The 60,948-nt window shown below is 39.5% G+C and overlaps 1 protein-coding gene across 1 annotated transcript; it reads left to right on the top strand.

The window, feature by feature from the left end:
- The first annotated feature begins 2,180 nt into the window (after positions 1–2,180).
- On the top strand, positions 2,181–60,197 carry SLC22A25 (solute carrier family 22 member 25). The gene is given in 9 exon segments (XM_002821625.4): positions 2,181–2,582; positions 3,255–3,358; positions 14,069–14,223; positions 14,322–14,490; positions 37,626–37,749; positions 40,715–40,830; positions 56,285–56,499; positions 57,904–58,012; positions 59,948–60,197. Coding segments are annotated over 9 exon segments (1,644 nt in total).
- Positions 60,198–60,948: the final 751 nt, after the last annotated feature.

The following is a 60,948-nucleotide window of genomic DNA, read 5'->3' on the forward strand; positions in this document are numbered from 1 at the left end:
GTAGAAAGCTGAAACTGGATCCCTTCCTTACACCTTACACAAAAACTAATTCAAGATGGATTAAAGACTTAAATCTTAGACCTAAAACCATAAAAACCCTAGAAGAAAACTTAGGCAATACCATTCAGGACATAGGCATGGGCAAGGACTTCATGTCTAAAACAACAAAAGCCAAAATTGACAAATGGGGTCTAATTAAACTAGAGAGCTTCTGCACAGCAAAAGAAACTACCATCAGAGTGAACAGGCAACCTACAGAATGGGAGAAAACTTTTGCAATCTACTCATCTGACAAAGGGCTAATATCCAGAATCTACAAAGAACTCAAACAAATTCACAAGAAAAAAACAACCCCATCAAAAAGTGGGCGAAGGATATGAACAGACACTTCTCAAAAGAAGACATTTATGCAGCCAACAGACACATGAAAAAATGCTCATCCTCACTGGCCATCAGAGAAATGCAAATCAAAAGTACAATGAGATACTATCTCACACCAGTTAGAATGGCGATCATTAAAAAGTCAGGAAACAACAGGTGCTGGAAAAGATGTGGAGAAATAGGAACACTTTTACAGTGTTGGTGGGACTGTAAACTAGTTCAACCATTGTGGAACACAGTGTGGCGATTCCTCAAGGATCTAGAACTAGAAATACCATTTGACCCAGCCATCCCATTACTGAGTATATACCCAAAGGATTATAAATCATGCTGCTATAAAGACACATGCACACGTATGTTTATTGCGGCACTATTCACAATAGCAAAGACTTGGATCCAACCCAAATGTCCAACAATGATAGACTGGATTAAGAAAATGTGGCACATATACACCATGGAATACTATGCAGCCATAAAAAATGATGAGTTCATGTCCTTTGTAGAGACATGGATGAAGCTGGAAACCATCCTTCTCAACCAACTATCTCAAGGACAACAATCCAAACACCGCATGTTCTCACTCATAGGTGGGAATTGAACAATGAGAACACTTGGACACAGGAAGGGGAACATCACACACTGGAGCCTGTCTTGGGGTTGGGGGAGGGGGGAGGGAAAGCATTAGGAGATATACCTAATGTAAATGACATGTTAATGGGTGCAGCTCACCAACATGGCACATGTATACATATGTAACAAACCTGCACGTTGTGCACATGTACCCTAGAACTTAAAGTATAATAAAATAAATAAATAAAAATTTTTTCTAAAGGGTGAACTGTATGGTAAATGAATTATACCTCAATGAGGTATACATTTTAAAAGAACTTTTAGTCCTAATCAAGGTGCAATTTTCTCCTTATTTTGTCTACAATTCTTCCATAGCACATTGTGTGTCTCACATAATATTTACAATATCAGATTACAATTTTTTATGTACTCTATCTTACTCACTGAACTATAAGATTTTTGAACCTTGTTCAAGACACTGACACAGAAAATGTCCTCACAAATAATATCTGAAAGAATCAATAAGCCAGTAAAAGTAATCCACCATATGAGCTTAGCACTGGCTTACTCCTGTGGTTCTTATCACTACCCACTCTCCCCACATTTGAAGTAATTTACTTCCAGTGTGAGTTTGTGGTATGATTTGGCATGAAGCAGTACATCAGTCAGCAAAATGGAAGGATTGCACCATATTACTCATTTTAATTCAACTCAGATTGTGTTTATTAACTCTTAATCAAAAATTGGTACTTAACAAGAAAGACATTTGCTTTCTGTTCTTTTCACAGAGAAAAGAAAAAGCACTTTGCCTTTGAGTCCCACAGATTACACTTTCTGGAAAGACTGCATACCAAGTAGCAGGTTTATTTTAGTTTGTTTACAAAAAAAATGTGCAGACCAAAGTTCAATGCTGCTATTGGGGAGCTACTAAAGACATCTATAAGTAGATGTCTAATGTTTAAACACATTTCATTGAAAATGGTTGGAAGTATCCGAGCCAATTATTTCTTATATGACCCTAAAGAAAACAGATACCTACCTGACCCCAAAACTACTTGAGGAAATTGCTTCCATGACCTTGCTGCAAAGGGGAGAGAGGGCCCATTAAGAAGAGAGTGGGGTCAGGATCAACACACACACTTAGTGTGATTTAAGGAAAGGAAATATTTTCTCTTTGAACTTATCTGGATACATTTTGTCTCCTCTTGGGGATCACTTGTCCAGCCTCAATGGCCTTTCAGGACCTCCTAGATCAAGTTGGAGGCCTGGGGAGATTCCAGATCCTTCAGATGGTTTTCCTTATAATGTTCAACATCATAGTATACCATCAAACTTGGCTGGAGAACTTTGCTGCATTCATACCTGATCATCGGTGCTGGGTTCATATACTGGACAATGACACTATCCCTGACAGTGACCCTGGGACCCTCAGCCAGGATGCCCTCCTGAGAATCTCCATCCCATTCGACTCAAATCTGAGGCCAGAGAAGTGTCATCGCTTTGTCCATCCCCAATGGGAGCTCCTTCATCTGAATGGGACCTTTCCTAACACAAGTGATCCAGATACAGAGCCCTGTGTGGATGGCTGGGTACATGACCAAAGCTCCTTCCCTTCCACCATTGTGACTAAGGTAAGAGCCCTCATTTTCCTGTCTTGTGTACATGACCTGGGTGTTTAGAATAACACAAGAAATGATGGTGCTTCCAGCCTTTAGTCACATGTAGGTGCTTATTCTTCATTCTTTCAGCAAACATTAATTGCTTCTCTATTGAATGCCAGATACCTGCACATTTAATGAGTCTAATGAATTCAAAAGTAGATGTGACCCTGCTGTCATAGTGATTTTATTCTTGGTAAAACCAAAACTTAAGCAAGCATTTATGAATAATGTGTTAAAAAATGTTCTGCTAAGTCTGTGGTTGAAAATTATAAACCTCTGGGAAATTACTGAAAACCTCCATGTCCAGACTCTATCTTACAACAGTCATATGAGAAAGTCTAGGGGTGAAATTTAGGCATCCAAAAATATTTAAAGGTTCTCAAATGATTTCACTGTGTGGCCAAGGTTGAGAACCATTTAGTATGGAATAAAACTGGGCACTAATAATACCTAAAAGTTTAGGAATAGCTTCCAAGAGAAAGTTGTGTTTAAGTTGAGACCTGAACAGTGAATATCAGGTAAAGCAGAAAAGGGAAGCTAGGGAGGAAGATAGAATGAAACTTGCAGGCTATTTTAAGACATTTTGATAAGGTTACACTGAGGGGCTATAAGCATTGATATGAGGGTTTCCTTTTCTTCCAGTGGGATCTGGTATGTGAATCTCAACCACTGAATTCAGTAGCTAAATTTCTATTCATGGCTGGAATGATGGTGGGAGGCAACCTATATGGCCATTTGTCAGAAAAGTGAGTGTCTATGGAGCATAGCTCTCTTCAAGGGTATTTTCATCAATTCATGAAACATTTTTCATCTAGAAATATTTTTGGAAATTACACTATCCTCTTGCTCCCTTGGTCCCCAGGGATCTGTAGACACAAAAGGAAAATTATAGTGAGTGTGGTGAGTGCTATTTTTTAAAATGTGTGTGCCGTGCACAAGACACAGAAAATTCATCTCCATCTGACCTGGGGGTGTTTCAAAATAGGGTTTGGATAAATCCCAGGGGAGGCAGAGCAAGATGACAGAACAGAAGCTTCCACTGATTGTCCTCCCCACAGGAATACCAAATTTGAAAACTATCTACACAAAAATGCACCTTCATAAGAACCAAAAATCAAGTGAATGATCACAGTACCTGATTTTAACTTCATTGAAGGGGGTAGGAAAGACAGTCTTGAATTGCTGACAACACTACATCTCCATCCCCCAGCACTGGCCATGTGGCACAATCTGTGCACTTGGGGGAGGAAGAGCACAGCAATTATGGGACTTTGCATTGGGACTCAGTGCTGCCAACACAGGGCAGAACTCAGCCAGCACTCATGAAGGAAGCATTTAGACCAGCCATAGCCACAGAGGTGAATCACCCATCCCAGTGTCCAGAATATGAGTTTTGGTAAGCCTTGCCATCACAGGCTAAAGTGCTCTGGTCCTAAACAAACTTGAAAGACTGTCTAGGCCACAAGGACTGCAACTTCTAGGCAAGTTCTAGTGCTGGGCTGGGCTAAGAGCCAGTGGACATGGGGAGCACAGGATCTAATGAGAAAACAGCTTGGGTGGCTAATGGAGTGCTTACATCACTCTCTCCCCAACCACAGACAATGCACCTTGCACCTCCAAAAGAGACTTCTTCATTCCATTTGAGGAGAGGATAGGGAAAAGTAAAGATGACTTTTTTTCACAACTTGGATACCAGCTCAGCCACAGTAGGAGATGGCACTGGGCAGAGTCATGATCCCTTCTTTCCAGGACCTAACTCCTGGATGACATTTCTAGACACACCCTGAGCCAGAAGGGAATCTACTGCCTTAAAGAGAAGGGCCCAGTTCTGGCAAGAAATAGCACCTGCTAACTAAATATACCTTGGCTCCTGAATAATCAGCAGTGGTAACCAGGTAATACATGTCATTGACCTTGGGTGAGACTCTGAGATATGCTGACTTCAGATGTGGCCCAGCATATTCACATCTGTGGTGGCTGCAAGGAGAGACTCCTTCTGCTTGAGAAAAGGAGAGGGAAGAATAAAGGGGACTTTGTCTTGCACCTTAGGTACCAGCTTAGCCGCAGTGGGGAAGACCACCAAGTAGGCCTTTGGGGTTCCCAATTCTAGGTCTTAGCTCTTGGGCAGCATTTCTAGACCTACTCTGGGCCAGATGGGAGCCCACTGCCCTAAAGGGTGAGTCCCAGGCCTGGCAGCATTCACCACAAGCTGACCAAAGAGCCCTTGGGCCATAAGTTAATATTCACCCTGGAAGTACTCCACATGGGCCTGTGGTGGTATTGGACACACAGAGAGATTCCGCTTCTGGTGGAAAGGGGAGAGAAGAGTGGAAAGGATTTTGTCTTGTGGTTTTGGTGGCAGCTTAGCTGCAGTAGAATAGAATGATGGGTAGATTTATAAGGTTTCCAACTCCAAGCCCTGGCTCCTGTATAGCATCTCTGGATTTGCCTGGGGCCCAGGGGAACTTGCCACCCTGAAAGGAAGGACACAAGGTTGGCTGGTTTCACCACCTTGTGATTGTAGAACACAAGGACCTTTAGCAAATATAGGTGGTAACAAGGAAATGCTTACCTTGGGCCTTGGCCAAGACCCAGTGCTATGCTGTCTTCAGGTCTGACCAAGGACAGTCCTAGTGGTAGTGGCCTCAGGGAGTTAGTGTCATCCCATTGCTAGCTACAAGCAGCTCAGAACAGAGAGAAAGACTCCATTTGTTTGGGAGAAAATAAAGAAGAAAAAAAGAGTCTCTGCCTGCTGGTCCAAATAATTTTTCCAGATCTTATCCAAGACCACCAAGGCAGTCTGCAAGAACTACAGCATTACTATGTTTGGAGGCCCCCTAACATAGATGTGGTTGCAGTGATCAAAAACTTAGATCACAACACTCAAGCCCCTTTGAATACCTGAAAAGCCTACCCAAGAAGGACGAGTATGAGCAAAGCCCAGACTGTGAAAACCACAATAAATATCTAACGTTTCAATGCCCAGGCACCAAAAAGCATCCACAAACATCAAGACTATCTAGGAAATCATGACTTCACTAAACAAACTAAATAAGGTACCAGGGACCAATATTAGAGAGATAGATATGTGACCTTTCAGATAGAAAATTCAAAATAATGATATTGAGGAAAAATGAAGAAACTCAAGATAACACAGAGAAGGAATTCAGAATCCTATTAGATTAATTTACCAAACACATTGAAATAATTAAAAAGAATCAAGAAGCAGAAATTCTGGAGCTGAAGAAATACAATTGACATATGGAAGAACGCATCAGAATCTCTTAACAGCAGAATTGATCAAGCAGAAGAAAGAATTAGTGAGCCTGAAAACAGACTATTTAAAAACATACAGTCAGAGGAGACAAAAGTAAAAAGAATTAAAAAGAATGAAGCACCCCCACAACATCTAGAAAATAATCTCTAAAGGATAAATCTAAGAGTTATTGGCCTTCAAGAAGAGGGAGAGAGAGAGAGACAAGGGTAGACAGTTTATTCAAAAAGCTATTAAAAGAGAACTTCACAAATACAGAGAAAGATATCAATATTCAAGTACAAGAAAATCATAGGATATCAAGCAGATTTAACCCAAAGAAGACTACCTCAAGGTATTAATAATCCAACTCCCTAGGTCAAGGATAAATAAAGAATCCTAAACACGCAAGAGAAAAGAAACAAATAACATCCAATGGAGACCCAGTATGTCTGGCAGCAGACTTCTCCATGCAAACCTTACAGGCCAGGACAGAGTGTCATGACATACTTAAAGTGCTGAAGAAGAAAAAAAACTTTTACCCTATAATAGTATATTTGGCAAAAATATCCTTCAAATATGAATGAGAAATAAAGACTTTCCCAGACAAACAAAGGCTGAGAGGTTTCATCAACACCAGACCTGTCCTACAAGAAATGCTAAAGGAAATTATTCAATCTGAAAGTAAGGAACAGTACTGAGTCATAAGAAATTATCTGAATGTATAAAACTCCCTGCTAGTAGTAAGTACACAGAAAATCACAGGATATTATGACACGGTAATTGTGGCATATAAACTAACTAAAACAACTTTTTTATTTTATTTTATATTTATTTATTTATTTATTTATTTTGAGATGGAGTCTCACTCTGTCACCCAGGCTGGAGTGCAGTGGCACAATCTCGGCTCACTGCAAGCTCCGCCTCCCAGGTTCATGCCATTCTCCTGCCTCAGCCTCCCAAGTAGCTGGGACTACAGGCGCCCGCCACCACGCCTGGCTAATTTTTTGAATTTTTAGTAGACACAGGGTTTCACCATGTTAGCCAGGATGGTCTCTATCTCCTGACCTCAAGATCCACCCGCCTCTGCCTCCCAAAGTGCTATGATTACAGGCGTGAGCCACTGCGCCCAGCCTAAAACAACTTTTCAAGACATAGATAGTACAATAAAATATAAACAGAAACAAAGGTTAAAAAGATCAAGGTAAAGTATGCAGTTGTATTAGTTTTCTTTTTGCCTGTTTGTTTTTCATGTTTATGCAATCTCTATTAACTGACTATCAGTTTAAAATAATGAGTTATAAGATATTAATTGCAGGCCTCATGGTAACCTCAAATCTAAAAACATACAATGGATACACAAAAAATAAAAAGCCAGAAACCAAAACATATCACCAGAGAAAATCACCTTCACTAAAAGGAAGACAGAAGGAAAAAAAGAAGAAAGAGAAGACCACAAAACAACCAGAAAATAAATAACACAATGGCAGGATTAAGTCCTTACTTATCAATAATATTATTGAATGTAAATGGACTAATCTCTGCAATCAAAAGACATAGAGAGGCTGAATAGTAAAAACAAAAACAATGATCTGTTGCCTACAAGAAATGCATCTTATCTATATACACATAGACTGAAAATAAAGGGATGGAAAAAGATATTCCATGCCAAAGAAAACCAAAAAAGAGCAAGATTAGCTATGCTTATATCAGACAAAATAGATTATAAGACAAAAAAATGTAAAAAGAGATGACAAAGGGGTCAATTCAGCAAGAGGATATAAAAATTATAAATATATACACACAACATTGGTGCACTCAGATAAAGAAAATATTACATATCAAAGAGAGAGATAGGCCCCAATATAATAATAGCTGGAGATTTCAACACCCCACTTTCAATATTGAACAGATCTTCCAGACAGAAAATCAACAAACATTGGACTTAACCTGAAATAATTTCAGGTATCTTCTCTGACCACACTGGAATAACAGAAATCAACAAGACAGATTCTGGAAACTATACAAATACATAAAAATTAAAGAGTATGCTCCTGAATGACTAGTAGGTATGAATAGATTAAGAAGGAAATTGAGAAATATATTGAAACAAATGATAATGAAAACACAATATACCAAAATCAATGGAATACAGCAAAAGCGGTACCAAGGGGGAAGTTTAGAGCTATAAGTGCCTACATCAAAAAGGAAAAAATAAATTTCAAACAAACATAATGATGCATCTTAAAGAACTAGAAAAGCAAGAGCATATTAAATCAAAGATTAACAGAAGAAAAGAAATAAAGATCAGAGCAATAATAAAGGAATTTAAAATGAAGAAAAGAATACAAAACATCAAAAAAACAAAACTTCGTTTTCTGGAAAGTTAAACAAAATTGGCAAACCTTTAGCTAGACTAAGAAAAAAGAGAGAAACCCTATATAAATAAAATCAGAGATGGAAAAAAGAGACATTACAGCTGATACCACAGAAATTCAAAGGGTCATTAGAGGCTACTATTAGCAATTATGTGCCAATAAATTGGAAAATATAGAAGAAATGGGTAAATTCCTAGATACATACAACCTACCAAGACTGAACCCTAAAGAAATCCAAAACCAGAACAGACCAATAACAAGTAATGAGATTGAAGCTGTAATAAAAAGTCTCCAGGTAAGGAAAAGCCTGGGACCTGATGACTTCACTGCTGAATTCTACCAAACATTTAGAGAAGTCATAGGAATCCCAATCAAACTATTCCAAAAAATAGAAACAGAGGAAATATATTAAACTCATAATACAAGGTTAGTATTACACAGATACCAAAACCAGACAAAGACACTTCAAAAAAAGAAAACTACAGGCCAATATCCCTGAAGAACATTGATGAAAAAATTCTCCACAAAGTACTAGCAAATTGAATTCAGCAACACATTAAAAAGCTTTTTCATCATGACCAAGTGGGATTTTGAACCAGGGATGCAAAGATGGTTCAAAATACAAAAATCAATTGATGTGATACATTATATCAATAGAATGAAGGGCAGAAACCAGATGATCATCTCAATACTGAATAAACATTTGATAAAATTAAACATTGCTTCATGATTAAAAAAAAAAAACCTCTCAAAAAAACTGGGTATAGAAGGAACATACTTCAACATAATAAAAGCCATATATGACAGATTCATAGCTAGTATCAAACGAAATGGGGAAAAATTGAAAGCCTTTTCTCTAAGATCTGAAACACAACAAGGATGCCCACATTCACCATTGCCATTTAACATAGTACAGGAAGTCCTAACTAGAGCAATTAGACAAGAGAAAAATATAAATAGCACCCAACTGGAAAGGAAGAAGTCAAATTATCCTTGTTTGCAGACTATATGATCTTCTATTTGGAAAAACATAAAGACTCCACTAAAAAACTATTCAAATTGATACCCAAATTCTGTAAAGTTGCAGGATAAAAAATCAACATACAAAAATCAGTAGCATTTCTATATGCCAACAGTGAACAACCTGGAAAAGAAATCAAGAAAGTAACCCCATTTACAATAGTGACAAATAAAATTAAATACCTAGAAATTAACCTAAGAAGTGAAAGATCCCTACAATGAAAACTCTAAAATGTTGGCAAAATAAATTGAACAGGACACCAAAAATGGAAAGATATTCACGTCCGTGGATTGGAATAATCAATATTGTTAAAATGTCCATACTACCCAATGCAATCACAGATTCAATGCAATCTCTATCAAAATACCAATTACATTATTCTCAGATATAGAAAACACAATTCTAAACTATATATGAAACCACAAAAGACCCAGAATAGCCAAAGCTATCTATCATGAGCAAAAAGAACAAAACTGGAAGAATCACATTACCTGACTTCCAATTATACTACAGAGCTATAGTAACCAAAACAAGATGTACTGGCATAAAAACACACACATAGACCAATGGAACAGAATGGAGAATGCAGAAAAAAATCCATACATCTACAGTGAACTCATCATCAACAAAGGTGCCAAAAACATACACTGGGGAAAAGGACAGTCTCTTTAATAAACAGTGCTGGGAAACTGGATATCCACATGCAAAAGAATAAAATTAGACCCCTATCTTTTTCCATATATAAAAATTAAATCAAAATGAATTAAAAATTTAAATCTAAGACCTCAAACTATGAAACTAATGCAAGAAAACATTGGGTAAACTCTCCAGGACATTGGACTGGGCAAAGATTTCTTCAGTAATATGCCACAAGCACAGGCAAATGAAGCAAAAATGGAGAAATTGGATCACATCAAGTTAAAAAAACTTCTGTACAACAGAGGAAACAATCAACAAAGGGAAGAGACAACCCACGGAATGGGAGGAATTTTGCAAATTACCCATCTGATAAGGGATTAATAACCAGAATATATAAGGAGTGTGCACAACTCTGTAGGAAAAAAAAAATCTAACAATTTAATTTTTAAATGGGTGAAATATCTGAAGAGACATTTCTCAAAAGAAGACACACAAAAAACAAACAGGCATATGAAAATGTGCTCAACCTCACTGGTCATCAGAAAAAATGCAAATCAAAACTACGGTGAGATACCATCTCACCCCAGTTAAAATCGCTTGTATCCAAAAGGCAGGCAATAATAAATGCTGATGAGGATGTGGAGAAAAGGGAACCCTCATGCACTGTTGGTAGGAATATAACTTAGTACAACTCCCATGGAAAACAATTTGGAGGTTCCTCAAAAGGTCAAACGTAGAGCTACCATATGATTCAGCAATCCCACTGCTAGGTATATACCCAAAAAGGAAATCAGTATATCAAAAGGAAAGGATATCTGCTCTCCATGTTTATTGCAGCACTATTCACAATAACCAAGATTTGGAAGCAACCTAAGTGTCCATCAACAGACGAATGGGTAAAGAAAATATGGTACATATACAAAGTAGAGTATTATTCAGCCATAAAAAAGAATGAGATCTTGTCATTTGCAACAACATGAATGAACTGTAGATCATTATGTTAAGTGAAATAAGCTAGGCAAAGAAAGACAAACTTCACATGTTCTCACTTATCTGTAGATCTAAAAACTAAAACAATTAAACTCATGGACATAGAGAGTAGAATGATAATCACCAGAGACTGGGAAGGGTGGTAGTGGCTGTGCCAGGGGGAAAGTGGGCATGGTTAATGGGTACACAAAAAAATGGAAAGAATGAATAAGATCTAGTATTTGATCGCACAACACAGTGACTGCAGTCAGTAATAATTTAATTGTACACTTTAAAATAACTAAAAGAGTATAACTGGATTGTTTGTAACACAAAGGATAAATGCTTGAGGTGATGGATGCCCCATTTACCCTGATGTGATTATAACACATTGTATGCCTGTTTCAAAATCTCTCATATACTCCATAAGTATACACACCTACTATGTACCCACAAAAACTAAAAATTTAAAATTTTTCCAAAGACAGAGTTTGGAGAGAAAGTGCCACAACATTTGGTTTAGAAAGATGAAACAGAGTTATCTATGGGAACAGAGAGGAACATGTTTCACGACATGAAATTCAGCCTTAGCAAGGGGTACCACGTGCAGTCCCTACTGGATACTGTGTGCTAATGGCTTGTGCCTGGAGCATGATCATTAGATTATAGTTCCAAGTGTGATGGGGCAGACATTTTTCTAAAATCTGCAGGGTACATTTCACGGTGTCATTGATGGTATCTTGAGAAATCATGCCTGGAACCTTGATTTTTTTGTCTTTGCAAAAACAGCTTTTTAGAGGTATTACAACCTCCACCTTACAACAAAAGGTAAGTAATCTAAGGACAATATTGTCACAGTTTGTGACATGAGAAGTTTGGGGTACCCTCTAACTTACTGTATGTCTTCTGAAATGGCAGGAAACCATTATCATCACCCAACCACGTCTCCACTGATTGTGATGAGGGACTTGAGGTGCCCATTGCCGTCCACCAGCATCATGTCTTCTGGTATCTCTCCTGAAACCTTGAATGTATGACAGTAAAAGTAACACTTAAAAGTGTTGAGAGTCAGAGGGTTGATTTCCAATAGTCCAGTAACCCAGCCCTCTGGGACAGTGCCATGAGAAAATGCAGATAAACCAATTTTAATGGATCATAGGGTGGTGCAAGATAAGGTAGTGGTACCAGGCAGAAGATGACAGTGGAGAACCAGCTGAAGTTGACAGGGCAAGGTAATCTAAGGATTTGGAGCTTTATAACAAACCTGGGGGGAGTATTAAATGATTATATGCAGAGACAGCCATGATCAAATTGATACTTTGGATATAACACACTCAACTGTTCATGATATCCCCAAACTAGAAATATTCTAGAATTTCATTAATAATAGAATGAATAAATAAGATGCAGGATATTCACATAGTGGATTTTTATACAGAAAAAGGAATGAAGAACTTACTCTGTACAATAACATGGATGAATACCAAAATCATTTTGTTTGCCACAAAAACAACAAAAAATGATTGCATACTATACCACTTCACTTATGTAAAAGTCAAAGAAAAGCAACTATGGTGTTGGGAGTCAGAAAGGTGATTCTCTTTAGGATTTCATTGGGATTGCATTAAATCTATATAGCAGTTTGGTAAAATTGCCATTTTAAAATATTGAATTTTATAGGCTATGAATGTAATATCACTCTCCATTAATTTAGATTTTCTTAAATTCCCTTTGAAATATTTTATAGTATATAGAAAAAAGTCATGCATTTTTCCATTAAATTTATTCTAATTAACTTAGTTTTTGAGGCCATAAAGTTGTTCATCATAATTTTAATTTCTAATTATTCATAGCTACTATATATGAAGGTAATTGTCTTTTTCTATATTAAGCTTACATCCTTCCAACTTGATAATTAGTTCTAGTAGCATTTTGTGGATTCCCTAAAATTTTCCACTACAAAATCATGCCATCTGCAAGAACATGTGAGTGCATGTGTGTTTTTGGTAGAACAATTATTTTTCTATCTTTTGCTTTTTATTATCTTTCTGGCACTAGCTAGGACCTTCAATACAATAACAAATGACAATTGGCAAGAGCTGAAATTCTGCCTCACCACATGCCACATTGTCGAAGTTGTCTACAGAGAGGTCCTCTTTCCCAGGAAATAATAAAACACAGAATTTCCTTTTTATTTTTTTAACCCTCCCCTGAAAATCTTAACCCACTTTGATGTATAGTTTCATGGATGTTCCTTTCACATCAGTTTGCCTAAAGCCTGCACAGTCCTAGAATTTCATGTATAGAATTAGATCTCTTGCCTCCCAGCCACTATACACACTCTCTACTATGCTAAAGTACATAGGAGAGAACTTGTGTTAATGGTGCACTGTATGTTAATACAGGAGATATTTCTCTTTTTTTAATTTCAACTTTTATTTTAGATTCAAGAGGTGTACGTGCACGTTTGTTACATGAATATATTGCATGATGCTGAGGCTAGGAGTATGAATGAACCCATCACCCAGGTAGTGAGCATAGTACCCAATTGGTAGTTTCTCAAACCCTTTTCCCCTCCTTCCCTGCCAACTCTTGTAGTCCCAGCATCTATTGTTCCCTTCTTTATGTCCCTGTGTACTTAACATTTAGCTCCCACTTATAAATTGAGGACATTGTAATGTTTGGTTTTCTGTTCCTACATTAATTCACTGAGGAAAATGGCCTCCATCTGCATCCATGTTGCTGCAGAAGACATGATTTCATTCTTTTTTATGGCTACATAGTATTCCAGTCTACCATTAGTGGGCATTGAGGTTATTCCATGCCTTTGCTACTGTGAATAGTGCTTCAATGAACATGTGAGTGCATGCATCTTTTTGGTAGAACAATTTATCTTCACAAGGGACATTTCTGGTGTGTTAACATTTCAACATCCCAGCCTGTCTTACATGTTTTGAATTTGTATCAATGATCTACTGGCAACAGATTGGAGAAGAAACTTTTATACACTATCTATTTACAAACAGAGAACATTCCTTCTGAGACCTGCCATTGATTAACTGTTGATTCTTTAACGTTTTAAGTGTAAAGTTTCACTTGTTAAATATCCTTTAAGTTTCAAAGTGTGCTTTCCCTTTGCTAACATTTCCCAAAGGTTGTTATTGTTCCCATTATCTAATGTGCCCCTGTTTCTCAGGTTTGGGAGAAAGTTCGTGCTCAGATGGTCTTACCTCCAGCTCGCCATTGTAGGCACCTGTGCAGCCTTTGCTCCCACCATCCTCGTATACTGCTCCCTGCACTTCTTGGCTGGGGCTGCTACATTTAGCATCATTGTAAATACTGTTTTGTTAAGTAAGTCAATATTTTCGATCCACATTTTCCAAGCCTTGGCTTTGACATTGAAGCTCCACCTGTGTTTGAAGCTAAATGTTGTTTGTGTTTTCTTTCAGTTGTAGAGTGGATAACTCACCGATTCTGTGCCATGGCATTGACATTGACACTTTGTGCTGCTAGTATTGGACATATAACCCTTGGAGGCCTGGCTTTTGTCATTCGAGACCAGTGCATCCTCCAGCTGGTGATGTCTGCACCATGCTTTGTCTTCTTTCTGTTCTCAAGGTATTGAGCTTGCATTCTTCTTTTGCCATATGACATCATTGAATGCAGATGTACATGGAATTAGGACATGAATTCCATTTGATCTTCTGTCTAGCCCTGAGTACATTCTCCTAATCTGTGCTAAATGTGCAATTCAAGAAGCAAAACACAAAGGGTTTCCTGATGAAATTAAGGACAGTTAATTAAATTTGAATATAAGATAATCAACAAATATTTCTGTAAAATATCCAAATATTGCAAGAGATGCAATGAAACTCAAAATTATTCACTGTTTATATGAAATTTTATTTCATCCAAATATTCAGTATTTTATTTAACTGAATAAAACCTAGGAGGTTCCATTTAATTCAAATTTCAGATAAAGAACAAATAATTTTTAGTGTAATGATATCCAAAATATCTCATGGGACATGCTTATACTAAAAAAAAATTGCTGCTCATTAGAAATTTAAATTTATCCATGCCACTTTTTTTATAAGAAAATCTTTTTTAACTTTTATTTTAAGTTCAGGGGTACATGTGCAGGCTTGTTACATAGGTAAACTTGCATCATGAGGATTTGTTGTACAGATTATTTTATCACCTAGGTATTAAGCCTAATACCCATTTGTAATTTTTCCTCATCCTCTCCCTCCTCCCACCTTTCACCCTTCTACAGGCCCCAGCGTGTCTTGTTCCCCTCTATATGTCCATGTGTTCTCATTATTTAGCTCCCACTTATAAATGGGAACATGTGGTATTTGGTTTTCTGTTCCAGTATTTAGTTTGCTGAGTATAATGGCCTCCAGCTCCATCCATGTCCCTGCAAAGGACACAATCTTGTTCTTTTTCATGGCTGCATAGTATTCCACGGTGTATATATGTACCAATTTTCTTGGTCCATTCTATCACTGATGGGCATTTAGGTTGATTCCATGTATTTGCTATTGTGAATAGTGCTGCCATGAACATACGTGTGCATATGTCTTTATAATAGAAGAGTTTCTAGTCCTTTGGGTATATACCCAGTCATGGGACTACTGGGTTGAGAGGTATTTCTTTCTTTAGGTCTTTGAGGAATCACCATACTGTATTCCACAATGGTTGAATGAATTTACACTCCCACCAACAGTGTAAAAGCATTCCTTTTTCTCCACAACCTAGTCAGCATCTGTTACTTTTTGACTTTTTATTAATAGCCATTCTGATTAGGGTGAGATGGTATCTCATGGTGGTTTGATTTGCATTTCTCTAATGACCAGTGATATTGAGCATGTTTTCATAATAGTTGGTCATATGTGTGTCTTCTTTTCAAAAGTGTCTCTTGCAAATGTTCATTGCAGCTCTATTGACAATAACAAAAACATGGAATCAACCTGAATGCCCATCAATGACAGATTAATGAAAATGTGATACTTACACACCATGGATTATTATGCAGCCATAAAAAAGAATGAGAGTATGTGTTTTGCAGGAACATGGATGGAGCTGGAGGGTATCATCCTTAGCAAACTAACACAAGAACACAAAACCAAATATGACATGTTCTCTCTTATAAATGGGAGCTAAATGATTAGAACTTATGAACACAAAGAAGAACACAATGAACACTGGGGTTCACTTGAGAGGGGAGGTTGGAAAGAGGGAGAGAAGCAGAAAAGATGACTATGGGTACTGGGATTCATACCTGGGTGATGAAAAAATATGTACAACAAACTTCATAATACATGTTTACCTATGTAACAAACCTTCACATGTGCCCCAAATCTAAAATAAATTAAAAAAATAAAAGTGTCTGTCCATGTCCTATGCCCACTTTTATTTTATTGTACTTTAAGTTCTGGAATACATGTGCAAAATGTTCAGGTTTGTTACACAGATATACATGTGCCATTGTGGTTTGCTACACCCATCAACCCATCATCGACGTTAGGTATTTCTCCTAATGCTATCCCTCCCCTAGTCTCCCATCCCACAACAGGCTCCAGCATGTGCTATTCCCTTCCCTGTGTCCATGTGTCCTCATTGTTCAACTCCCACTTATGAGTGAGAAAATGTGGTGTTTGGTTTTCTGTTCTTGTATTAGTTTGCTGAGAATGATGATTTCCAACTTAATCCATGTCCCTGCAAAGGACATGAACTCATTCTTTTTTATGGCTGCATAATATTCTATGGTGTATATGTGCCACATATTCTTTAGCCAGTCTATCATTGATGGGCATTTGGGTTGGTTCCAAGTCTTTGCTATTGTGAATAGTTCTGCAATAAACATATGTGTGCATGTGTCTTTATAGCAGAATGATTTACAATCCTTTGGGTATATACCCAGTAATGGGATTGCTGGGTCAAATGGTATTTCTGTTTCTAGAACTTTGAAGAATCACCACACTGTCTTCCACAATGGTTGAACCAATTTACACTTTTACCAACAGTGTAAAAGTGTTCCTATTTATCCACATCCTCTCCAGCACCTGTTGTTTCCTGACTTTTTAAATGATCGCCTTTCTAACTGATGTGAGATTGTTGTGGGATTGTTAAGGAATCAGAGAGACCAATGGGGTTCAGGAGGATAGTTATTATTTAGGTGCACCAGCCCAGTCAGATTAACATCCAAAGGACTGAGCCCTGAACAAAGAGTTAAGTTACCTTTTAAACATTTCATGGGGCAGGGGGAGATCTGTGCAGTGGGAAGCATATTACAGAAGTGAGAAACAAAGACAGTTATTCAATTAATTGAGACATGCATTACATCATTTCTTACTTTTCAAGGAAAAACATGTTTTACAACTTGAGTTTATCTGTCTAGTGACCTTGCAGCTGCACAGCTAGAGAAAGAGCATCTTCATAGTGCTTGGAAAAGGAGGAGAGATAAGGTTCACTAGTGACAGCAAAACAGGCAGTTAATTTTTAAAAGACTCCAGCTCTTTCTCTTTCTAAGGGGGAAGTGGGTTTTCTTACATACAGCTGAGTTTCTGCTTACGTGTTCTTTAATTTCTTTTAGTTACTGTTCCATTCCTTCCTTTGGTGCTTTTTATAACAAAGGTGTTAATAGAAAGCACCACTATTTGCCACCTCTTCATGGAGCTGCGCTTCTTCTACTGGCAGCGGCTGATATTTTGTTAATGCTATCAACTGCGCAGTAGTGTGTCAGGTTACTATTGCCTCTATAGTTGACTGTATACTCCTAATAAACTGGGGTAAAAGGCAAGGGAGGATGAGGCAGATACCAAGAATAAGCAAGAACCTACCAATGAGGGTTTTGAATCCTCCAAAAGCTAAGAACCATCCTCCAAACAAGGAATCTGGGGACCACCTGGATCAAATTTGAACTGGAACATGGACCAACTTGTGCATTCTAGCTGTGATTTACATGACAGCTCAGCCATTATCATCGATTTCTTGGCAACAGTTGGTTAAATTAAATTTTGCACGTACTCCTCCTTCTGAGGCTTTTAATTCAGCCTTCTGAGCGGAAGTCCCAGAAGGTAAGGCTTGAGCCTCGACTACCGAGTGTTGGGTCACTACTGCATACCCTGCATATCGCACCCCATCTGTTATGCAACTGCTGCCATCAGTGAAGTATTCAACATCTGGGCTCTCAAAGGGGGTATCTCTGAGATCTTCCCGGCTCGAGAACACTTCGTCCACCGTATTTATGCAACAGCGGGGAAGGTCCTGCCAGCAGTGAGGCAACCCACCGCCCTTCCAATCGGGTTTCTCCACAGACAGCAGGGTAGCTGGGTTCAAGGTATTTAAAGTCTCTAGTGTTATCTGGGGATTTTCACACAGAAGTCCTTGATACTTTAGCATTCTAGAATTGGACAGCCAACGATGTCCTCTTGGCTCCATTAAGGTGACTACAGCGTGTGGCACCCAAACTATTAACTTCTGACCTAGGGCTAGCTTGTTGGCATCTTCTATAAGGATTGTGGTAGCTGCCAATGCCCTGAGGCATTGGGCCAACCTAAGGCCAGCAAGTCCAGTAAGCTACCAGCCAATGCCAACAGCCCAACAACTGAGTTAAGACTCCAACTGCCATTCCCTTTCATTCATCCACATACAAAATGAAGGGCTTTTTTACATCTGGCAACCCAAGTGCTGGGGCCTGGATAAGAGCTTCCTTTATATCCTTGAAGGCCTTTTCCTGTTCCTTTTCCCATAGGAGGGGTTCTCTTTCCTTTCCTTTCCTTTGGTAGCCTCATATAAGGGAGGAGCCTTGCTATAAGGGAGAAGTTTGGAATCCAGATTCGGCAGAATCCCACTGCACCTAGAAATTCCCTGACCTGCCACTTGTAACTGGGGTGGGCAATGCACATACAGCCTCCTTGCATGCACTTCCAAGCCTGGGCTGGCCTTGGTATACCATGAATTGTAGATATCCAACCTCTCAAAAACAGACTTTTGCCTTGTCCTTGGACAGTTTATAACCAGCTTCACACAGCAGATGAAGAAGCCTCTGTGTTCCTTGGAGGCATTCCTCCCTCGTGGGGATGGTGAATAACAAATCAATGTTTTGTAATAGCACACAATTGTCACTAGGTGGTGAAAAAGCCTCAAGATCTGTAGCCAAGGCCTCCTCAAAAATGGTAGGAGAATTTTTTTTTTTTTAATTATACTTTTAAGTTTTAGGGTACATGTGCACAAGGTGCAGGTTTCTTACATATGTATACATGTGCCATGTTGGTGTGCTGCACCTATTAACTCATCATTTAACATTAGGTATATCTCCTAATGCTATCCCTCCCCACTCCCCCACCCCACAGCAAGCCCCAGTGTGTGATGTTCCCCTTCCTGTGTCCATGTGTTCTCGTTGTTCAATTCCCACCTATGAGTGAGAACATGCGGTGTTTGGTTTTCTGTCCTTGCGATAGTTTGCTGAGAATGATGGTTTCCAGCTTCATCCATGTCCCTACAAAGGACATGAACTCTTCATTTTTTATGGCTGCATAGTATTCCATGGTGTATATGTGCCACATTTTCTTAATCCAGTCTATCGTTGTTGGACATTTGGGTTGGTTCCAAGTCTTTGCTATTGTGAATAGTGCCACAATAAACATACGTGTGCATGTGTCTTTATAGCAGCACGATTTACAGTCCTTTGGGTATATACCCAGTAATGGGATGCCTGGGTCAAATGGTATTTCTAGTTCTAGATCCCTGAGGAATTGCCACACTGACTTCCACAATGGTTGAACTAGTTTACAGTCCCACCAACAGTGTAAAAGTGTTCCTGTTTCTCCACATCCTCTCCAGCACCTGTTGTTTCCTGACTTTTTAATGATTGCCATTCTAACTGGTGTGAGATGGTATCTCATTGTGGTTTTGATTTGCATTACTCTGATGGCCAGTGATGATGAGCATTTTTTCATGTGTCTGTTGGCTGCATAAATGTCTTCTTTTGAGAAGTGTCTGTTCATATCCTTCACCCACTTTTTGATGGGGTTGTTTGTTTTTATCTTGTAAATGTGTTTGAGTTCATTGTAGATTCTGGATATTAGCCCTTTGTCAGATGAGTAGATTGCAAAAGTTTTCTCCCATTCTGTAGGTTGCCTGTTCACTCTGATGGTAGTTTCTTTTGCTGTGCAGAAGCTCTTTAGTTTAATTAGATCCCATTTGTCAATTTTGGCTTCTGTTGGACATGAAGTCGTTGCCCATGCCTATGTCCTGAATGGTATTGCCTAGGTTTTCTTCTAAGGTTTTTAAGGTTTTAGGTCTAAGATTTAAGTCTTTAATCCATCTTGAATGAATTTTTGTATAAGGTGTAAGGAAGGGATCCAGTTTCAGCTTTCTACATATGGCTAGCCAGTTTTCCCAGCACCAAAAATGGTAGAATTCTTAAACCCTTGCGGCAGCCTTGTCCAGGTATATTGCGATTGCCCCCACTGGAAGGCAAATACAGGCTGACTTTGGGGAGCAAGATTCAAACAAAAGAAGGCATCCTTTAAGTCCAGACATGTGAACCACGCGGCCTCAGCAGGAATCTGTCCCAACATTGTGTATGGGTTGGGTACTATGGCATGGATAGTCACAGTGGCCTTGTTTACCACCTGGAGATCCTGCACTGGCCTGTATTCACCATTTGGCTTGTGCATGGGCAGCAGAGGAGTATTCCAGGAGGACTTGCATTTCACTACAATCCCATGTTCATAGAGCCAATTTAGATATTTTGTTATTCCTTCAATCTCCTCTCTAGGTAGTGGGTATTGACAGACTCATACCGGGGCAGCATGAGGGTTAAGGTCTACTACCACCCAGGGGTCTATTTGCAGCAAGTCCAGGGGGGTTTTCCTCAGCCTATACACATGGTACCTTGAAAAGCATCCCCCACATATTGTGTAGGTCTGGCTCCAGTGGCCTTCTGGCACACAGTTCATAGAGCCACCACTCCTCAGCCCTTGGGACAGTCAGGGTCAATACCTATTGCCTTTAGCACCTCTATCTCCAGGGTCATATTCCCTTTAGGTGTAAAGGAAATTTGTGCCTGAAGTTTCTGGAGTAAGTATCTCCCTAACAAGAGCACTGGACAATTTGGCATATATAGAAACTCATGCTGCACTTTTTGTGCCCCAATAACACATCTCCTGGATTTGCATAGAGGTTTCCTTTCTTTGGCCCCAGTAGCCCCTACGATAGTAGCACAGTTCTTTGTGGGGGGGCTCATTGGGTGAGTTACCACAGAGAAATCAGCACCAGTATCAACCAAAAAATCCATTAATCGGCCCCCTACTTCCATAGAGACCATAGGCTCCCCATGGCCTAAAAATATGGAGCCCAGTCTGTCTCAGTCCTCAAAATTCTCAGCCCCCGCTAAGCCGATCAGATCAAGATCTGCCTTTGAGACATGAATAGCAACAGAATGCCGCACTCGGGTGTTAGACAATTGACCATCATCTCCATCCTTTTCCTTTTTGGGGCACTCATCTTTCCAGTGGCCCATTTGCCTGCACCTTGCACATTGGTTCCTGTCCAACCAGGACTGGCTTTCCTCTCCTGGTCTTGTCTTCCCCCTTCCTCGGCCTCTGCCTCAGCCATGCCCTCTAGCAAATCCAGGGTTAATTTCTGCTAGTGCAGCAGCTATAAATCGAGCTGTCTCTTTGTTTCTATTTCTGGTTTTTCTTTCATCCTTTCTTCCTGGTTTATGTATACTTTGTTTGCTATTTCCAGGAGTTCACTAATGTGTTTCCCTGCAAAGCCTTCCAGCTTCTGAAGGTTTCATCTTATGTCTCCCTGAGCTTGCTGACAAAGGTCATTTTTATCATATTTTGGTTTTCAGGAGCCTCTGGAATAATTGGAGAGTACAGCCTATATGCCTCACAAAGCCTTTCATAGAATGCACTTCGGCTTTCATCAGGCTTTTGGAGCACTTCTGATATTTTACTCAATTCATTGCCTTCCTTCCTCCTGCTTTTTTCCCATTTGGGAGTGCCTTTCTATATAGCTGCAGCCATTCCATGTCCCTTGCCTCATTTGGGTATTGCTCCACAGTGAACTAGCATGGGTTAGGGGTGGCCTCTGGGGCTTCCCCTTCTAACCAGCTGAGAGCTGCCTGATTAACTCTCCTATGCTCCTCTGTATTAAATAAAGTTAGTAAAAGTTGTTGACAATCTGGCCAGGTTGGGTTGCGTGTCATAATAATGGAATTCACCAAATCAATGAGAGCCTGAGGCTTTTCTGTATAGGAAGGGGTGTGCTGTTTCCAGTGTAAGAGATCAGTAGTGGAGAAAGGCTGATAAACGTAAACCCTAGAGCCACCTTGTGTCTGCCCCTGGTCATCATAAACTTGTATCCTAGTCTCTCAAAGTGGCATCTGCAAAGCCTGTGGTTGGCCTGAGCGGAGGCACCCAGCTGCCTCACCCTGTCCATCTTCCCTGTTTTTTTCTAACGGGGCCTTCTGTTACTCTGTGAGGGGAGACTGAGCCTCACTTTCCTCCAAGCCCAACTCTCCGGACACTCCTGACTCTGCCTCCTGCCTTATCCTGGCCAAAGACGGGTAGACTGGCACATATGCGGGCCGAGATTCCCTTTCCTCTGGTGGGGCTTGAAGAACTGGTTTTGGCTGAGGCTTCAGGGATTCCTTTTCCTGGGAGACGCTAGGGGCTTTAGGTTCCTCTGCTTTCTTTGGTTGGGTGCCCGAGCCACTAATGCCTTGCAGTATCCCTTTAGGCAAGGCTGTAAACAATTGGGGTGAGTTTGTGCCACACTGAGCCAAGAGTCTATATAGGGAAACTGGTCTGGGTATCCTGGTTGTCCTCCAACTCCGGTGACCACCTTAAACACATGGCCAATTAATTCCCTGTCTTTTGTACCTTCAGAGGTCCATGGCACATTGAAAGCCGGCCAATCTATCTCACAGTATGTCCTTAATTTTTGAGCATCCAGTTTCATTCCATAATCACCTCTAAATCCTTTTTTAAATTCTTTATCATGCACTCCAAAGGAGTTGGTTTTGATGCTTTCCCTCCCATTTCCTCCCTTGTGGCACACTTTCACTCTCGGGTCCACCAGACCGGGTCCTATTATGGGAGTTTTGGATGTTGCTTAGCCAGGAACGTGCCTTCCCCTGTCACAGCCTGCTACGGCCATGAAGCTGGTCCTATCAGCCATATGCAGCATCCTAGTTCTGATTTCCCCCACACTCACCTTGAAGCACACAGCCCACGCTAAGGGTTCTATGCCTCCCCACATCACTCCCCACATTGGCCTCTCCCAACACTGTCTCTTTCACACACTTTCACACATCTCCCCTGCCCCAGGACTCCTCGTCAGATGAAACAAGCCTCTCTCATGTCCCAGGTGAGCCTAGTTAGGCTCCCACATTCTCACACATACACACACCACTCCTACCCCAGGACTTCTCATCAGATGAAATGAGCCTCTCTCGTGTCCCGGGTAGGTTTACACGCACCCACACACTCCCAGTTCCTGTCTCCAGATCCAGTGAACCACTTTCACATTGTTAGTGGGGACATGAGGTTCATCCAAATTAGCAAGCGACTCCTGCCACCCCCAGCCATTCTGGGTTGGATTAGTGGTTGTTCCCTGGGAGATGATCAAGCTCCCCTTTGTCCTTATGGGATGGGCTTCCCTGCCTTGGGCCCTTGCTCCTTACCATGGTTCCTGAAGTACTGGTATCATACTGCAGCCCACCCCTGGCTCCATTGCACTGCCAGGCAGGCCACCAGGATGAGGGGAGAGCCGGTCTCCATCCAGGTGAAGCTCCCCTGTAGTGTGCCTTGGATGCTGGGTCTCCCATGGCCACAGGGCTGTAGTCCCACAGGCAAAGGAGACAGTAAATCTGTCATCTCCAATCCCAGATGAGTCCCCAGAAATGTTGCAGGGTTGTTAAGGAATCAGAGAGACCAATGGGGTTCAGGAGGATAGTTATTATTTAGGTGCACTGGCCCAGTCAGATTAGCATCCAAAGGACTGAGCCCTGAACAAAGACTTAAGTTACCTTTTAAGCATTTCGTGGGGTAGGGGGAGATCTGTGCAAGGGGAAGCATATTACAGAAGCGAGAAACAAAGACAGTTATTCAGTTAATTAAGACATGCATTACATCATTTCTTACTTTTCAAAAACAAACATGTTTTATGACTTGAGTTTATCTGTCTAGTGACCTTGCAGCTACACATCTAGAGAAACTGGGTCTTCACAATGCCTAGGAAAGAAGGAGAGATAAGGCTCACTAGCCACAGAAAAATAAGCAGTTAATTTTTAAAGGACTCCAGCTCTTTCTCTTTCTCAGGGGGAATTGGGTTTTCTTACATACAACTGAGTTTCTGCTTATTCTTTCATTTCTCTTAATTCCTGTTCCAAGATGGTATCACATTGTGGATTTGATTTGCATTTCTCTGATGGCCAGTGATGATGAGCATTTTTTCATGTGTCTTTTGGCTGCATAAATGTCTTCTTTTGAGAAGTGTCTGTTCATATCCTTTGCCCACTTTTTGATGGGGTTGTTTGTTTTTTTCTTGTAAATTTGAGTTCACTGTAGATTCTGGATATTAGCCCTTTGTCAGATGAGTAGATTGCAAAAATTTTCTCCCATTCTGTAGGTTGCCTGATCACTCTGATGGTAGCGTCTTTTGCCGTGCAGAAGCTCTTTAGTTTACTTGAATGCCATTTGTCAATTATGGCTTTTGTTACCATTGCTTTTGGTGTTTTAGACATGAAGTCCTTGCCCATGCCTAGGTCCTGAATGGTACTGCCTAGGTCTTCTTCTAGGGTTTTTATGGTTTTAGGTCTAACATTTAAGTCTTTAATTCATCTTGAATTCATTTTTGTATAAGGTGTAAGGAAGGGATCCAGTTTTAGCTTTCATATGGCTAGCCAGTTTCCTCCATTTCTTGTTTTTGTCAGGTTTGTCAAAGATCAGATGGTTGTAGATATGTGGTATTATATCTGGGGGCTCCATTCTGTTCCATTGGTCTATATCCCTGTTTTGGTACCACTACCATGCTGTTTTGGTTACTGTAGCCTTGTAGTATAGTTTGAAGTCAGGTAGCGTGATGCCTCCAGCTTTGCTTTTTTGGCTTAGGATTGTCTTGGCAATGCAGGCTCTTTTTTGGTTCCATATGAGCTTTAAAGTCGTTTTTTCCAATTGTTTGAAGAAAGTCATTGGTAGCTTGAGGGGGATGGTATTGAATCTATAAATTACCTTGGGTAGTATGTCCATTTTCACGATATTGATTCTTCCTAACCATAAGCATGGAATGGTATTCCATTTGTTTGTGTCTTCTTTTATTTTGTTGAGTGGTGGTTTGTAGTTCTCCTTGAAGAGGTCCTTCACATCCCTTGTAAGTTGGATTCCTAGGTATTTTATTCTCTTTGAAGTAAACGTGAATGGGAGTTCACTCATGATTTGGCTCTCTGTGTGTCTGTTATTGCTGTATAGGAATGCTTGTGATTTTTGCACATTGATTTTGTATCCTGAGACTTTGCTGAGTTGCTTATCAGCTTAAGGAGATTTTGGGCTGAGATGATGGGATTTTCTAAATATAAAATCATGTCGTCTGCCAACAGGGACAATTTGACTTCCTTTTTTCCTAATTGAATATCCTTTATTTCTTTCTCCTGCCTGATTGCCCTGGCCAGAACTTGGAACACTATGTTGAATAGGAGTGGTGAGAGAGGGCATCCTTGTCTTGTGTCAGATTTCAAAGGGAATGCTTCCAGTTTTTGCCCATTCAGTGTGATATTCGCTGTGGGTTTGTCATAAATAGCTCTTATTATTTTGAGATACATCCCATCAATACCTAATTTATTGAGAGTTTTTAGCATGAAGGGCTGAATTTTGTCAAAGGCCTTTTCTGCATCTATTGAGATAATCATGTGGTTTTTGTCATTAGTTCTGTTTATATGCTGGATTATGTTTATTGATTTGCATAGGATGAACCAGCCTTGCATCCCAGGGATGAAGTCAACTTGATCGTGGCAGATAAGGTTTTTGATGTGCTGCTGGATTCGGTTTGCCACTATTTTACTGAGGATTTTTGCATCCATGTTCATCAGGGATATTGGTCTAAAATTCTCTTTTTTCTGTTGTGTCTCTGCAAGGCTTTGGTATCAGGATGATGCTGGCCTCATAAAATGAGTTAGGGAGGATTCCCTCTTTTTCTATTGATTGGAATAGTTTCAGAAGGAATGGTACCAGCTCCTCCTTGTACCTCTGGGAGAATTCGGCTGTGAATCAGTCTGGTCCTGAACTTTTTTTGTTGGTAAGCTATTAATTATTGCCTCAATTTCAGAGCCTCTTATTGGTCTATTCTGGGATTCAACTTCTTCGTGGTTTAGTCTTGGGAGGGTGTATGTGTCCAGAAATTTATCCATTTCTTCTAGATTTTCTAGTTTATTTGCATAGAGGTGTTTATAGTATTGTCTGATGGTAGTTTGTATTTCTGCGGGATCGGTGGTGATATCCCCTTTATCATTTTTTATTGTGTCTATTTGATTCTTCTCTCTTTTCTTATTAGTCTTGCTAGTGGTCTATGTATTTTGTTGATCTTTTCAAAAAACCAGCTTCTGGATTCATTGATTTTTTGAAGGGTTTTTTGTGTCTCTATTTCCTTCAGTTCTGTTCTGATCTTGGTTATTTCTTGCCTTCTGCTAGCTTTTGAATGTGTTTGCTCTTGTTTCTCTAGTTCTTTCAATTGTGATGTTAGGGTGTCAATTTTAGATCTTTCGTGCTTTCTCTTGTGGGCATTTAGTGCTATAAATTTCCCTCTACACACTGCTTTCAATGTGTCCCAGAGATTCTGGTATGTTGTGTCTTTGTTCTCGTTGGCTTCAAAGAACATCTTTATTTCTGACTTCATTTCGTTATGTACTCAGTAGTCATTCAGGAGCAGGTTGTTCAGTTTCCATGTAGTTGAGCGGTTTTGAGTGAGTTTCTTAATCCTGAGTTCTAGTTTGATTGCACTGTGGTCTGAGAGACAGTTTGTTATAATTTCTGTTCTTTTACATTTGCCGAGGAGTGCTTTACTTCCAACTATGTGGTCAGTTTTGGAACAAGTGTGGTGTGGTGCTGAGAAGAATGTAAATTCTGTTGATTTGGGTTGGAGAGTTCTGTGGATGTCTATTAGGTCCGCTTGGTGCAGAGCTGAGTTTAGTTCCTGAATATCCTTGTTAACTTTCTGTCTCCTTGATCTGTCTAATGTTGACAGTGGGATGTTAAAGTCTCCCATTATTATTGTGTGGGAGTCTAAGTGTCTTTGTAGGTCTCTAAGGACTTGCTTTATGAATCTGGGTGCTCCTGTATTGGGTGCATAGATATATTTAGGATAGTTAGCTCTTCTTTTTGCATTGATCCATTTACCATTATGTAATGGCCTTCTTGTGTCTTTTGATCTTTGTTGGTTTAAAGTCTGTTTTATCAGAGACTAGGATTGCAACCCCTGCCTTTTTTTGCTTTCCATTTGCTTGGTAGATCTTCCTCCATCCCTTTATTTTGAGCCTATGTGTGTCTCTGTACGTGAGATGGGTCTCCTGAATACAGCACACTGATGGGTCTTGACTCTGTCCAATTTGCCAGTCTGTGTCTTTTAATTGGAGCATTTAGTTCATTTACATTTAAGGTTAATATTGTTATGTGTGAATTTGATCCTGTCATTATGATGTTAGCTGGTTATTTTGCCCATTAGTTGATGCTGTTTCTTCCTAGCGTTGATGGTCTTTACAATTTGGCATGTTTTTGCAGTGGCTGGTACTGGTTGTTCCTTTCCATGTTTAGTGCATCCTTCAGGAGCTCTTGTAGGGCAGGCCTGGTGGTGACAAAATCTCTCAGTTTTGCTTGTGTGTAAGGATTTTATTTCTCCTTCATTTATGAAGCTTAGTTTGGCTGGATATGAACTTCTGGGTTGAAAATTCTTTTCTTTAAGAATGTTGAATATTGGCCCCCACTCTCTTCTGGCTTGTAGAGTTTCTGCCGAAAGATCAGCTGTTAGTCTGATGGGCTTCCCTTTGTGGGTAACCCGACCTTTCTCTCTGGCTGCCCTTAACATTTTTTCCTTCATGTCAACTTTGGTGAACATAACAATTATGTGTCTTGGGGTTGCTCTTCTTGAGGACTATCTTTGTGGCATTCTCTGTATTTCCTGAAATTGAATGTTGGCCTGCCTTGCTAGGTTGGGGAAGTTCTCCTGGATAATACCCTGAAGAGTGTTTTCCAAATTGGTTCCATTCTCCCCATCACTTTCAAGTACATCAATCAAACATAGATTTGGTCTTTTCACACAGTCACATATTTCTTGGAGGCTTTGTTCATTTCTTTTTACTCTCTTTAAACTTCTCTTCTCGCTTCATTTCATTCATTTGGTCTTCAATCACTGATACCCTTTCTTCCACTTGATCGAATCAGCTACTGAAGCTTGTGCATGCATCTCGTAGTTCTCATGCCATGGTTTTCAGCTCCATCAGGTCATTTAAGGTTTTCTCTACACTGTTTATTCAGTTAACCATTTGTCGAATCTTTTTTCAACATTTTTAGCTTCCTTGCAATGGGTTCGAACATCCCCCTTTAGCTAAGAGAAGTTTGTTATAGCCGATCTTCTGAAGCCTACTTCTGTCAACTCATCAAAGTCACCTCCGTCCAGCTTTGTTCCATTGCTGGCAGGGAGCTGCAATCCTTTGGAGGAGAAGAGGCACTCTGGTTTTTAGAATTTTCAGCTTTTCTGCTCTGGTTTCTCCCCCTCTGTGGTTTTATCTACCTTTGATCTTTGATGATGGTGACATACAGATGGGGTTTTGGTGTGGATGTCCTTTTTGTTGATGTTGGTGCTATTCTTTTCTGTTTGTTAGTTTTCCTTCTAACAGTCAGGACCCTCAGCTGCAGGTCTGCTGGAGTTTGCTGGAGGTCCACTCCAGACCCTGTTTGCCTGGGTGTCACCAGCAGAGGCTGCAGAACAACAAACATTGCAGAACAGCAAATGTTGCTGCCTGATCCTTCCTCTGGAAGCTTTGTCTCAGAGGGGCACCCAGTTGTATGAGGTGTCAGTCGGCCCTTACTGGGAGGTGTTTCCCAGTTAGGCTACTCGGGGTTCAGGGACCCACTTTAGGAGGCAGACTGTCTGTTCTCAGATCTCAAACTCCATGCTAGGAGGATCACTGCTCTCTTAAAAGCTCAGCTGGAAATGGAGAAATCACCCATCTTCTTCATCACTCATGCTGGGAGCTGTAGACTGGAGCTGTTCTTATTCAGTTATCTTGGAAAAATCTCTTGTCTTGATTTCTAATTGGATTGTGCTGTGGTCTGAGAGACTGTTTGTTATGATTTCAGTTATTTTGCATTTGCTGATGGGTGTTTTACTTCTGATCAAGCGATTGATTTTAGAATATGTGACATGTGGCAATGAGAAAAATGTATATTCTATTGGTTTGGGTGGAGAGTTCTTTAGATATATGTCAGGACCATTTGATCCAGTGCTGATGTCAGGTCCTGAATACCTTTGTTAATTTTCTGTCTTGATGATCTGTCTAATATTGTCAGTGGAGTGTTAAAGTCTCCCACTATTATTATGTGGGAATCTTTCTTGTTGAAGGTCTCTAAGAACTTGCTTTATGAATTTGGTTGCTCCTGCATTGGGTGCATATATATTTAAGATAGTTAGATCTTCTTGTTGAATTGAACCCTTTGCCATTATGTAATGCCTTCTTTCTCTTTTTCATCTTTGTTGGTTTAAAGTCTGTTTTGTCAGAAAGTAGGATTGCAACCCCTGGTTTTTCTGCCTTTTTATTTTATTGGTTGATTTTCCTACATCCCTTAACTTTGAGCCTGTGTGTGTTATTGCATGTGAGATGGATCTCTTAAAGACAGCACACCAATGGGTCTTGTTTTTTAATCCAGATTTCCACTCTGTGTCTTTTAACTGGGGCATTTAGCTTATTCACATTTAAGGTTAGTATTGATATATGCGGATTTGATCCTGTCATCATGATGCTAACTGATCATTTTTCAGACTTGTTTATGAGTCTGCTTTATAGTGTCTCTGTCCTGTGTACTTCAGTGTGTTTTTGTAATGGCTGGTAATGGACTTTCTTTTCCATATTTAGTGCTTCTTTCAGGAGCTCTTCTAAGGCAGGTCTGGTGGTAATGAACTCCCTCAACACTTGCTTGTCTGAAAAAGGATCTTATTTCTCCTTCACTTCTGAAGCTTAGTTTGGCCAAATATGAAATTCTGGATTAGAGTTTCTTCTCTTAATAATGTTGAATATTGGTCCACAATCTCTTCTGGCTTGTAGGGGGTTTCATCTGAGAGGCCCACTATTAGTCCAATGGACTTCCTTTTGTAGGTGACCTGGCCTTTCTTTCTAGCTGCATTTAACATTTTTTCTATCATTTCAACCTTGGAGAACCTGATTATTATGTGTTTTGAAGATGATCTTATTGTGAAGTATCTTACTGGAATTCTGTGCATTTCCTGCATTTCCTGAATTTGAATGTTTGCCTCTCTAGCTAAGTTGGGAAACTTCTCATGGAAGATATCCTGAAATATAATCTCCAAATTGGTTCCATTCTTGTAATCCCTTTCAGGTACATCAATCAGTTGTAGATTCAGTCTCTTCTGTTGCTTTTATTCCTTTTCATTCTTTTTTCTCTATTCTTGTCTGACTGTCTTATTTCAGAAAGGCAGTCTGCAAGCTCTGAGATTATTTCTTCTTCTTAGTTTATTCTACTTTTAATACTTGTGATTGGGAGGGTGGAGCCAAGATGGCCAAATAGGAACAGCTCCAGTCTACAGTTCCCAGTGTGAGTGACACAGAAGATGGGTGATTTCTGCATTTCCAACTGAGGTACCAGGTTCATCTCACTGGGGAGTGTCAGACAGTGGGTGCAGGACAGCGGGTGCAGTGCACCTAGCATGAGCTGAAGCAGGGCAAGGCATTGCCTCACCCAGGAAACACAAGAGGTCAGGGAATTCCCTTTCCTAGTCAAAGAAAGGGGCGACAGATGGCACCCAGAAAATCGGGTCACTCCCACCCTAATATTGCACTTTTCCAATGGTCTTAGCAAACGGCACACCAGGAGATTTTATCCCGTGCCTGGCTCAGAAGGTTCTATGCCCACGGAGCCTCATTCATTGCTAGCATAGCAGTCTGACATCAAACTGCAAGGCGGCAGCAAGGCTGGGGGAGGGGCACCCACCATTGCTGAAGGTTGAGTAGGTAAACAAAGCGGCTGGGAAGCTCCAACTGGGTGGAGCCCACCGCAGCTCGAGGAGGCCTGCCTGCCTCTGTAGACTCCACCTCTCAGGGCAGGGTATAGCCAAACAAAAGGGAGCAGAAAACTCTGCAGACTTAAATGTCCCTGTCTAACAGCTTTGAAGAGAGTAGTGGTCCTCCCGGCACATAGCTGGAAATCTGAGAATGGGCAGACTGCCTCTTCAAGTGGGTCCCTGAACCCTAAGTAGCCTAACTGGGAGGCACCCCCAAGTAGGGAAAGACTGACACCTCACACGGCTGGGTACTCCTCTGAGACAAAACTTCCAGAGGAATGATCAGGCAGCAACATTTCCTGTTCAGCAATATTTGCTGTACTGCAGCCTCTGCCACTGATACCCAGGCAAACAGGGTCTGGAGTGGACCTCAAGCAAACTCCAACAGACCTGCAGCTGAGGGTCCTGACTGTTAGAAGGAAAACGAACAGAAAGGACATCCACACCAAAACCCCATCTGTACGTCACCATCATCAAAGACCAAAGGTAGATAAAACCACAAAGATGAAGAAAAAACAGAGCAGAAAACCTGGAAACTCTAAAAATCAGAGTGCCTCTCCTCCTCCAAAGGAATGCAGCTCCTCACCAGCAACGGAACAAAGCTGGACAGATAATGACTTTGATGAGCTGAGAGAAGGAGGCTTCAGATGATCAAACTACTCCGAGCCAAAGGAGGAAGTTCAAACCCATGGCAAAGAAGTTAAAAACCTTGAAAAAAAAATTAGACGAATGGCTAACTAGAATAACCAATGCAGAGAAGTCCTTAAAGGACTTGATGGAGCTGAAAACCACAGCACGAGAACTACATGATGAATGCACAAGCCTCAGTAGCCAATTCAATCAACTGGAAGAAAGGGTATCAGTGATGGAAGATCAAATGAATGAAATGAAGTGAGAAAAGAAAAAAGAGTAAAAAGAAATGAACAAAGCCTCCAAGAAATATGGGACTATGTGAAAAGACCAAATCTATGTCTGATTGGTGTACCAGCCACTGCAAAAACATGCCAAATTGTAAAGACCATCGATGCTAGGAAGAAACTGCATCAACTAACGAGCAAAATAACAAGCTAACATCATAATGACAGGATAAAATTCACACCTAACAATATTAACCTTAAATGTAAATAGGCTAAATGCTCCAATTAAAAGACACAGACTGGGCAAATTGGATAAAGAGTCAAGACCCATCAATGTGCTGTATTCAGGAAACCCATCTCATGTGCAGAGATACACATAGGCTCAAAATAAAGGGACGGAGGAAGATCTACCAAGCAAATGGAAAACAAAAAAAGGCAGGAGTTGCAATCCTAGTCTCTGATAAAACAGACTTTAAACCAACAAAGATCAAGAGACAAAGAAGGCCATTACACAATAGTAAAGGGAACAATTCAACAAGAGGAGCTAACTATCCTAAATATATATGTGCCCAATACAGGAGCACCCAGATTCATAAAGCTAGTCCTTAGAGACCTACAAAGACACCTAGACTCCCACACAATAATAATGGGAGACTTTAACACCCCACTGTCAACATTAGACAGATCAATGAGACAGAAAGTTAACAAGGATATACAGGAACTAAACCCAGCTCTGCACCAAGCGGACCTAATAGACATCTACAGAACTCTCCAACCCAAATCAACAGAATATACATTCTTCTCAGCACCACATCACACTTATTCCAAAATTGACCACATAGTTGGAAGTAAAGCACTCCTCGGCAAATGTAAAAGAACAGAAATTATAACAAACTGTCTCTCAGACCACAGTGCAATCAAACTAGAACTCAGGATTAAGAAACTCACTCAAAACCGCTCAACTACATGGAAACTGAACAACCTGCTTCTGAATGACTACTGAGTACGTAACAAAATGAAGTCAGAAATAAAGATGTTCTTTGAAGCCAACGAGAACAAAGACACAACATACCAGAATCTCTGGGACACATTGAAAGCAGTGTGTAGAGGGAAATTTATAGCACTAAATGCCCACAAGAGAAAGCAGGAAAAATCTAAAATTGACACCCTAACATCACAATTAAAAGAACTAGAGAAGCAAGAGCAAACACATTGAAAAGCTAGCAGAAGGCAAGAAATAACTAAGATCAGAGCAGAACTCAAGGAAATAGAGACACAAAAAAACTCTTCAAAAAATCAATGAATCCAGGAGCTGGTTTTTTGAAAAGATCAACAGAATTGATAGACTGCTGGCAAGACAAATAAAGAAGAAAAGAGAGAAGAATCAAATAGATGCAATAAAAAATGATAAAGGGGAAATCACCACCGATCCCGCAGAAATAAAAACTACCATCAGACAATACTATAAACACTTCTACGCAAATAAACTAGAAAATCTAGAAGAAATGGATAAATTCCTCAACACATACACCCTCCCAAGACTAAACCAGGAAGAAGTTGAATCTCTGAATAGACCAATAACAGGTTCTGAAATTCAGGCAATAATTAATAGCTTACCAACCAAAATAAGTCCAGGACCAGATGGATTCACAGCCGAATTCTACCAGAGGTAGAAGGAGGAGCTGGTATCATTCCTTCTGAAACTATTCCAACCAATAGAAAAAAAGGGAATCCTCCCTAACTCATTTTATGAGGCCAGCATTATCCTGATACCAAAGCCTGGCAGAGACACAACAAAAAAAAGAGAATTTTAGAGCAATATCCCTGATGAACATCGATGCAAAAATCCTCAATAAAATACTGGCAAACCAAATCCAGCTACACATCAAAAAGTGTATCCACCATGATCAAGTGGGCTACATCCCTGAGATGCAAGGCTGGTTCAACCTATGCAAATCAATAAATATAATCCAACATATAAACAGAACGAAAGACGAAAACCACATGATTATCTCAATAGATGCAGAAAAGGCCTTTGACAAAATTCAACAACCCTTCCTGCTAAAAACTCTCAATAAATTAGGTATTGATGGGACATATCTCAAAATAATAGGAGCTATCTATGACAAACTGACAGCCAATATCATACTGAATGGGCAAAAACTGGAAGCATTCCCTTTGAAAACTGACACAAGACAGGGATGCCCTCTCTCACCACTCCTATTCAACACAGTGTTGGAAGTTCTGGCCAGGGCAATCAGGCAGGAGAAGTAAATAAAGGTATCAATTAGGAAAAGAGGAAGTCAAATTGTCTCTGTTTGCAGACAACATGATTGTATACCTAGAAAACCCCATTGTCTCAGCCCAAAATCTCCTTAAGCTGATAGGCAACTTCAGCAAAGTCTCAGGATATAAAATCAATGCACAAAAATCACAAGCACTCTTATACACCAATAACAGACAAACAGAGAGCCAAATCATCAGTGAACTCCCATTCGCAATTGCTTCAAAGAGAATAAAATACCTAGGAATCCAACTTACAAGGGATGTGAAGGACCTCTTCAAGGAGAACTACAAACCACTGCTCAATCAAATAAAAGAGGATACAAACAAATGGAAGTACATTCCATGTTCATGGGTAGGAAGAATCAATATCATGAAAATGGCCATACTGCCCAAGGTAATTGATAGATTCAATGACATCCCCATCAAGCTACCAATGACTTTTTTCACAGAATTGGAAAAAACTACTTTAAAGTTCATATGGAACCAAAAAAGAGCCCGCAGAGCCAAGTCAATCCTAAGCCAAAAGAACAAAGCTGGAGGCATCACGCTACCTGACTTCAAACTATACTACAAGGCTACAGTAACCAAAACAGCATGATACTGGTACCAAAACAGAGATATAGACCAATGGAACAGAACAGAGCCCTCAGACATAATGCCACATATCTACAGCTATCTGATCTTTGACAAACCTGACAAAAACAAGCAATGGGGAAAGGAATCCCTATTTAACAAATGGTGCTGGGAAAACTGGCTAGCCATATGTAGGAAGCTGAAACTGGATCCCTTCCTTACACCTTATACAAAAATTAATTCAAGATGGATTAAAGACTTACATGTTAGACCTAAAACCATAAAAACCCTAGAAGAAAACCTAGGCAATACCATTCAGGACATACGCATGGTCAAGGACTTCATGTCTAAAACACCAAAAGCAATGGCAACAAAAGCCATAATTGACAAATGGGATCTAATTAAACTCAAGAGCTTCTGCACAGCAAAAGAAACTACCATCAGAGGGAACAGGCAACCTACAGAATGGGAGAAAATTTTTGCAATCTACTCATCTGACAAAGGGCTAATATCCAGAATCTACAATGAACTCAAACACATTTACAAGATAAAAACAAACAACCCCATCAAAAAGTGGGCGAAGGATATGAACAGACATTTCTCAAAAGAAGACATTTATGCAGCCAAAAAACACATGAAAAAATGCTCATCATCACTGGCCATCAGAGAAATGCAAATCAAAACCACAATAAGATACCATCTCACACCAGTTAGAATGGCAATCATTAAAAAGTCAGGAAACAACAGGTGCTGGAGAGGATGTGGAGAAATAGGAACACTTTTACACTGTTGGTGGGACTGTAAACTAGTTCAACCATTGTGGAAGACAGTGTGGTGATTCCTCAGGGATCTAGAACTAGAAATACCATTTGACCCAGCCATCCCATTACTGGGTATATACCCAAAGGATTATAAATCATGCTACTATAAAGACACATGCACACGTATGTTTATTGTGGCACTATTCACAATAGCAAAGACTTGGAACCAACCCAAATGTCCAACAATGATAGACTGGATTAAGAAAATGTGGCACATATACACCATGGAATACTATGCAGCCATAAAAAAGGATGAGTTCATGTCCTTTGTAGAGACATGGATGAAGCTGGAAACCATCATTCTCAGCAAACTATTGCAAGGACAGAAAACTAAACACCGCATGTTCTCACTCATAGATGGGAATTGAACAATGAGAACACATGGACACAGGAAGGGGAACATCACACACTGGGGCCTGTTGTGGGGTGGGGGGAGCAGGGAGGGATAGCATTAGGAAATATACCTAATGTTAAATGATGAGTTAATGGGTGCAGCTTCCCAACATGGCACATGTATACATATGTAACTAACCTGCACGTTGTGCACGTGTACCCTAAAACTTAAAGTATAATAAAAAAATAAAATAAAATAAAATACTTGCGATTGCATTATGAAATTCTTGTAGTGTGTTTTTCAGCTCTATCAGGTCAGTTACATTCTGCTCTATACTGGCTATTTTGTCTGTCAGCTCCTGCAATGTGTTACATGATTTTTAGCTTCCTTGTATTGGGTTACAGTGTACTCCTGTAGCTCAATGAACTTCATTCCTATCCATATTCTGAATTCTGCTTCTGTCATGTCAGCCATCACTACTGAGTTTTCATTTGGTAAACCAATAACCCATAAGTCAGGACATAGCAATAAATCATTACCTGGGAGTTATTCATGTTCCTGACCATCCTTTCCTCAACAAGTATTGTAGAAACAGAATTATTATAAAAATGTTTTCCCCAACAGAGGAAAATATTTGAGTAGATATCCTTAATTGTGATCTATGTTTATATGTACATCCCTAGAAAGAAATTTGTGATAAAGTTTGAGATGCTTTTAATTGTTGTAGGTGATATTTGGATGATAGGAAGGGACAGCAAATTTACCTCTATACATTTCTAAGAACTGCATAGTTGCTCCAGTTAAAAACATAAAGGCAAAACGAACAATTTACATCTTGTCCTGTGCTCTCTCTTCCTTCTATTTACTTTACAAACCCTAATGTATGATTAACTATACCCCTTCCCTTAACAAAATCAGTTCAGTGGAGGAAGCCTATTTGGTCTTTACCTCAGAGAGATAATTACAGATTTAATACAGAGAAAGTTCAGATAGAGAGAAAGTGTACTCCCTGTCAGGCTCATCCATTAGTTCATGTTATCTCTGTAACAATCATACATGGTAACATTGTTCCATTTACATAGATGAGCAAACTGAGGAAGATTTAGGTAAATGACTTGCTAATATATCCAGTTTTGGTCATAGATGGTATGACCAGAAATGAGTCTAGTCTCTATGAGGCCTCAAGCATACATCAATTATTTCAGGGTCTTTACTTTAGGAAAAAGAACACATTATGAATAGACATTTGTTATACCCTTACTAGGACCTTGGCAGGCATCTGCACAAGTGATGATTCCTCATGCTTCAGCATCAGGAGCCCCATGATAAATTTGCTGAATAAGAGGGATGCCAATATGACTCAAGTGTTTATCCCAACAGTGAATGTGCACTGCACAGAGAGTCATCCTTACATTTTCCTGGTGATGGTATAAGAGAATGTAGGCTTTCATTTCCTGGTATAACCAAACAAGAGGTGGGTATTCGCTTGGAGGGGAAAGGCATCTCAGGATAAATGTTATGTGAAAAAATGAGTAAGTAGTGGTTGGCTGCACCTCTGTCCTCTTCTTTGCTCAGGTGGCTGGCAGAGTCTGCTCGGTGGCTCATTATCAACAACAAACCAGAAGAGGGCTTAAAGGAACTTAGAAAAGCTGCACACAGGAATGGAATGAAGAATGCTGAAGACATCCTAACCATGGAGGTAAGCAAGATGGGAGCTGGATATGGGATGTTGAGAAGACATAAATTGTCATCTGTACTTGTTGGTGTTCATAAGGTGAATAAAGGAGAGAAACACAGGTAGAGTTATGGGTCATCTCACCTCACAATCATTCTCAATGGGTGTCAACACTGGATTAACATTGAAAGAGAATATCCTGTTGCTGAAAGGATGGGACACAGATATTTTACTCAACAGAGGCAGAGGCACAGAGTGTTAACAATGCAAATTTTGCATTGGACTCACTCTAACTCTATAATACAAAGTAACCTAAACTAGTTCATTACTTCCCAGTTATTATTCTGTGGCCTTTTTTCACGGTAATAAGGACAGAGGAAGGAAGGATTAGTGAGCAAACAGAATAGAACATAAGGAGGTTCACTTATTTGTTCACTCTGTCATATATTCTTTAATTCAAGATACATTTAGTGAGTGCCTACCTGTTCCAGATTTCATTCTTTCTTGGAAATATGACAGTGCCAACACCAGTCCAAATCTATATTTGTATGGAGTTTCTTCTACTTACTATAAGCTTATAAAGCATGACTAAGTGGAAATGCCTGGGGGAAGTCTTTATCTTTTTTTCCACCTCATGGATTATTAAGTAAATGTAAAGTATTTATCAAAAAATTATAGTATGCAACAAATGGTACTAGGTCATGAATGACAGAAAGTCAGGGTCACAGCCTGAATGGAGCTTTTACTTTAATATGAGAGAGGAGAACTAATGGACATGTTTAAATCTAAGTGTTGGAAATTATAAAAGTATAGAAAGAATGTTAATGAAGACAAGAAAAATACATTTTACCTTATTTTACTGAAACAGGAGAGGACTAGGAGCTAGTTAATCAGAGAGAATGAATAAAACTCCTCTTAAGACATGGCCAATGACATATCTGATGGAACTTAGTCCCAGAAGGAAGCAGACATCCTTCAGAAGATTTGAAATAAGAAGCCTGAAAATCCTCCTGTGAGTTAATGTTCAACTGAAGGTGGCAGGAAGAAATAAATATTTGCCACAAAGATGAACCCATTGCAGAGACAATAGCACAGGCATCCCAATATAATAGTGAAAATATTGGCATAGCTTTTTTTAAAACAGAAAATGCTGAAATTCAGATGGAACTGAATGTCATTTCTAGACTGCATCTAAATATATATAAAGAATATATAGAGAGAGAATATATAGAGAGAATATATAGAGAGAGTATATTATATATATATAATGTGTAATTCTTTTGGGTTGACTGAATTCTTAGGTGCTATCTGTGGTTTCACACACACACCTAGCATGTGACCTATAAGGCTGGCCCAATATAGAAAATAAAAGCTACTCTTACAGAAGTTCAGGGAGATTTAAAACAACAACAACAATTAAGTGTTACAAAACACAGTAGAATCAAAAAAATAACAATGCATTGTCTCAAAGTGAATGGCAACTGACTGTCCCCTCAGCACCCAGAGGAAGGACAGTGTTGCTCAAAAGGAGCAATTGGTTTAGGATGTGGATTCTATGCATGAATGGGTACCTAATATTGTGTTAACTTGATTTTTTTATTTTGTAAATATTATCCATATTTGTGTGGTCTTATTCCTGTTTCAACTTCCGTCTGACAGACTGCCTAACACACCTACTCTAGGCAGCCCCTCTAGCCTAAAGCAAATCCACTTTATGTCAATATCAATCCATTGATCAGTCTAATTTTAGTGGTCAGCTAGTTCAGTACATAACATTCATCTCCTATGCCCAAACCACACATAACTGAGAAATAGTTAAAGGGTTCAGAAACATGGAGATCAAAATTTTTAGCATTTGTACTATTGAGAAAACTGGAATAGAAGACATGACTTTACGTACCTTGCCTCAACAGGATTTCTAACACTTCTTCCCAGAATTAAGCTTACTCACCAGTCACAAGTTTTCCCAGAGGTGCAGAGCCTAACCTGATAAATATAGGATGTGGCCCAGAAAGCAGACTTGAATGCAATCTCTTTCTAAGGGTGTTCTGGGCACTACAGCATGCCTGTCTTATTCTCCCACACTCACCAACAATACCATAGTCCTCCACAGGCAGCTTAGCGTATGTAGAGAGGGACCAAGGTTATCCCTGTTGAAACTTGTTCCTCATAGAAACATAAGGATTCGTTTCCAGCTTCATCCATCATTCTCAGCAAACTATCGCAAGGACAAAAAACCAAACACCGCATGTTCTCACTCATAGGTGGGAATTGAACAATGAGAACATTTGGACACCGGAAGGGGAACATCACACACCGGGGACTGTTGTGGGGTTGGGGGAGGAGGGAGGGATAGCATTAGGAGATATACCTAATGCTAAATGACGAGTTAATGGGTGCAGCACACCAAAACGGCACATGTATACATATGTAACAAACCTGCACGTTGTGCACATGTACCCTAAAACTTAAAGTATAATAAAAAAAAAAACCATAAGGGTTAGGAAGAAAGTACCCCACTCCCAAAACTCCAGTATTTCTGAAACAAGAACCAAAATAAACTCTCTCAGGAAATTTATCTCTTTCCTGCGGCAGACAAACTGTTTTTCACCAAAGGCAGTTCAGCTGAGAACCAGGTCTTTGGGGCCCATCTGGTATAAATGGAGCTTTGGAGTTTAATCCAAGTAACTCTTCATTTTTTTCCCCATCCTGATATGAATCTCTAACCTACATATTCTTTTCAATGCTCTGCAGCCAATTAAATCTCTTGTCTAAAACAGCCTTGATAAATAATTTCTCTGAGGCTTCTTTAACCTCTAATCTAATTTCCATACCACTTTTATATTTGCCATTGCATTTTTAAGGTATGTATTTTCTGCTAGACAGAAGGGATGTCATCTATCTTGTCATCTGTTGGTTGACAAGTCCTCTTACAATGCCTACCGTTTTGTGACAACTGAACAGTTTGTTGCTTCTGCTGTTGTTGAAGGTTTTGAAATCCACCATGAAGCAAGAACTGGAGGCAGCACAGAAAAAGCATTCTCTTTGTGAATTGCTCTGCATACCCAACATATGTAAAAGAATCTGTTTCCTGTCCTTTGTGAGGTAAGTTTCATGCAGTGTGTGAGGAATGTTAAAATAGAGGAGACATAAATCCATTTCTTATTTCAAATGATACAACATGTTGAAGGAAAATATTTGGGGGATAAAAGATGATAAATCCATAAAGAGAATTGCTATTTTTAAAAGTGGTAAAAGGGTTATGAAAAGACTGACACAAAATTAATTACACAACGATTTCTGTTTATAACATAATTCTACCAGGCTCATCACTGGAGACTTATGCTGAAAACTTCAATTATGGCATAGGTTTAGACTCAAAGTTTCTTCATTTGTTTCCATTTTAATTGAGCTAAATTATAAACAGCAAATTATATGAATGTATACAGATCAATGAATATTACCATTTATTAATATCTAGCTACCACTCAGATCAAGGTATAGAAAAAATTCTAAAACACTAGGAAATGATCACAAGTTCAGCAAGATGACATAACAGAAAATCATACCCCTCTAATTAAACTAAAGAGCTTCTGCACAGCAAAAGAAACTACCATTAGAGTGAACAGGCAACCTACAGAATGGGAGAAAATTTTCACAACCTATTCATCTGACAAAGGGCTAATATCCAGAATCTACAATGAACTCCAACAAATTTACAATAAAAAAACAAACAACCCCATCAAAAAGTGGGTGAAGGATATGAACAGACACTTCTCAAAAGAAGACATCTATGCAGCCAAAAGACACATGAAAAAATGCTCATCATCACTGACCATCAGAGAAATGCAAATCAAAACCACAATGAGATACCATCTCCCACCAGTTAGAATGGCAATCATTAAAAAGTCAGGAAACAACAGGTGCTGGAGAGGATGTGGAGAAATAGGAACACTTTTACACTGTTGGTGGGACTGTAAACTAGTTCAACCATTGTGAAAGTCAGTGTGGCGATTCCTTAGGGATCTAGAACTAGAAATACCATTTGACCCAGCCATCCCATTACTGGGTATATACCCAAAGGACTATAAATCATGCTGCTATAAAGACACATGCACACGTATGTTTATTGAGGCACTATTCACAATAGCAAAGACTTGGAACCAACCCAAATGTCCAGGAATGATAGACTGGATTAAGAAAATGTGGCACATATACACCATGGAATACTATGCAGCCATAAAAAATGATGAGTTCATGTCCTTTGTAGGGACATGGATGAAACTGGAAACCATCATTCTCAGTGAACTATCGCAAGGACAAAAAACAAAACAGCGCATGTTCTCACTCATAGGTGGGAATTGAACAATGAGAACACATGGACATAGGAAGGGGAACATCACACTCTGGGGACTGTTGTGGGGTTGGAGGAGGGGGGAGGGATAGCATTAGGAGATATACCTAATGCTAAATGACAAGTTAATGGGTGCAGCACACCGGCATGGCACATGTATACATATGTAACTAACCTGCACATCGTGCACATGTACCCTAAAACTTAAAGTATAATAATAATAATAATAATAATAATAAAAAGAAAATCCTACCCCTCAACTGCACACAGAAACACTGATTAAATAATGACTGGACAAAAATACTTCTATGAGAATTTCAAAACTGAGATAAGACATTGTAATGCCCCAGATGAGTATGAAACCAAAAACAGTTGCACTGAAATGGGCAAGAAGAGTAATGTCAGTTTATACATGACAACCCCTTCCCAAAGTTGTTACAGCTCATGCCAAGAGAGGACACCCTGGCCTATGACTTTTCCCTCATAGGGAAGGAAAGAGTAGAGCATTTAGCCACAACTTGGCCTTTGGACACACTGTGTGAGGAACTGGTGTCTGTCTCCTCTCACTCAGAGCACTGATGGAACTAGCATATTTGAATGCCTGGGGTCACTGAGGACAAAGTGAGTACAAAAGAAAGCTGTGACTCACACAGCTCAGTGCAATGAAAAGAAGATGCACAACTTGAGATTTCTCCCTCAGGAGGGAAAGGAGTTCAGTATGTGTCTGATATACTGATTTTCCAGGGAGATGCCCAAGAAATTAGTTTCTTTCTAGCCCAACCATTATGCCAGTAGGACCCCACACACACTCTAGATGCCTCAGAACTACTGAGAACAAAGACAGCTGGGTGTTAAGCTGCTGCATCAGAGGACTCATGGTACGGCAGACAGACACCACAGAAAGCAAGAGATTGCCAGTTCCTGAAAAACAGAAACCAGGAAATTCCTCTAATTAGGAATCTACATGCACAAATACAGAGAAGATACTTTCACAGAGTAGAATTGAAGGTCCCCAGAATCTCTATCTGGGCTGATTGTAAAAGCCAGTCCGGGAAGACAGGAAGAGGTGGCTATTTCTTCAAATGTATAGATACCAATGCAAAGCTACAAAGAACACGAAGAAACAGAGAAATATGACACAAAAGGGAACAAAATAAATCTTAAGAAACTGATTATAAAGAAATGGAGATATATAGACCGGGCACAGTGGCTCATGCCTGTAATTCCAGCATTTTGAGAGGCCAAGGCAGGCGGATCACCTGAGGTCAGGAGTTCAAGACCAGCCTAGCCAAACATGGTGAAACCCCATCTCTACTAAAATTACAAAAATTAGCCAGGCATCATGGCCCTGTAATCCCAGCTACTCAGGAGGCTGAAGCACCAGAATTTCTTCAACCCAGGGAGTGGAGGTTGCAGTGAGCCAAGATTGCACCACTGCACTCCAGCCTGGGTGACAGAGAGAAACCCCATTTCAAAAAAAAAAAAAAAAAAAATTACAGACTTAAATGTAAGGCCTAAAACTATGATAATACTAGAAGAAAGCATTGAGTAAATCCTTTAGGACATTGCTATTAGCAAAGTTTTCTTGAGTAAAAACTCAAAAGCACAGGCAAACAGAGCAAAAAAAAATGACAAATGGAATTACATCAAGCTAAAAATCTTCTGCACAACAAAGGAAAACAATCAACAAAGTGGAGAAACAACCTACAGAATAGAAAAAAAATTGCAAACTATTCAACTGACAAGGGATTAATAAATCAAACCTGTAAGGGACATAAACAACTCAGTATCAAAAAAACAAATAACCCTATTTTTAAATGCGCAAGATACCTGAATAGACATTTCTTAAAATAAGATATACAAATGACCAACAAGTATAAAAAATGCTCAATACTGTTAATCACCAGAAAAATGTAAATTAAAACCACAATAAGATATTATCTCACCCCAGTTAAAATATTATCAAAAAGACAAAAAAAAAAAATGCTGGGGAAGATGCACATAGAGGGGGATGTTTGCACACTGTTGGTGGGAATATAAATCAGTACAGCCACTATGCAAAACAATATAAAATTTTGTGAAAAGGTTAAAAATGGAAATACCATATTATCCAGCAGTCTCACTTTTGGGTATATTTGCAAAGGTAGAAAATCAGCATATTGAAGAGATATCTGCACTTCTATGTTTTTTGCAGCAGTATTCCCAATAGCCAAGATATGGTATCAACCTAAATGTTTATCAATGGCTGTATAAAGAAAATGGGGTATATTGGCAGGGCGTGGTGGCTCACACCTGTAATCCCAGAATTTTGGGAGGCCAACGTGGATGGATTGCTTGAGTCCAGAAGTTCAGATCAGCCTGAGCAACATGGCAAAACCCCGACTCTACAAAAAAATAAATAAATAAAAACACAAAAAATTAGCCAGGCATGGTGGCACATACGTTTAGTCCCAGTTACTCTGGAGGCTGAGATGGGAGGATAGCTTGAGCCCAAGGAGGTGGAGTGTCACTTTTAAGACAGAGTGAGGCCCTGTTCAAAAAAAAAAGAAAATGGGATATACATTTTATATATATACACACACACACACACACACAATATATATACATTATATATATACATTATATATACACGTTATATATATACATTATATATGTGTTATATATTTGTATTTGGATATATATATAATCAGATATGTAGAGAGAAATAGATACAATGGAATATTATTCAGCCATAAAAATAATACATTCCTGTCATTTACTGCAACATGGATGGAATTGGAGGACATTATTTTAAGTTAAATTATCCAGGCACCAAAAGACAAATATTGCATGTTCTCACTCATATGTGAGAGCTAAAAAATTTATCACCTGGTGGTAATAAGTGAAATGGTGGCTACCAGAAGCGGGGAGAGGGTATTAAAAGGGATGGGCTAATGGGTACAAAAATATAGTTATATAGAAAAAGTAAGATCTAGTTTTCAGTAGCACAATAGTTACAGTTGACTATAGGTGACTATAGTTAACAATAAAGTTATTATATATTTCAAAATAGCCAGAAGAGTATATTTAAAATGTTCTCGACACACACACACACACACACACACAAATGATGAATGTGTGAGATAATGGATATCCCAATTACCCAGGTTTTATCATTATATACTGTATGATTATATCAAAATATCACAGTGCCTCATAAATATGTATAATTATCATGCATCCATAAACATTAAAAATTTTAAAAAATTCACATCTAGACATTTTATAATAAAATTATCAAAAGAAAAGAATTTTGAAAGCAGCAAGAGAAGTGACTTGTCTTGTACTAAGAAAACCTCCATAAGACCTTGGTTTGTTTTCCCACAGAAAGTTTACAGGCCAGCAGAAAGTATGATGATATATTTAGAGATGACAACTGCTAACAAAAAGTACTATATCCAGCAAACTGGCCTTCAAAAATGAAGGGAAATAAAGACTTTCCCAGACAAACAAAAACTGAGTGAGTCTGTCAACATTAGATCTGCATTATAAGAAATGTTAAAGGGAACCCTTCATGTTTAAACAAAGAACCCTAACGAGCAACATGAGAGCATATTGAAGTATAAGGCTTACTGGTAAAGGAAACTATGAGAAGTCCAGAGCTAACATCATACTCGATGAAAAACTAAAAGTTCTTCCTTTAACATCGAGAATAAGAGTCACCACTTCTATTTAACATAGTACTTAAAGTGCTAACCAGAGCAGTTATGGAAGAAAAAGAGATTAAAAGCATCTAAATAGGAAAGGAAGAAGTAAACTAAGCTCTACTCACCAGTTATATGATCTTATAAGTAAAAATCCTAAAGATTACACACACAAAAGTTTTAGAGCTAATAAACAAATGCAATCTAGTTGAATGACACAAAATGCACATAAAAATCAGTTGTGTTTTTATACACTAACAACAAACTATCCAAAAATAAAATTAAGAAGCCATCTCATTTATAATACCATAAGAAGGAAGAAAATACTTAGGAATAAACTTAACCAAGGAGGCAAAAGACTTGTACACTGAAAACTACAAAACATTGATGAAATAAACAAAACAAAGATGAATGAAAAGATATATGCATGAATTACAAAGCTTTGTATTATTAAATGTTCATGCTACTCAAAGTAATCTGAAGATTCAATGCAATCCCTATCAAAATCTCAGTGGCATTATATTACAGAAATAGAAAAAGTCCTAAAATCCTATGGGAACCATACAAATTTTAGAATAGCCAAAACTACCTTGAGAAAGAAGAACAAAGCTAAAGGCCACACACCACCTGATTTCAAAACATATTGCAAAGCAACAGTAGTTTAAAACACTATGGTACTTGCATAAAGATGGACATTTAGACCAATGGAACAGAATGGAGAATGCAGAAATCAATCCATGCATACACAGTCAACTGATCTTTGTGGGGGTGACAAAGATACACAATAGAAAGAGAGAGTTTCTTCAACAAACGATGCTAAGCAACTACATATCCACATATATGTGCCATAAGGAAAGGATTCAATTTCATTTTACTGTGCTATCAGGAAAGGGTTTTGTGCTATAAGGAAAGGGTTTCACTTTATTAAAATGTATATATATATATACACCCAATTTTCTTTATTAAATGACATTGAACCCTTTCCTTATAGCACACACAAAAATCAACTGAAAATGGATTCAAGACTTAACATGAGACCTGAAACTATCAAAATCCTAGAAGAAAACATAGGTGAAAAGCTTCATGACATTAGTTTTGGCAATTATTTCATGGATATGATGCCAAAAGCACAAACAATGAAAGGAAAAATATACAAATGGGACATCAAACTAAAAAACTTCTGCACAGCAAAGGAAATAATAGAATGAAAAGGCAGCCTTCAGAATGAGGGAAAATATTTGCCAACCACATATCTGATATGAGTTAATATCCAAAATATATTAGGAAAACCTACAACTCACTACCATGAATGCAAATAGTCCAATCACAAAATAAGGAAAGGACTTGACTAGACATTTTTCCAAAGAAGCCATACAAATGGCCAATGGAAAACGTGCTCAAAATCACTAGTCATGAACATGCAAGTCAAAACTACAATCAGATATTACTTCAAATCTGTTAGGACATTATCATAAATAAATTGAATAAATAAATAAGAGATAATAACTGTTGGCAAGAATGTGGAAAAATTGGAACCATTGTACACTGTTAGTGAAAATGTAAATAGTACAGCCCCTATGGAAAGCAGTAGGACTACCATATGATTCACCAGTCCTACTTCTAGGATCTCAATTCTTCAAAGAAACAATTGAAATCAGGATTGGGAAGAGATATTTGCACTCCCATGTTCATTGCAACATTATTCACAATTGCCAAGATGTAGAAGCAACTTAATGTCCATTGACATATAGATAAGTAAAATGTGGTATATACACGTGATGGAATATTAGTCAGCCATGGAAAGAAAAATGTCATATCCAACATGTATGAAACTTGAGGACATTATGCTAAGTTAAATATGTCAGGACAGAAGGACAGACACCACCAATTCCCCTTATATGAGATATCTAAAATAATCAAATTTATAGAAGCAGAAAGTAGAATCGTAGTTTCCTGGGGCAGAGGGCAGGGGGAAATAGGAAGTTCCCATTTAATGGGCATAAAGTGTCAGTTACACAAGATGCTGTACAACATTATGTATACAGTTAAGAGTATTTTACTGTACACTTAAAAATTCATTAACAGGGCAGAACTCATGTTATGCATTTTTACCACAGTTTTAAAAAGTAAATAAGTGTTTTGAGAGTTCCCAGCTAAACTGGGATTTCAGTATCTGAGTGACTGGCAAGCCTGCCCTAAGGGAAAAAGAAGAGGAGCTAGATGTGGGTGATTTCAGTGCCTTTCACAGGATACGTGTTTTACCTGATGGACAGCTAGTGCCTAGTTGTCCAAACCATAACTAGGAAGGTTTGGACAACTAGGCAGTCACACAGGAAAATAGCTTAGACTGGCATATGCTGTTGTGGTTCTTATCTGATCTATGTGCAATTTCTGTCTGCCTGACTATTGCTCTGCCACTGGGAGCCCAATCTTGTGTTCTCATTGCTATCCTGGAGAAAATCCAACCTTGATAGACTGGATTAAGAAAATGTGGCACATATACACCATGGAATACTACGCAGCCATAAAAAAGGATGAGTTCATGTCCTTTTCAGGGACATGGATGAAGCTGGAAACCATCATTCTCAGCAAACTATCACAAGATCAGAAAACCAAACACCGCGTGTTCTCACTGATAAGTGGGAGTTGAACAATGAGAACACATGGACACAGGGAGGCGAACATCACACACCAGGACCTGTCAGCGGGTGGGGGGTTAGGGGAGGGATAACATTAGGAGAAATACCTAATGTAGGTGATGAGTTGATGGGTGCAGCAAACCACCATGGCACGTGTATACCTATGTAACAAAAAGGCACGTTCTGCACATGTATCCCAGAACTTAAAATATAATTTAAAAAAAAAAAGAAAGAAAATCCAACCTTGAATAGCCAGCCCCTAGTTCTTCCAATGGAAAGCATAAATTCAATACACCGAACAAAAGGAAACAAGTTCAAGGATGTCTACTTACAGATCCTGGGTAAGGATCACCAGATCACATGATGCAGAAACAAAGAATCATGCACAGAGAGACAAAAGTACATTGCAATGAGCAGTGTACATAAGGAAGTAGGTTGTGGGTCACTTAGAGCTTCCGGGCAAATGCCTGAATGGTACACTTACAAGAAGCACTGGGAAAGTCACAAACCCAATCTGCTAGGCAGGAGAGATGGCTCCAGGTTTTTATCTCTGGCCACTGGCTTGAGCCATTTGGGAGTGGCATAGAAATGGAAACTGTGTCAAGGGTGACTGAGCCCTGCCTCTAGTATAAGAAAGTTAAACCTGAATTCAAAATGGATGCTGAAGTAACATAAAATTATAAGTATTCACTACAATGAGATACAAATGTATGTTGAAGATATAATTAAAGTTTATTGACTGCCTCTTTTTTTAAATTAAAGTTCTGGGATACATGTGCAGAACGTGCAGGTTTGTTACATTGGTATACATGTGCCATGGTGGTTTGCTGCACCCATCAACCCGTTATCTAGGTTTTAAACCCTGTATGCATTAGGTATTTGTCCTAATGCTCTCCCACCCCTTGCCCCCAACCCCCAACAAGCCCCAGTCTGTGATGTCTCCCTCCTTGTGTCCATGTGTTCCCATTGTTCAATTCCCACTTATGAGTGAGAACATGTGTTGTTTGCTTTTCTGATCCTGTGTTAGTTTGCTGAGAATGATGTTTTCCAGCTTCATCCATGTCCCTGCTAGGGACATGAACTCATCTTCTTTTATGACTGCATAGTATTCCATGGTGTATATGTGCCACATTTTCTTTATCCAGTCTATCATTGATGGGCATTTGGGTTGGTTAAGTCTATGCTATTGTGGATAGTGCTGCAGTAAACATACATGTGCATGTGTCCTTATAGTAGAATGATTTATAATCCTTTGAATAATATACCCAGTAATTGGATTGCTGGGTCAAATGGTATTTCTGTTTCTAAATCCATGAGGAATCACCACACTGTCTTCCACATGGTTGAACTAATTTACACTCCCACCAACAGTGTAAAAGCATTTCTATTTCTCCACATCCTCTTCAGCATCTGTTGTTTCCTGACTTTTTAAGGATCACATTAGGCTATCCACCAGGTTAAAAAAAAAAAAAAGTATCCTGTGAAAGACACTGAAAACACCCACACCACACCTAGCTCCTCTTCAAACTGGCATGAGATGGTATCTCGATGTGGTTTCGATTTGCATTTGTCTGATGACCAGTGATGATGAGCTTTTTTTCATGTTTGTTGGCCACATAAATGTCTTATTTTGAGAAGTGTCTGTTCATATCATTTGCCCACTTTTTGATGGGATTTTTTTTCATGTAAATTTGATTAGTTCCTTGTAGATTCCAGATATTAGAACTTTGTCAGATGTATAGATGGCAAAAATTTATCCCATTCTGTAGGTTGCCTGTTCACTCTGATGATAGTTTCTTTTGCTGTGCAGAAGCTCTTTAGTTTATTTAGATCCCAGTTATCAATTTTGGCTTTTGTTGCAATTGCTTTTGGTGTTTTAGTCCTGAAGTCTTTGCCCGTGCCTATGTCCCAAAAGGTATTGCCTAAGTTGTCTTCTAGGGTTTTTATGGTTTTAGGTATTACATTTAAGTCTTTTATCCATCTTGAGTTAATTTTTGTATAAGGTGTAAGGAAGGGGTCCAGTTTCAGTTTTCTGCATATGGCTAGCCAGTTTTCCCAGCACCATTTATTAAATAGGATATCATTTCCCCATTGCTCGTTTGTGTCAGGTTTGTCAAAGACCAGACGGTAGTAGATGTGTGGTGTTATTTCTGTTCTGCTCTGTTGGTCTATATATCTGTTTGGTACCAGTAGCATGCAGTTTTGATTACTTTAGCCTTGTAGTATAGTTTGAAGCCAGGCAGTATGATGCCTCCAGCTTTGTTCTTTTTGCTTAGCATTGTCTTGGCTATACAAGCTTTTTTAAAATCCATATGAAATTTAAAGTAGTTTTTTCTAGTTCTGCAAAGAAAGTCAATGGTAGCTTGAGGAATAGCATTGAATCTATAAATTACTTTGGGCAGTATGGCCATTTTTATGATATTGATTCTTTCTATCCATGAGCATGGAATGTTTTTCCATTTGTTTGTGTCCTCTCTTATTTCCTTGTGCAGTGGTTTGTAGTTCTCCTTGAAGAGCTCCTTCATGTCCCTTGTAAGTTGTATTCCTAGGTATTTTATTTTCTTTGTAGCAATTGTGAATGGGAGTTCATTCATGATTTGGCTTTCTGTTTGTCTATTGCTGATGAATAGGAATGCTTGTGATTTTTCACACTGATTTTGTATCCTGAGACTTTGCTGAAGTTGCTTATCAGCTTAAGGAGTTTTGGGGCTAAGATGATGGGGTTTTCTAAATATACAATCATGTCATCTACAGAGACAATTTGACTTCTTCTCTTCCTATTTGAATATGCTTCATTTCCTTCTTTTGCCTGGTTGCCCTGGCCAGAACTTCCAATACTATGTTGAATAGGAGTGGTGAGAGAGGGCATCCTTGTCTTGTGCCGGTTTTCGAAAGGTACACTTCCAGCTTTTGCCCATTTGGTATGATATTGGCTATAGGTTTGTCATAAATAGCTCTTATTATTTTGAGATATGTTCCATCTATACCTAGTTTATTGAGTAGTTTACCATGAAGGAGTGTTGAATTTGATTGTAGGTCTTTTCTGCATCTATTGAGATAATCATGTGGCTATTGTCATTGATTCTGTTTATGTGATGGATTATGTTTATTGATTTTTGTATGTTGGACCAGCCTTGCATCCCAGGAATAAAGCCTACTTAATCATGGTGGATAAGCTTTTGATGTGCTGCTGGATTCAGTTTGCCAGTATTGTGCTGAGGATTTTTGCATCGATGTTCATCAGGGATTTTGGCCTGAAATTTTCTTTTCTGGTTGTATCTCTGCCACATTTTGGTATCAGGATAATGCTGGCCTCATAAAATATGTTAGGGAGGAGTCCCTCTTTTTCTATTATTTGGAGAATTTTCAGAAGGAATGGTTCCAACTCCTCTTTGCACCTCTGGGAGAATTCAGGTGTGAATCCATCCAGTCCTGGGCTTTTTGAGTTGGTAGGCTATTATTTACTGCCTCAATTTCAGAACTTGTTATTGGTCTATTCAGGGATTCAACTTCTTCCTGGTTTAGTCTTGGGAGGGTGTATATGTCCAGGAATTTATCTATTTCTTCTGGATTTTTAGTTTATTTGTGTAGAGGTGTTTATAGTATTCTCTGATGGTAGTTTGTATTTCTGTGGGGTTAGCGGTGATATCCCCTATATCATTTTCTATTGTGTCTATTTGATTCTTCTCTCTTTTCTTCTTTACTAGTCTTGCTAGCAGTCTATTTATTTTGTTGATCTTTTCAAAAAACTGATTCCTGGATTCATTGATTTTTATGAGTGGTTTTTGTGTTTCTGTCTCCTTCCGTTCTGCTCTCATCTTAGTTATTTCTTGTCTTTGCCTAGCTTTTCAATTTGTTCGCTCTTACTTCTCTAGTTCTTTTAATTGTGATGTTAGGGTGTCGATTTTAGATCTTTCCCGCTTTCTGATGTGGGCATTTAGTGCTGTAAAATCCCTCTTAATAGTGCTTTTGCTGTGTCCCAGAGATTCTCATACATTGTGTCTTTGTTCTCATTCGTTTCAAATAACTTCTTTATTCCTGTCTTTACTTCATTATTTACCCAGTAGTCATTCAGGAGCAGGTTCTTTAGTTTCCATGTAGTTGAGTGGTTTTGAGGGAGTTTCTTAATCCTAAGTTCTAATTTGATTGCACTGTGATCTGAGAGACTTGTTTGTTATGATTTCTGTTCTTTTGCACTTGCTGAGGAGTGTTTTACTTCCAATTATGCGATCAATTTTAGAATAAGTGTGATGTGGTGCTGAGAAGAATGTATATTCTGTTGATTTGGGGTAGAGAGTTCTGTAGATGTCTATTAGAGATCCACTTGGTCCAGAGCTGGGTTCAAGTCCTAAATATCCTTGTTGATTTTCTGTCTAGTTGATCTGTCTAATATCGACAGTGGGATGTTAAAGTCTGCCACTATTATTGCGTGGGAATCTAAGCCTCTTTGTAAGTCTCTAAGAACTTGCTTTATGAATCTGGGTGCTCCTGTGTTGTGTGTGTACATATTTAGGATAGTTAGCTTTTCCTGTTGCACTGATTCCTTTATCATTATGTAATGCCCTTCTTTGTCTTCTTTGATTTCTGTTGGCTTAAAGTCTGTCTTATCAGAGAATAGGATTGCAATACCTGCTTTTTTTTTTCTTTCTCTTTGCTTGGTAAATATTTCTTTATCCCTTTATTTTGAACCTATGTGTGTCTTTGCACATGAGATAGGTCTCCTGAATACAGCACACAAATGGGTCTTGACTCTATGCAATTTGCCAGTCTATGTCTTTTAATTGGGGCATTTAGGTCATTTACATTTAAGGTTAACGTTGTTATGTTTAATTTGATCCTGTCATCATGATGTTAGCTGCTTAGTTTGTACATTAGTTGATGCAGTTTCTACATAGCATCATTGGTCTTTATATTTTGGTATGTTTTTGCAGTGGTTGGTACCAGCATTTCCTTCCCATATTTAGTGCTTCCTTCAGGAGCTCTTGTAAGGCAGGCCTGCTGGTGACAAAATCCCTCAGCATTTGCTTGTCTGGAAAGAATTTTATTTCTCCTTTGCTTATGAAGCTTAGTTTGGCTGTATATGAAATTCTGCGTTGAAAATTCTTTTAAGAATGTTGAATATTGGCATTCACTCTTTTCAGGCTTGTAGGGTTTCTGCAGAGAGATCCACTGTTAGTCTGATGGACTTTCCTTTGTAGGTAACCTGACCTTCCTCTGTGGCTGCCCTTAACATTTTTTCCTTCATTTCAATCTTGGAGAATCTGACAATCATGTGTCTTGGTGTTGCTCTTCTCAAGGAGTATCTAAGTGGTGTTCTCTGTATATCCTGAAATTGCATGTTGGCCTGTCTTGTCTTGCTAGGTTGGGGAAGTTCTCCTGTATAATATCCTGACATGTGATTTCCAACTTGCTTTTATTCTCCCTGTCACTTTCAGGTACACCAATCCATCATAGATTTGGTCTTTTCACAGAGTCCCATATTTCTTGGAGGCTCAGTTTGTTCCTTTTATTCTTTTTTCTCTAATCTTTCCTTCATTCCTCACACTTTATTTCATTTAGTTGATCTTCAATCTCTCATATCCTTTTTTTCCACTTGATTGATTCAGCTATTGATAGTTGTGTATGCTTCACAAAGTTCTCATGCTGTGTTTTTCAGCTCCATCAGGTCACTTATGTTCTTCTCTAAACTGGTTAACTAGTTAGCAGTTCCTGTAACCTTCTATTAAGCTTCCTTGCATTGGGTTAGAACATGCTTCTTTAGCTCAGGGGAGTTTGTTATTACCCACCTTCTGAAGTCTACTTCTGTCAATTTGTCAAACTCATTCTCCATCCAGTTTAGTGCCCCCTTCCTGGAGAGAAATGTCATCATTTGGAGGAGAAGGCGCATTCTGGTTTTTGGAATTTTCAGAATTTTTGCATTGGTTTTTCCTCATCTTTGTGGATTTATCTACCTTTGATCTTTGATGCTGATAGCCTTTGGATGGGGTTTTTTGGGGGGCATCCTTTTTGTTGATATTGATGTTACTTCTTTCTGTTTGTTAGTCTTCTTTCTAACAGTCAGGTCCCTCTTCTGCAGGTCTGCTGGAGTTTACTGGAGGTCCACTCCAGATCCTGTTTGCTTGGGTATCACCAGTGGAGGTTGCAGAACAGCAAAGATTCCTGCCTGCTCCTTCCTCTGGAAGCTTCATTCTAGAGGGGCACCTGCCTGATGCCAGCCAGAGCTCTCCTGTATGAAGTGTCTGTTGACCCCTGCTGGGAAGTGTCTCCCAGTCAGGAGGCACAGGGGTTAGCAACCCACTTAAGGAGGCAGTCTATCCCTTAGCAGAGCTCAAGCACTGTGCTGAGAGATCTACTGCTCTCTTCAGAGCTGGCAAGCAAGAATGTTTAAGTCCACTGAAGCTGCACCCACAGTCACCCCTTCCCCAAGGTGCTCTGTCCCAGGGTGATGGGAGTTTTATCTATAAGCCCTTGACTGGGGCTGCTGCCTTTTCTTTCAGAGATGCCCTGCCCAGTGAGGAGGAATCTAGAGAGGCAGTCTGACCACAGTTGCTTTGCAGCACTGCAATGAGTTCCACACAGTTTGAACTTCCCAGTGGCTTCCTTAACACTGTGAGGGGAAAACTGCCTACACAAGCCTCAGTAATGGTGGACATTCCTCCCCCCACCAAGGTCGATCATACCAGTTTGACCTCAGACTGCTGTGCTGGCAGTGAGAATTTCAAGCCAGTGGTTCTTAGCTTGCTGGGCTCCATGGGAATGGGACCTGCTGAGCGAGACCACTTGGCTTTCTGGCGTCAGCCCCCTTTCCAGGAGAGTGAACGGTTCTGTCTCACTGAGGTTCCAGGTCCCACTGGGGGGTGGGGAGAAAAAAAAAACAACTCCTGCAGCTAGCTCAGTGTCTCCCCAAACGGCCACCTAGTTTTGCACTTGAAACCCAGGGCCCTGGTGTCATAGGCACACAAGGGAATCTCCTGGTCTGCGTGTTGCAAAAACCATGGGAAAAGCATAGTTTCTGGGCTGGATAGCACAGTCCCTATGGCTTCTTTGGGTAGGGGAGGAAGTTCCCTGGCCCTTTGGACTTCCTGGGTGAGGTGATGCCCAACCCTGCTTCAGCTCACCCTCCGTGGGCTGCATCAGTCTAACCAGTCCCAGTGAGATGAACCGGGTACCTCAGTTGGAAATACAGAAATCACTCACCTTCTGCATTGCTCTCACTGGGAGCTGCAGACCAGAGCTGTTCCTATTCGGCCATCTTGCCAGCTGTCTCTATCGACTGCCTCTTATTCCAAAAAGTAAAACCATAATGAAGTTAGATGCCATTAAATATGCATAACATAAAAATAGGTTTTCTTATTCTAACCTAGATTTGCTACACAAGACCATCTACAGAATGAATGCCATGAATATACAATCTGTACCCAATAAGTTGTACATTTTAGTAAACATTCCTGATTGTAAGGGTGGCAAATGGAAATTTTGGCTTCTTAGATCTTTACTGTGAGTTTGACTGATATCAGTACATTTTTATTTTTAATTGTACATTTTCATTACTGTGAATTTTTTTGCAGTGATTTTTGATGCCATGTGGCTAAATTGGTTTTAGAATACTAATAAAATCCATTGTTTATAAAATAAATAAGTAAACCCCATAGCACATCCTCCATAAAACATCTGTTGTCCCTCAATATACAATTGTTACCACTATCATCTAACCATTATTTTATGATAACTTTAAAATATCAACTTGCGAGAAAATATTCCACAAAACACACTCTGCCTTTTTACTTTAAAGAGTCCTTGGCTACCTGGGCCAATATTATTCTCATTTGCAGGATTTAGTTTCCAAAGATTATAATATGTGCCTTTTTCTGTGTTCGCTGCAGATTTGCAAGTACCATCCCCTTTTGGGGCCTTACTTTGCACCTCCAGCATCTGGGAAACAATGTTTTCCTGTTGCAGACTCTCTTTGGTGCAGTCACCCTCCTGGCCAATTGTGTTGCACCTTGGGCACTGAATCACATGAGCCGTTGAGTAAGCCAGATGCTTCTCATGTTCCTACTGGCAACCTGCCTTCTGGCCATCATATTTGTGCCTCAAAGTGAGAAAAGTTCACAGGTGGAAGAAAGAAAATGTCTCTCCCTCTTTTCTCAGGGATTGCCCTGGTCACACCTATCTGAAGCCAGAAGGAAAGGGAGAATTGAGTTCTCAGGATTCCCTGATAGAAATCTGGGGCTTTAGGACAGATTTTGCCACACAGAAGTTACTGGGAAATGAGTCAAAGATGAGTAAGATTGGCTTGAATATATGGTTGTCTTCAGCACATTTGAGAAGTAGTAAGAAATTGGTGCCATTTATTCCTGATAGTTTCTCTAGGACAGCAATTGATCACTTGCCCTTTGGCCAATCAAACTCTTAGGAAGTATTCAGGTGCTGGGCCTTTGTATACCAGTATGAGAACACAATACTGCTATTTCCTCTGTCTGGGCTCTTTCTTACCACTACAGCTTCTGTGACAAAGTACTCCCTAATCCCTACATATCTACTGTGTGCCTTGTATTAGGTCACCATAACTGCAATCCTGGTTTAGGGGAGTCGTCTTGACTTCAAGGAAACAAAAGTCCCGTATCTTTATGTACAGAAATGTCCAGTAGGAAGGAGGCAATTGTCAGTTAAGACCTTCTCTTAGAATCTTAGAATTCATAAATTAAATGATCACATGCAATAAATAAGGGAACCCAAGTCGTCACCAGGCTTTACCTCACTCCCAGTCTAGTAATGTACTTAAGAGAATACCAAGTGGGTGTGCTCCAGTTCTCCTCTTGAATGTCAGCAGTGATACGAGTCTGGTGCAATGCAACAGAACCCACTCCAATGACATGAGGCAATTATGACATTTTTGTTTTAATTGGATAGAATCCTGCCTCTGAAACTTCCCTTCATTTGTTTCCAAAGTCTGATTTTTTTCTCCAATAAAGGTCCTTATTCTTCATCCTTGAAACATTAATACTACCCAATTTGTCCTTTAACATAGGAATCCTGTCCTTTTATGACTGCCTTTTGCAAACATAGACCCATGTCAGTATTGTGTATATATCTGGGTTTTAAAATCTATGAGGACATGGATGAGTCTTACACTCCCTAGTATTGCCCACATGACACTCCTATTTTCTGCAAGGAGGGCACAGGTGTTCCCGGACAGAATAAGTGAGACCAAAAAAAAACTCTTTAGCTCTAATGTTCCCTTTACTGCTATGGCATAACCCTGATATATAGTGAGAATTGAAGCATCAACTCAGATCCTTTTATTCACTATTTAAGTCACAATATGTAGGCCAATCACATTTCTCAGCTATTAGCCACTGCACATTCTTTGCCTCTATGCAGTCTTCCTACAGTACATTTTACCCCTGGAAACACCTCCAAAGCAGTCCTTTTCTACCTTGGGAGATGCTGATTCCTTCAGCTCAGATTTCCTGAGGCCCTGTGGTTTTCCTTTCTCCAGAAATGCAGACCCTGCGTGTGGTTTTGGCAACCCTGGGTGTGGGAGCTGCTTCTCTTGCCATTACCTGTTCTGCTGCCCAAGAAAATGAACTAATTCCTTCCATAATCAGGTACAAAAGTTTATGTGTGCTCTGTAATTCTCAAAATGGACCTGTCTCAACCAATTGACACTTAACAAGGGAAAAAAATCTAAGACAAGTTAGTTAAAAAGCAATCAAATGTAATAGTCATAAAAACAACAAATTACAGCCCAAGTTTATATCAAGCTGACCTTGTTCCAGACACTGCATTAAGTCTTTTAATGCAGTATCCCATGTACCTTCTGAACCACTTGAAAGGTTGGTGCTAAGGAAAAGCATTTTGTAAATGATAAAAATGTGTCTAGATCCCTGAGGAATTGCCACACTGACTTCCACAAGGGTTGAACTAGTTTACAGTCCCACCAACAGTGTAAAAGTGTTCCTATTTCTCCACATCCTCTCCAGCACCTGTTGTTTCCTGACTTTTTAATGATTGCCATTCTAACTGGTGTGAGATGGTATCTCATTGTGGTTTTGATTTGCATTTCTCTGATGGCCAGTGATGGTGAGCATTTTTTCATGTGTTTTTTGGCTACATAAATGTCTTCTTTTGAGAAGTGTCTGTTCATGTCCTTCACCCACTTTTTGATGGGGTTGCTTGTTTTTTTCTTGTAAATTTGTTTGAGCTCCTTGTAGATTCTGGATATTAGCCCTTTGTCAGATGAGTAGGTTGCGAAAATTTTCTCCCATTTTGTAGGTTGCCTGTTCACTCTGATGGTAGTTTCCTTTGCTGTGCAGAAGCTCTTGAGTTTAATTAGATCCCATTTGTCAATTTTGGCTTTTGTTGCCATTGCTTTTGGTGTTTTAGACATGAAGTCCTTGCCCATGCCTATGTCCTGAATGGTAATGCCTAGGTTTTCTTCTAGGGTTTTTATGGTTTTAGGTCTAACATTTAAGTCTTTAATCCATCTTGAATTGATTTTTGTATAAGGTGTAAGGAAGGGATCCAGTTTCAGCTTTCTACATATGGCTAGCCAGTTTTCCCAGCACCATTTATTAAATAGGGAATCCTTTCCCCATTTCTTGTTTTTGTCAGGTTTGTCAAAGATCAGATAGTTGTCGATATGTGGCATTATTTCTGACGGCTCTGTTCTGTTCCATTGATCTATATCTCTGTTTTGGTACCAGTACCATGCTGTTTTGGTTACTGTAGCCTTGTAGTATAGTTTGAAGTCAGGTAGTGTGATGCCTAGAACTAGAAATTCCATTCAACCCAGCCATCCCATTACTGGGTATATACCCAAAGGACTATAAATCATGCTGCTATAAAGACACATGCACACGTATGTTTATTGCGGCATTATTCACAATAGCAAAGACTTGAAACCAACCCAAATGTCCAACAATGATAGACTGGATTAAGAAAATGTAGCACATATACACCATGGAATACTATGCAGCCATAAAAAATGATGAGTTCATGTCCTTTGTAGGGACATGGATGAAATTGGAAATCATCATTCTCAGTAAACTATCCCAAGAACAAAAAACCAAACACCACATATTATCACTCATAGGTGGGAATTGAACAATGAGAACACATGGACACAGGAAGGGGAACATCACACTTCGGGGACTGTTGTAGGGTGGGGGGAGGGGGGAGGGATAGCATTGGGAGATATACCTAATGCTAGATGATGAGTTAGTGGGTGCAGCGCACCAGCATGGCACATGTATACATATGTAACTTACCTGCACATTGCGCACATGTACCATAAAACCTAAAGTATAATAATAATAATAATAATAAATAAATACATAAATAAAAAAATAAAATAAAAAGTGTCTAATTCACTTGTGAATCTAAAATAAATTGCTAGCAAATAAGAGAAAATTTCAAAAGCAAGAGTATGTTATCACCTCCATGTGTTTAAGTGCTCATCCATAATCACAGCAAAATGATAAATCGCAAATTATGTGTATGATTTTTAACAACTTTTCCTCTGTTGCTGTTTTTACTCCAAGGGGAAGAGCTACTGGAATCACTGGAACCTTTGCTAATATTGGGGGAGCCCTGGCTTCCCTCGTGATGATCCTAAGCATATATTTTCCACCCCTGCCCTGGATCATCTATGGAGTCTTCGCCATCCTCTCTAGCCTTGTTGTCCTCCTCCTTCCTGAAACCAGGAACCAGCCTCTTCTTGACAGCATCCAGGATGTGGAAAATAAGTGAGTAAATAGCCTAGCTGCCCCTCAGAGGAGCTCTGTGCTATAGGTCTGTGCTGAGGAAAGCAAAACACCATTTAGGGCTACCATCCCTCAAAAAGGCTTAGATCTGGGCTATTCCCATGTAGTCAGTGCCTTTGCCTTTGATATATCTTCATCCCTTCCACAGTGACCTCATACATCCCCTGAGGCTCGCCAGATCACACAGACCATCTCTGCCCAGACTGTCTAGGAGGTTAATTTGTGGTGAAGAGACCAAAATTAGGTGACCTCTGCCCTTCCTGCCCTAGTATGAAATGCACACTCTTGAAGGTATTTTACAAACATGCAGAGATCCAAACACCATCTTCTCATCCCTGGGGAGCCCTCAGCCCAGTAAGTGTACCTGTTAGCTGTCTGGGATTGCCAGTGCTTACAGGCCTGACTCCCAGGACACTGAAGAATTTGTGAGAGACTGTATAGAAAATAAGAGCCCCTCCCACAGATGAGAAGTCCTTTTGTATCACACATGAGACTCAGTCTATCTAATTTTCACTGGGGAAAAAAAGTGTTGGAAAAGGGGAAAAGAAGTGATAAGTAAAGGGATTTTTTAAATAATGAAGAATGACAAAAGGTTCTAAAACTTTTCTGTGCTTCTCTTACCTTTTCCAAAATCCCTTCGGTCAATGCCATGGTGTCCAAGTGTGAGAGTAGAAGCTATTCAAGCTGCCTTCCCAGATCCTAGGCTGGGAGCTTGGTTTTTTACTTCACAGGGTTTACACAAACACTTGGGGGCAGAGGCATGTTTTTAATTAAAGCTG

Source organism: Pongo abelii, chromosome 9 (genome assembly GCF_028885655.2).
Source record: "Pongo abelii isolate AG06213 chromosome 9, NHGRI_mPonAbe1-v2.0_pri, whole genome shotgun sequence".
NCBI classification, from domain to species: domain Eukaryota; kingdom Metazoa; phylum Chordata; class Mammalia; order Primates; family Hominidae; genus Pongo; species Pongo abelii.